General features: G+C 36.2%; 2 protein-coding genes across 2 annotated transcripts; both read left to right on the top strand.

Annotated features, from left to right (window-relative positions):
- The first annotated feature begins 31,842 nt into the window (after positions 1-31,842).
- LOC113285443 (UBP1-associated protein 2A-like) lies at positions 31,843-33,310 on the top strand. The gene has a single exon (XM_026534320.1). The coding sequence runs from the start codon at positions 31,965-31,967 to the stop codon at positions 33,174-33,176; it is 1,212 nt and encodes a 403-aa protein (XP_026390105.1). The 5' UTR covers positions 31,843-31,964; the 3' UTR covers positions 33,177-33,310.
- An 8,033-nt stretch (positions 33,311-41,343) lies between these two features.
- Positions 41,344-42,069, top strand: LOC113290504 (UBP1-associated protein 2B-like). Its single transcript, XM_026540101.1, has one exon. The coding sequence runs from the start codon at positions 41,344-41,346 to the stop codon at positions 42,067-42,069; it is 726 nt and encodes a 241-aa protein (XP_026395886.1).
- Positions 42,070-72,089: the final 30,020 nt, after the last annotated feature.

Here is a 72,089-nt window from a genome sequence, read left to right as displayed (position 1 = left end):
GGGGGAATTTAATGAGCACACAAGTGTGACACATTTTCACCCATAAATACATGATTTGGGACTCATTTTATCACTAATAAACTTGTTTGTAGGTATTTTAAAGAAATAAACGTTTTTGGAAGAATAAGCTCGAAAAACTGCTAACGGCAACCCCGGAAGACATTTGCTAAGCGGACTCCAAGTTTAGATAAGGGGAACCCATGTCTATGTACAACCCAAATTCATTCTCAGCACCCATGGCTATATATAGCCCAAATTCATTCATAATACCCACCTGTTATTCGGCACCCACATACCTGGTTAAGGGGCACCTTCTTCTCCACAGAAGAAACCTAGTTTTGGCAGGAAAGTGGTACAGAACTGACAGAATTTGGATTCAAGAATTGGACATGATTTAATGAGATTTAATAGCTGATTTTCGTTGGGTCGGCTTAATTCAACAAAACAAGGATTGTATGGGCTTTGGAATCAACTAAAATTGGCTGGCTAATCCATTCGAAGCAAGACAGGGAGTATCATATTCACGGGATATTTGGTCGGATTTCTGCATTGAATTTCAACAAGATTTGGTCGGATTTGTTGCCTGTTTCGGATTGGTACCACCCTGTTACAACTAAACAGGGTTGGTAAGTCTTTTGATTTCGAAAGAATAGGATTGTCACGTGGAATAGAAGAAAACAGATGAGTACATGCACGAAGGATATTCTCCATTAAACTCAAGATGATTTGGGGAGATTTTCTCGTGGATTTCGAAAAAAGAGGGGGAGTACACGTAGTTTCAAGAAAACAGAAGAGTGAAGATATCTCGGATTTTACTGAGGTTGGCATGTGGCAGGGTAGTGTTTCACATGTTCTCGAGAGTTTTTGCAGCAGGTGACCGTGTGATTGAGATAATAGAAGGACAAATAAATAGCTGCAGATGCATGAAAAAGGAAAGAAAATATTTTCTTTAATACCGAGTAATGGATGATTATTGGGAGTGAATGGGCGAGATTTCTTGGTGTTCTTCGATATAAAAAGGTTGTTGGGGTCGAGTGGAAAGGCATCGAGTGATAGGGGTGAAGAACAGAGGGTTGTAGAGCAGATTTCTCTGATGCTGCAGAGAAGAAGAAGAAGAATATTTAACGTCCACAAACTGTCTCAGAGAGCTGTCGTTTATAAACAGTACTCGTAACAGTCATTTTGGCACGCTTATTTTGAATTTGCAACAACTCTTGTAACGTTGACTTCTGTAACGCCGGTACAACGTTGCAGATTCATTGTATTATTAGTTTTCCTCAATAAAAACACAATTTGATCTACGAAGTATATTTTTTAGTGTGTTTTCATCATGAGAAGCTGAACCCCGACACTGGGTCGACGGAGGAATCTGAATTTCTTATATGGGTGAATTTATTTTATTTTCTATTCGACTTTTGCACTAATCAAAATAGAATTATGATTTGAATTGATTAGTTATTATTTCATTTGGTGGGTCATGCTTGCTTAGATGTTTGATGTCCTATGCTTATGATTTATAACTAATATTTTGAGAATCTACTTTGGCAAAAATAAAAGTCGATGATATTTTATTTATTGAGCGATAATTGCTAAAGAATAAATAATTGAACCTTATGTTGTGAATTCGGTGGAATCCTAGTCCCAGTAACTCTCGCTTTCACTTTATTATTTTAATTAAATCTTTAAATTTAATCTTCACAAGTCTTAGAATTAGAATCTTATTACTACAAAAATTAAAAATCACATAATTTTTGGCGCCGCCGACGAGGACTTGTTTTTAGATTAATTTTGTACAAAATATTTTCATTTCATTTTAGATTTTCTTTTTTCCTTTTTATAAGTTTCTTTTTGTATTTGTTTTCAGAGACTTTTTGAGGATAATGACTTTTCTTAGGAGACGTCGCCTAAAATGACACTGGCGGAATATAAGCGTAGAAATTCAAATTATCAGGCAACCTCATCTGAGATGACGCTTGGTGAATATATGCATAGGCAATAGTATGGAGTTTTTGCTCCACATATGGTAAGTGAAGAATCTTCTCTAATGATATATGAGAAGTATTACAAATACACACCACCTAGTTAGGAACAAAGATTGAGAATTTTGGAATGCCAAAAATTATTAATGATGATGATGATCAGTCTTGTAGTGACTCTCTGTTTCAGACAGAATTTGTAGATGACCCTGTGGATGATTGTGTAGATGATTTTCCTAATTCCATAGATGAATCTATCTCACAAGATAGTTCACCGAACTTAGAGGTTGTTTCAAGTCCTCTATACTTCTAAAAGTTACCTACTTTAGGGTTAGAATTGTGTGCTTCTAAATTTTTTTTGAAGTACTTTGCGTCTAAATACCCAGAGGATTTACCTATTCCTGAAATCATGCTTGAACCAATTGATGTTTCCCCAGTCCCAATAGTAACCCCATATTATGTTCTTTACACACTTCCTTGTGTTGTAAAAACTTGGTTTGGAGGTAAGTCTCTGTTTTTGATAGTTCCAGTGTCTCCACATTTATAACATTAGTGTGAAGCAGTCATTTGTAAATACTGTATTTTGGGTTGATCCCCAAATTTTCAGGTTGTTAGTTTATGGGGATCCTTTTTGTACATTCCAATTGGTATATTTTTATTTTATTTTTATTTTTTCGTTTATTTTTTTCTTTCCATATTTTGAATTTCCCATCTTAATTGTTACGTTGGATGACTCAATTATATTGAAGACAATGTAATGTTTAAGTGTGGGGGAGAGGTTAACTTTTTACTTTTCTTTTTCAGGAATTTTCTTGCAAATCATGATCAGCTGTGTAGCGGGTCTTTTGTAGGGTATTTTCTATGACCAGTTGTGCAGCGGTTCCAAAAAAAAAAAGTTGTGATTGTTAAGGTTATGACAAGCTATGTAGCGGGTCTACTTTTATGTATTTTCTTTTTATAACCAGCTGTGTAGCGGGTCTTCAAAAAAATGATCGTTAGGGTTATGACCAGCTATATAGCGGGTCTTTTTATTTTTCTTGCATGTTATTGAAAAGGCGAGGGTGCCCAAATATACCACAAGCTAAAACTTTTCCTACCTATAAGTCCTTACTCCGAAAGTGATTGTCTATGGACTGAGTCGAGACAATACAACTAATTGGCTCACACTTCGTGTGATCGTATATGGATGCGAGATCGAGACAATACAACAACGAAGTATGTTTACTTGATACAAAGGTTTGTAGTTAACCAAACACAATAGGATTGCTTATCAAGTAAATAGAAATTAACGTTTGTGCGATTTACTTTAATTATAATAAAACAATTATAATGCGGAAATATAAAGTAAATGACACAACAAGATTTTGTTAACAAGAAAACCGCAAATACATAATCATCCTGGGACCTTGTCCAGAATTGAATACTCTCAGGATTAAGCCGCTACACAAAATTACTCCTAACTTCGTATAGTTGAGACCAAGAATATAAACCTATAGTTCACCTAGTTCCGTATGTATTCTCACGCCTCCAACTTCTAAATAAGTCACGTACTTGGAACAATTCCTTTGGTACGTATTACAAACAGTAAAGGAACAACAAATCTGTTTGGTATCAACTCTATTCAACCAAGTGATATGAGTCGGAAAAAGGCTCTTCCGTTTATCTTAACATAAATTCCTTCTTCAGGTCCTTAGATCTATCTTATGTTCAATTACCGAAGAAATCGTTTAAGATTAAGCCAACAACACTCTTAATCCAAAGAATTTGGTTGATGCCGATCTACTCAATTAATAAATCCAATCTATCACAAGGATAAATCGATTATTAATTGGATCCTCTTTTACCAAAAAAAATATTGTGCACACCAAAGATTATCAAACCCAAGTCAGATCTTCAATATCTTCTTTGTCTTCAAATCTTCTTAAATCTTCAATAAAAACCTGCACACAATCACTTGAATCTCTTGTGATCAATAACGCACAGAACGGAGTCTGTTAACAATGGATTATCAATAGATCGTCTTTAGAACTAACAACAGTCTAAAGATCCCTGTCGAAACTCTGAACTAGTTTGAGTGAATCTTATATCAGAAGAGAAGATTCTCAAGCATAAAAAAACTAGGTGCAATCATATTTCAACCACCGTTAGTCAATCAAATCAATTGAAAATAAAAGATAAACAACAATTATCTAGTTTCGCAACAACGGTACACGCTAGAACTTCTCAATTCCAAAGAAGACTTTAAAACGAGCGATGGTAAGAGATTTCTCCTAATTAGGTTACTCTCCTCTCCGAATAGGCGGCTTCACCAGTAACAACAACAAAAGAGGAAGTCTGTTGTTACGAAGGATTAGTTTGCTAGAAAGGAAAACTTCGGTATTTATAGACAAGGAAGTTTGGACACCAAGGAATTTCCAAAACCGAAAATATTCTCAAGATATTCAGTAAAGCACATATTCGGTTTCCATAATTCCTAGAAATGCTCTGTCTAAAAATAATGATCGAAATCTCTCGGAAAATCTAATTAGTAAATGCACATTACTAATTGTTGTATTTCCCTACAAAATGAAATTAATAACATTAATTAAAATATTCTTAACTTACGTATGTTTCGGTCATGTGATTTTCTTCCCTTAGATATTAAAGTAGTGTTCAAAGTATGTTGACATCCTTACTTTGTAAGTTCTTTTTCACACTTACAACCTTGAAACCGATTTGCCACACTTCCAAACAAGTTTAGAATTGGTTCATATGACTTTCAAGAACTATGTGATTGATCAGACAAACATTCAAATCACAATCATGGGTTTAATGGTTCTACCAAAACAAGTTTCGGTTCTACCTCCATGTGAGTATTGTGCATAGTCACACTAGCTTTCCAAAATTCGGTTGACTAGGTACTAAAATCGGTTCCCCACATATATATAGTATCTAATTTATATGTGTTGCGCATGTCCATAGGATCGGTTCCCCTTTGCCTAAAAACATGTTGCACATGTCCAGAGGATCGGTTCCCCTTTCTGCTATAAACCTTACTGCACCCCATACAAGGATCGGTTCCCCTTTTTGGTGTACTGCACCTCTTACTAGGATCGGTTCCCCTTTCCCAAATTTGGTCAGATAAAATACAAACCTGATCATACCATCTCAAGTGATTACTTAAGATCGGTTTCACTAATAAAAGTCATACCAATACATAAGTCAGGCCTTTGTAAATAATTCTACCAAGAACACAAACAAGTTGTGAGCGGTTATACTCAATCACACATATTGGTTGTTCATAAGATATGCAATGAATAACAAAACCAATAACACCTGGCAATTTTCTTTTCGGTAAACAAACAAGTTTATGAACTTACTTCCTTAGAACACATGTAAAATATAGTTCCTTAGGATGAAATACTCACCTTATACCCATACATAATCACAATAGCATTCAAATGATTATGGCGATGTCTTACCCACAAAGTCTAATGGTTAAGCAATAAACCTCGTATTGTATTCCTTAATACTATGTCTATCTAGAGTTCAAATACGCTTTGCAGTTATGTTTTCAATATGCACGACTTGAAAGATACGTTAGGGAATGAAACAGTTCAAGTCAAATATCACTAACCTCAAGTGGAAGGATGATTGTTGTCGTTGTAGCTCCTTGCTTCTTCACATCTTCAATACTTCGCAATACTTGTAATGTATGATATCCTAATGCTTTCAAGCTAACTTATATGAAGTTGACTCTAGTACATAATCAAGCGACTCTTAACATGAGTTTTGATTCACTAAAATATGACAACCAAACTTGACATACCAACGCTTGGTGGGTTCAACCGAGCAATTCTCTAAAAATCTCCCCCTTTTTCAATTTTAGTTACAAAACTCTTACATCATATGGATAAACAAATTATAAGAATTCATTACACATACGCTTGATTCCCGATTCAACAATACAGTAAACTTCTTACATTCAATCCTTGAAAATGCCGCTGTTGACATTATAATAACAAAGCAAATACTCCCCCAAGGAAGATAGGTAGATATTCAATCCGTACGTATTTGTTATACCAATTCATATGACATGTTACTCCCCCTTAGTCTGTGCTTTCACTCTTTCGTTAGATAAACATTCAAGCACCACTGTTCTTTTCATTAGCGATACCAATCAATATAAAATCAATGCCAGTATCACCTGTTTACTCCATATATTTCTCTCCTTTTTTGTCACAAAAAATGACAAAGAAACGAAAAAATAAAGGACAACACGAAAAGAATCTTACAAATCTCAATAGACTTGTAACATGTAGAGTTAGGCGCAAGGGTTCCACGTACTCATCATGTTCTGATAACCAATATCAAAACCGAAACTACAAGTAGTTTTATTTTGATATGTTACCAAGGAAACAATTGTCCGAAACAATTTTTCCACTTTAGTTTAGCAAACCAGAAACAACTAAGCACTTTAGTCCCTTTGCTAAACCGATCGTTCAAAAACAACCGCTTAACTCGATAAGACCAAAATAAAGATAAACTCTATTTTTATCATCAGGTTCTAATTATCCATAAACTTAGACCTTTCAATTTTAAACAAGACAAGTACTAGGTTAGTTAACTAACATTTCTTGTTAAGGCATGCGATTAGACTTGAATAACTGAAACCTCACTTCGATAAGTCTAACTAAGATCAGAATTAACTTAGTTTCTCTTATCTGGAATCGAATTGGACTAAACAACTCATCCTGTACACCTTTTTATTTCGTTAAGCCATAAATAATTCATACAAATCAAATAAATCAACTTGCATAATTATTCACCTCAACCGGAAGCAATTGAAACAACATAGACATTAAAAGCACCGCAATTGCACCGAACTTTTGTAAACCTAAACAATTGATACCATACAAACGCAAGATAACAATAATTTTTCTTAACCGGAACCAATTGAATCACACACAACATCAATTGTACCGAAATTTTTTAAGCCTAAACAATTGATACCACACAATAACGCAAGATAACAATAGTTTTTCTTAACCGGAACCAACTGAATCACATACATCTACACACACATCATGGAATAAACATCAATTATACCGAAATTTTGTTAAGCAAAAGCAATAAATATATATAATATAAACTCAGGCTTTTCTTAAACAGGAAAACAATTAACTAACAAGATTGTTAACTCAAATTTCGCATCCACTTATCCAATATGTTTGCATATTCGTCCAGGGAGAATTGATATCGAAATATCATCATGTTGTCATCCTTATGCCTAAACAAAAGAATAACAACAACCCTCAACCTTTACTAGAGAAAGGTTGAACATCGGTTTTAACAATTGCAAGCAAAAGTTGAAAACCGTCCAAACACATATACTTTTATGCTAAACCAAAACTGATTCAATATATTGTGACTTTTTCACATATTTTTTCTACCAGAACCCCTCATGATCCTTTGATAAAGCCTACCAACATGGGCTAGAACTTAATCCTGCTATACCAAAAAGTCACCCAAACCATAAGGGTTCAAAATATATGAGATCGAATATTAAGGTAGTAAAAGCGAAATCAAACATCCCATAAACATACATAGAAATAAGATAAAAGCATTCAAGCACAGGTTATGTAAACCGAAAACTATCACAATAAAAATTACCAATCAAATAAATTTATTCATAATAGTTTCATTCATACTAGACTTTACATAAAGTAGCCTAGTTTCAAATAAAAATCTAATCTTATCTTTGCATTGCATGCCTTACTGGAGAACTCCTTTAAAAGAATCTCAATTTTGGTTTATTCTCCTTTAGAGTACTCTAAATTTCTTCTAATTTCTCCAAGGTCTTCAGGCCATCTATATTTTGCAATATATTCTTTGTATCCAGCGATACTTGTCGTAGCATAAAGAAGATCATCCTTGAGAAGATCTCTTCTTCCAGTGAGTTCCATTGTTCCCTAAAATAAATTTTGAGCAAGAATTGTTGAGAGAGTTGTCTTGATAGGAAAAGAGCAATAATCGGAATAGATTCCATATATTCTTTTCTCATAATATGTACAGCTAGACTCAAGAGTCCTTTCAATCTTTTCCGCACAATAATCACAGATAACATCATACCGTTCTTTTCCTTCTACCATGAAAGGAATCATGTAAAGAATTTTTTGAACGAGTCAAGGTAATACAAGAGGTAATTATTTCCGAAACTTCTTCTGTCAAGTCTTCCTTACTTTCTTCAAACGGTGAAAGCATTGTAATACCGTATTACAAGTTGACCATAATCGAACTTATTTATAATCCTTATTTTAGACTAAAAAGGAAAGATTTTTCTACCTGATTCCGAAAAACAACTCTTTCCTTACAGATGTGAGGAAACAATTACTATGGTTTGAGAGGTTCTAGAAACCTGTTCGGCCCCTCCTTTGTTTTTCTACTTTGTAGTAAATCATCAAAAGATGTTTTCACATTGATATCACTGGATATCTCTAGATCCTGTTTGAGTCTAACTACTAGACTTTTATAGTCATCTTTGTTTAGGATTAAAACAGGATTGTCCTTTTTAGACTTTGTTCTAGATGACTTTCTTTTTTATACCTTCTCAGATTTTGGTATCAATTTGTAGGTAGACTTTGAATGAAGGTTCTTCATTTCTATTGATATTGCATCTTTCCACCTTGAAACATCAGATCTCATATCCTTATTGAAAAAAGGTATCACCCTTTACATTATTTCTCCTTTTAGGATTATTTCCTTTTGGATATGATTTTGAATTCATATAAAAATTCGGTTGTCTCACTGGACAATAGTGATCTGAGAGGTTTTTGGAAGTGAAATTGTCCAACTCTTTTGACACAAAAAATATATCATTCTGTATCTTTCGAATTTTACACTCCCTTTGCATATGATCTTTTTCTCTACAATAAAAACAATGTTTATTGAAAGGTGTATAGTTTTTCGATTTACCGTTATGAGACTTTCGGTCAAAAAACTACTTCTTAGATGGAATCTTCCTCTGTTTGCATTCGGGGGATTTTTTTGTTGGAATCTCGCTTGAGAAATTGGGTGAATCATGCAAGCACACTTGTACCGGTGGATCTTCAGCAGTAGACATACAAACAACCTTTACGAATTTTACTTCTTTTTTGATCGATGAAGTATCAATCCCATCATATCATAATCCTCGTTTATCGCCATGACATCTTCTGCATCTAACAAGGAGGATAAGTTAATTGTGCTATCATTAAGTCTTTTCAGCCTTTCAACATCTTCTTCTAGCACCTTGATTTTCTCAAGAGCAATGTTTAGTTGATCCTCAAGAGGATTTTTCTTCAAGGAGTCAGACTCAAGCTGTTCGTTGCTCGTTGAAGGTTGAGAATTAATCAAGGCTTCTGTCTCAAGAAGTTTTTTATTCAACAAGTAATGTTTCCTGTTGAGGTTCTCAAACTCAAGGGTTTTTGAGTGAAGACTTTCTTTTTAGTCTTTAAAAAAATATGTGGAACTCTGATATCCATAGAAGAAGCCAGAAAAGACTTTTCTCAATTTTCTGTTTTCCTTGCTGAGAGGTGCAAGAAGTCCAATCACATCTGAAGAAGATAGTCTCTTTGTGGATACAGCTTCTAGTAGTGAGGAGTATTCAGATAGATCATCTTCAACATCTTGATCAATTTTTGAGTCACCATCTTCTGAGATCTCATCAAGTTTTTTTTGAAGGCAAGTTTGCCATTCACCAGAATCTACATTGTAGAGAGGCCTGATCAGTAGATTCACATAAGGTGTTATCTCCAAGACCAGATTTATCATCTTGACTTACATTAACTGAATCACTTATTAGATTCATTCTTATAGGTTGGATCGCACCAAACACAGATTGTTAGATCTTTTCGTGTTTTCCTGCTCTGATACCAATTGAAAAGGCGAGGGTTCCCAAATATACCACAAGCTAAAAATTTTCCTACCTATAAGTCCTTTATCCGAAAGTGATTGTATATGGACTGAGTCGAGACAATACAACTAATCAGTTCACACTTCGTGTGATCGTCTATGGATGCGAGATCAAGACAATACAACAATGAAGTATGTTTACTTGATACAAAGGTTCAGACTTAACCAAACACAATAGGATTGCTTATCAAGTAAATATGAATTAACGTTTGTGCGATTTATTTTAATTATAATAAAATAATTATAATGCGGAAATATAAAGTAAATGACACAGCAAGATTTTGTTAACGAGGAAACCGGAAATGCAGAAAAACCCCGAGACCTTGTCCAGAATTGAATACTCTCAGGATTAAGCCGCTACACAAAATTACACCTAACTTCGTATAGTTGAGACCAAGCAACTAAACCTATAGTTCACCTAGTTCCGTCTGTATTCCCACGCCTCCAACTTATAAATAAGTCACGTACTTGGAGAAATTCCTTTGGTTCGTATTTCAAACAGTAAAGGAACAACAAATATGTTTGATATCAACTCTATTTAACCAAGTGATATGAGTTGGACAAAGGATCTTCCGTTTATCTTAACGTAAACTCCTTCGTGAGGTCCTTAGATCTATCTTATGTTCAATTACCGAAGTAATCGTTTAAGATTAAGCCAATAACACTCTTAATCCAAAGAATTATGTTGATGCCGATCTACTCAATTAAACAATCCAATCTATCACAAGGATAAACCGATTATTAATTGGATCCTCTTTTACCCAAACAAGTATTGTGCACACCTAAGATTATAAAACCCAAGTCAGATCTTCAATATCTTCTTTGTCTTCAAATCTTCTTAAATCTTCAATAAAAACCTGCACACAATCACTTGAATCTCTTATGATCAATCACGCACAGAACGGAGTCTGTTAACAATGGATTATCATGGTCTTTAGAACTAACAACAGTCTAAAGATACATGTCGAAACTCTGAACTAGTTTGAGTGAATCTTATATCAGAAGAGAAGATTCTCAATCATAAACAAATAAGGTGCAATCAGATTTCAACCACTGTTAGTCAATCAAATCAATCGAAAACAAAAGATAAACTGCAATTATCTAGTTTCTCACCAACGGTACACGCTAGAGCTTCTCAATCCAAAAGAAGACTTTAAAACGGGCGGCCGTAAGAGATTTATCCTAATTAGGTTACTGTCCTCTCCGAATAGGCGGCTTCACCAGTAACAACAACAAAAGAGGAAGTCTGTTGTTACGAAGGATTAGTTTGCTATAAAGGCAAACTTCGGTATTTACAGATAAGGAAGTTTGGACACCAAGGAATTTCCAAAACCTAAAATATTCTCAAGATATTCATTAAATCACATATTCGGTTTCCATAATTCCTAGAAATGCTCTGTCCAAAAATAATGATCGAAATCTCTCGGAAAATCTAATTAATAAATGCACATTACTAATTCTTGTATTTCCCTACAAAATGAAATTAATAACCTTAGTTAAAAGATTCTTAACTTACTTATGTTTCGATCCTGGGATTTTCTTCCCTTAGCTATTAAGGAACACCTTTGAACAATTAAATAAATAAACATTCACAGCACGTGTTCAAAGTATGTCGACATCCTTACTTTGTAAGTTCTCTTTCACACTTACAACCTTGAAACCGATTTTCCATACTTCCAAAAAAGTTTATAACTGGTTCATCTGACTTTCAAGAACTATGTGATTGATCAAACGAACATTCAATCACAACCATGGGTTCAACGGCTCTACCAAAACAAGTTTCGGTTCTACCTCCATGTGAGTATTGTGCATAGTCACACTAGCTTTCCAAAATTCGGTTGACTAGGTACTAGGATCGGTTCCCCACATATATATGGTATCTAACTTATATGTGTTGCACATGTTCATAGGATCGGTTTCCCTTTGCCTAAAAACGTGTTGCACATGTCCATAGGATCGGTTCCCCTTTCTACTATAAACCTTGTTGTACCCCGTACAAGGATCGGTTCCCCTTTTTGATGTACTACACCTCTTACTGGGATCGGTTCCCTTTTCCCAAACCCGATCATACCATCTCAGGTGATTACTTAAGATCGGTTTCACTAATAAAAATCATACCAATACAAACAAGTTGTGAGCGATTATACTCAATCACACATATTGGTTGTTCATAAGATATGCAATTAATAACAAAACCAATAACACCTGGCAAATTTCTTTTTGGTTCACAAATAAGTTTATGAACTTACTTTCTTAGAACACATGTAAAACATTGTTCCCTAGGATGAAATCCTCACCTCATACCCATATATAATCACAATCGCATTCAAATTATTATGGAGATGTCTTATCTACAAAGTTTAATGGTTAAACAATAAACCTCGTATTGTATTCCTTATACTATGTCTATGTAGAGTTCAAATATGCTTCGCAGTTATGTTTTCAATATGCACGACTTGAAAGATACGTTAGGGAATGAAACAATTCAAGTCAAATATCACTAACTTCAAGCGGAAGGATGACTGTTATCGTTGTAGCTCCTTGCTTCTTCACATCTTCAAGACTTTGCAATACTTGTAATGTCTCATATCATAATACTTTCAAGATAACCTATACGAAGTTGACTCTAGTACATAATCAAGCGACTCTTAACATGAGTTTTGATGCAATAAAATATGACAACCAAACATGACATACCAACGTTTGGTGGGTTCAACCGAGCAATGCTCTAACAGTTATGACCAGCTGTGTAGCGGTTCTTCAAAAAAAAAATTTGATCAGCTGTGTAGCGGGTCTCTCTTTCTCTCTCTTGTTATATGACCAGCTGTGTAGCGGGTCAATTCTTCTGTTTTGCTCGAGGACTAGCAAAATGTAAGTGTGGGGGAATTTGATGAGCACACAAGTGTGACGGATTTTCACCCATAAATACATTAGATGAGACTCATTTTATCACTAATAAACTTGTTTGTAGGTATTTTTAAGAAATAAACGTTTTGGAAGAATCAGCTCGAAAAACTGTTAACGTCAACCCTGGAGGACATTTGCTAAGCGGATTTTAAGTTTGGATAAGGGGCACCCATGTATTTGTAAAGCCCAAATTCATTCTCTGCACCCATGGCTATATATATCCCAAATTAATTCTTAGCACCCACCTGTTATTCGGCACCCCATACCTGGTTAAGGGGCACCTTCTTCTCCACGGAAGAAACCTAGTTTTGGCGGGAAAGTGGTACGAAACTGGCAGAATTTGGATCCAGACATGATTTAATGAGATTGAATAGTTGATTTTCGTTGGGTCGGATTAAGTCAGCAAGACAGGGATGGTGTGGGCTTTGGAATCAACTAAAATTGGCTGGATAATCCATTCGAAGCAAGACAGGGAGTATGATATTCACAGGATATTTGGTTGGATTTCTGCATTGAATTTCAATAAGATTTGGTCGGATTTATTTCCTGTTTCGGATTGTTACCACCCGGTTACAACTAAACAGGGTTGGTAAGTCTTTTGATTTTGAAAGAATAGGCTTTTCACGTGGAATAGAAGAAAACAGATGAGTACATTCGCGGAGGATATTTTCCATTAAACTCAAGATGATTTGGGGAGATTTTCTCGTGGATTTCGTTTGAGATTTACCTGTTTGACTGAAACAGGGTTGGTAATCTTTTTTATTTCGAAAAAAGAAGGGGAGTACACGTAGTTACGAGAAAACAGAAGAGTGAAGATATTTCGGATTTTCCCGAGTATAACTGAGGCTGGCGTGTGGCAGGGGAGTGTTTCCCATGATCTCGAGAGTTTTTACACCAGGTGACCGTGTGATTGAGATAATAGAAGGAAAAATCAATAGCTGCAGATGCATGAAAAAGGAAAGAAAATATTTTCTTTAATACCGAGTAATGGAGGATTATTGGGAGTGAATGAGCGAGGTTTCTTGGTGTTGTTCGATATAAAAAGGTTGCTGGGGTCGAGTAGAAGGGCATCGAGTGATAGGGGTGAAGAACAGAGGGTTGCAGAGCATATTTTTATGCTGCTGTAGAGACGAAGAAGAAGAATATTTAACATCCACTGACTGTCGCAGAGAACTGTCGTTTATAAACAGTACTCGTAACAGTTAGTTTGGCACGCTTATTTTGAATTTGCAACAACTCTTGTAACGGTGACTTCTGTAACGCCAGTACAGCGTTGCAGATTCATTTTATTATTAGTTTTCTTCAATAAAACACCATTTGAGCTATGAATTATATTTTTGAGTGTGTTTTCATCATGAGAAGCTACACCCCGACACTGGGTCGACGTAGAAATCTGAATTTCATACATGGATGAATTTATTTTATCTTCTATATGACTTTTGCACTAATTAAAATAGAATTATGATTTGAATTAATTAGTTATCATTTCATTTAATGGGCCATGCTTGCTTAGATGTTTGATGTCCCATGCTTACGATTTATAACTAATATTTTGAGAATCTACTTTGGAAAAAATAAGAGTCGATGCTATTTTATTTATTGAGCGATAATTGCTGAAGAATAAATAATTGAACCTTATGTTATGAATTCGGTGGAATCCTAGTCCCAGTAACTCTCGCTTTCACTTTATTATATTAATTAAATCTTTAAATTTAATCTTCACAAGTCTTAGAGTTCGAATCTTATTACTACAACAATTAAAAATCACATAACATAGCATCTATGAATCCAAAATAGAAAGCAACGATGGATGTGAAAATAAATGCTCTAATTCGCAATGCTACTTACTCCCTGGTTAAATATGAAAAAGGCATGAATGTTATTGGTTCAAAGTGGGTTTATAGGGTTAAGCAAAATCCTGATGGCAGCATCGACAAATTTAAGGCACGCTTGGTGGCTAAGGGATACAGTCAGCAAGAAGGCATAGATTATGGCGAGACGTTTAGTCCTGTGATCAAGCCTTGTAAAATACGGCTTGTGTTGTCCATTGAAGTTATGAGTCAGTGGGAAATTAAGAAACTCTGTATGGAGAATGCGTTTTTGAATGGTTATCTGGAGGAAGATGTATACATGCAACAGCCAGCAGGTTATGTAGACCCTGATTACCCTAATCATGTATGCAAATTACATAAGTCTCTTTATGGGCTTAAACAGGCGCTTCGGCCTGGTATTCTAAGCTGAGTACTTACTTGTTGCAGCTAGGGTTCAAAGGTTCTATTGCGGATAGTTCCTTGTTTATTTTGCAGAATGCAGACTCCATCACATATGTTCTTGTCTATGTTGATGACATAATTTTCACAGGGTCGAAAGCAGCACAGATTAAAGAGCTCATTGCAGATCTTGGAACAACTTTTGCGTTGAAAGATATGGGAGATTTGAGTTACTTCTTGGGTGTCGAGGTTCTTAGGCATGATAATGCGTTGGTACTAACTCAGAGAAAGTATGTTGCTGACCTTCTCAAGCGCACAAACCTTGAAGGTGTCAAACCTGTAAGCACTCCATTAGCACCTAATGTGAAAATTCACAAGCAGGGAACTCAGAAGTTTGAAGATGCTATGTTATATCGTAGTGTGATTGGTTCACTTCAACATCTGCATCTGACTAGGCCAAGTATCTCTGTTGCTGTGAAAAAGGGGTGTTAGTACATGCATAATCCTTTTGTTAAACACTGGGATTCTACAGTATCTCAAGAATACTATTGATTATGGGTTATATCTCAAGGGTACCAAAGATTTTTCTCTTCAGGCATACTCGGATGCAGATTGGGCCGGAAGTTTGGATGACCGATGTTCAACTAGTGGCTATTGCATATATTTTGGAGGAAATCTGATCTCATGGAGTGCAAAGAAGCAAAAGACTGTCTCAAAGTCGAGCACTGAAGCAGAGTACAAGGGAGTGGCCATTGCAACGTCTGAATTAACATGAATACAGTCTCTCCTAAAAGAACTTGGAGTTCAACATTCATCACCCATCTTATGGTGTGATAATTTATGAGAAACATACCTTACTGCAAACCCGGTATTCCATGCAATAACAAAACACATCGAAATCGACTATCATTTTGTCAGAAAACGAGTTGCCAACAAACAACTTCAAGTCTGTTTCATTAGCTCACGGGATCAGCTAGGAGACATATTTACAGAGGGCCTTTCAGCACCAAGATTTCAAATCATCTGTGGCAAGTTGCACGTCCGTCAACTGCAGTACAACTTGACGGGATGTGTTAAGAATAACATAGTCATCACCTGAAGACTCTCAAATCTCAACTGAGTCAGTTGTAGACGGAGTATAAAGCTAGAGTCATAAGGCTATCTTTTAAATTTCTTATGTTATCTTTGAATTAGTTTCAAATATGTAACAACTTCTCTTGTACTCTTTCAAGTATAAATAACAGTCGACTCCACAGGGTTAAACTCTGGAAGTCATTCCCCAAAAAACCCTTTTCTAACTCACCTAAAATGGATTTATGTCATAGGCCAGCCACATTGGCTAATGCATTCATGGTTGATGAGTCCAATCACCGCCCCCATCAACTCTTTAATCAAATCAATGCATTCTTTGACGTGCAAAGCACTTGTAATCTCTTTCCCGCAGATGGCACAGTTTTACTGACATCAAAGACCTCATAAGCTCCCAAAGTTCTACTGGAGTAGTTGAATATATGGAGGCTAATATAGTCTTTCGATTCTCATAAATGTGTCCGCGGTCTCGCAAGTTGTAGCATGAAATGGACTTTTATTTTTTGCTGGAACGGTGCACTTTAATCCATACACTTTTATTTAAAAAATCTCAAAGCACCACTTCTCTATTCATTTCCAACTTTTCGTTTACCCACAACAACCCATGGCCAACAAAGGAAGAGCAGAAGATGAAGAAGACACAGAGCCAAAAGAAGAAGCAGACGAGTTGACAAAAATTCTTGAATCATTTACTAAACAGCAGTTAATGATATTATTCGTTCAGTCTCAACACAAAACACTAAAATCATTGAAGAAATTAGTAAGCGAGCAGATCAAAGTCCATCTCATCCTAGAAAATCTGCTAAAAAAAGATTGGAAATCGGATGCATGCTTCTAATTCAGCTTCTACTGATCATCAACAAATGAATGCGAAGAAAAATTCCGCACCGAGGAAAATCTTTGTAGGTAACGTGAGTTGTCAATCTGAAATTACTGCTGAAAAATTACACAAGTTTTTTTCAAAGTTTGGGGAAATTGAACGAGGTCCATTAGGGTTTGATAAAGACACTGGGAAACCGAAAGGGTATGCTTTGTTTATATATAAAACTGCTGAAGGAGCAAGAAAGGCTTTGGAAAAACCTATCAAAAATTTTAATGGACATACACTGCATTGTGCAGTATCTACCGGTCGTAGTAAGTAAAAGTCTGGTTCTAGTCCTACTGAAAGTTTACCCTTGAAGAATGAAGGGTGTAATTCAGCTGCAATGGCAACTATAACTATACAACCAAGAGACGGAGCTTTATAAGTGAAGGAATCAGTTTGTGAGAATTCGCTAAGTCGTCAGTAAATACTACGCACCAGATTGGATCTGGGCATGGCCCTTCTTTGGCGTTGCCAGGAGTATGTGGTGCTTGTTTCCGTAATTACCTTCGAATTTCCATGCTGTTTATGTTGTGGTAGGTGTGCTGTTTCTTTTATCCAAAGTTTTTTGATTGTGTACACTTTCTGTTTAGTTTTAACCCTTGGTTATAGCAGCCAAGACAGTTTGGAAATACTAATGGTATAGATTTACATGATATTTGGGAACAATTCCTGCTTGTCTTCATAACACTTCTCTTCAATGGCTCATTCGTTATTTTCTTTATTTTGTTGAAGGGGAAATAATATGAAGAAAGAAATGAGCCATTCGGGAAAAGTGTTACGAAGAAGAGAAGCTCCATCGGATTTACGTACTCACTATTTTGTAAGATTCAAAGAAAGAAATGTAAAAAAATTTGAGGAGAAAAGTGATTTTCAAAACAAGAAAAGAGAGATTGAAGTTTAGAGTTGAGACCATAAGAAATATGCTTACTTAAGACCGGAGTTACGAGGCACTGATGCGCAGCAAAAGTTCCAAGTTTTCTCCGCTTGTTCTTCTGTAGTTGGTAGTCGCTCTAGAAGAACTTCTGGTACTACTCATTAACTGTGATATAGGGGAACAAACTTGACAAACAATTGGAGTTTTTCTTAATTTTCGGGTTTTATAAAAAGTTTACCACCAAATTTAGGTTTTTCTTATTTTACCATCCTAGGCTTCCTGTTTCTCGTCCCTTCACAATTTGTAATATAAAAATGAGATTGGGTCAATTTCCCAAATGGTTCTAATGGACAAGTAAAAATTAGTGTGGGTGAAATGGACACCAAAGAAATAGCAACAATGAATCTGGATTCATCCTGTCTTAAAATTAAAAAACTAGCGAGCGTGAAACTGAATGCATCCTGATGAGAATTAAAAATAAGAAAAAATATTTGAAAATGGGCAGGATGAAACTGTTTACATCCTGACTATTTTTACATTCTCGTCCATTTAAACAGTATCAAACTTCACATGTCTTTTTCACCCAGAAATTGTCGTTATTGGATTAATTGTCCAATTTTGTGTATAAAAATCTGAAATGATAGACGTACCACCGGGGAATTCCGAACAAGACAAGCAGTGGAGTCCCCCACTTTGCCATACAGATCTCAACACACTGAGAACGCTTCCCTCTTGTCCGCTAGATGTGCAGTCGAGATTCCCTCGGAAGCCCGCTCGGTAAGTCTAACAGTACTCATTTAAATCCACTTTTTCAATTTTAGAATGGAAAAAATATCGTTTGGTCCTTTTTTAGGTGGGCGCATGTCAGTTTAGTCCTTTGGTCAAACGCCTTTACTGTTGGTCCATAATTAATTAAAAATATTAAATACACAAAAGTACTCTTCCGTGTTAATTTCTACTTATTTTTTGTAGCAGTTCATTCGTCAAAATGAACTCCTATTAATTCTACTTATTTTTTAAAAAATCACATATATAAACCAGAGTTCATTCCAGAAATAAACTCCATATAAAAACTTAAAAAAAAACAGAGTTCATTCCATAAATGAACTCCATATAAAAACCTAAAAAACAGAGTTCATTCCAGAAATGAACTCCATATATAAACCTAAAAAAACAGAGTTCATTCCAGAAATGAACTCCATATAAAAACTTAAAAAAATCAGAGTTAATCCAGAAATGAACTCCATATAAAAACCAAAAAAAGAACAGAGTTCATTCCAGAAATGAACTTCATATAAAAGCAGAGTTCATTTATGGAATGAACTGCAACATCATCATCTTCGTCGTCTTCAACAGCAGCAGCAAAACATCATCATTGAAAAAGAGGGGGTCTAACAACACCACCCAATATTTCGCTTAGCAATCTGTATGGAAAAACTCAAATATATTTTTAAGAGAATCAACAAGACTCAATCAATTAAAAGTATATCAACGAGTTTATATCTCTCTCTTGATTTGATTTACTCAAGCAGGAACTGCGAGTTTTAATCAAATGCAAGGAGTAACTTGGATGGTACCAAAGACCAATATCCAAGGATTAATCAATTACAATCAACTACCAAAGGTTGGATTACTCTAATTGATGATCTAACGCACAACCTGTATTATTTCAATTATAAAGATAAAACAATATAATGTGGAAATTGAAATAACACAAACACCAGAAATTTTGTTAACGAGGAAACCGTTAACAAAACAATATAATGTGGCTTAACGCACAACCTGTATTATTTCCAGAAATTTTGTTAACAATATAATGCAGAAAAACCTCGGGACCTAGTCCAGATTGAACAAACAGTGTATTAAGCCACTACAGACACTAGCCTACTCTAAGCTAACTTCGGACTGGACTGTAGTTGAACCCCAATCAATCTCCCACTGATCCAAGATACAGTTATGCTCCTACGCCTCTGATCCCAACAGGATACTGCGCACTTGATTCCCTTAGCTGATCTCACCCACAACTAAGAGTTGCTACGACCCAAAATCGCAGGCTATGACAATAAACAAATCTGTCTCACACAGAAAAGTCTATCAAAGGATCAATCTGTCTCCCACATATAAACCCCAAAGGTTTTGTTTCGTCTTTTGATAATAATCAAGTTGAACAGGAACCAATTGATAATCCGGTCTTATATTCCCGAAGAACATCCTAGAGTTATCAATCACCTCACAACAATCTTAATCGTATGGTAGCGAAACAAGATGTTGCAGAATCACAAACAATGAGATGAAGATGTTTGTGATTACTTTTTATATCTTACCTATCGGAGATATCAATCTCAATCCAATCAATTTGATTGTACTTGTACGATAGAAGATGCAAGATCAGATCACACAACTACGATAAAAGTAGTATCGGTATGGCTTCACAATTCCAATGAAGTCTTTAAGTCGTTAACCTGGTTTTAGAAGAAGAAAACCAAAGGTTAAAGGAGAATCGACTCTAGCACGCAAACTAGTATCACATGTAAGGTGTGGGGACTAGTTTTGCACAATACTATATGTCTCCTTTATATAGTCTTTCAAATCAGGGTTTGCAATCAATGTTAGCTTAGTAACAACGCATTCAATATTCACCGCTAGATGAAAAACTGATTTAGATTCAAGCTAATATTTATCAACCGTTAGATCGAAAACTTAGCTTGTTACACACACTTGACAATGCACACTTCTAGGTTTGTTAACCGTACCAAAACGTATGCACATGTTGGTTCAACAATAGTTAACCAAAAGGTTAGACATATGAGCATTTCATATCAACCATGTTCTTCTTCACCATAACTAGTTCAAATGACTTCAAATGAACTAGTTAGAGAGTTGTTCAATTGCAAGGAAATCTTATGTACTACACAAGACACAATTGAGCAAAGATGATTTGATTCACTTGAATCGATTCATGAAATTTTATATCCACGGTTTGCAAACTGCATTCCTTAGTCTTTTTAAGTTTAAATTCAGAAATCGTCTTCAGATATATAACCTTCTCAAGTTCACAGACTAGGTTTGCGGACTTAAGTTACCGGGCAGAGTTTACAAACTCCAGCAGAAATTCTCGTGTATGAGAACTTCACCGGTTCGCGGACTGGGTTCGCGGACTGAGTTCGTGGACTTAGATTCACGCAAGTAGTTTGTCAACTCCAGCAGAAATTCTCGGTTTTGAGAACTTCGAAAGTTTGCGGACTTGACTCACGCCATTCTTCTGGTTCTCTTGATCAACAAAGTTCGCAAACTTTGGTTCAAGGAATAGGACTTATACATAAATGTGTTTCCACAACAATGCTTATGTACATCATTGGTTATGTAATCTAAACTCTCATTTCAATCATTGAAACATTCTTAGAGGACGTTATATAGTTGTTTCACCGTTTCTCGTCAAAGAAATTTTCAAGATGATTGAAACATATCATGACTTTCGTCTCATGGTAAAGATAAACTTGATCGAAGCGAAAATCTTACTAACACATATTTCGAGATATAAATAGGCGAGGTATACTCAGTTCGAAATACCAAATGTGTATGATCCAAGTCTACATATATAACATACGACTTCTTGTATCAAAGAGTAGGATATAGAGTAGATAGACTTTTGAGTGATAGATAAGTTCAAGTCTTCACATACCTTTTTGCCGAGAAGTTCCACCAGTTCCTTGAGTAGTTCTTCTACTTGTATGATGAATCGCCATGAAGTCCTTTTTTCTATCCTAATCCGAGACTTAGCTATAATAGACTAGAAATCAAGACTTATAGTTTTGATCACTAACATTGACAAACATGCTTGAGATAGCAATGCATGCGAGTTCGACCGACCAATGCTCTAACAATCTCCCCCTTTGTCAATTTTAGTGACAAAACTATCAATACATATGGAATACAAAAAAGTTAAAGAAACTTTAGTAGCTCCTATTCCACATGTCTAATATTCAACATTCCTCGAAATATTCGTCACTTCCAAGTACTCCAATGATCACAAAGGTTGTAAGTTTAGCATGACCGCTGTTGAAGATCCGTAGGTGTAACAATGAGAAAACATAGTTCTCGATCATTGTTATACAGTGTCATAGTATTATTACACAGCGTCAAAGTTCAATTGTATCACAACTTCAACAATAATACTATGTGATATGTATCACTCCCTCTTAGTCAATACTCTATCTCACATGGAAACCACTCCCCCTTACATAATGATCCGAAAACCATATGTATTTGTAGTATGAACTACATATTAATTCTCCCCCTTTTTGTCAATAAAATTGGCAAAGATACAAGAAAATGATCATAATGAAATTTCCGAGAGACATTTCATGACAAAAGGAAAAAAATACACACCAACAAATTTAGATGCAATCATAAAGATGAAGCTAAATGCATTCATCAAGGAGTTTAAAGATACAAGATAACCCCTCTAAAATTCCACAACCGCACACCCCTAAAGATATGACCATTAAGCACAAGTTCAAAAGAACTCTCCCCCATTTGATGTCATTCCCGAAAGAACAACAAGAGCGACCTTAATTTCATAAGAAAAGAAGGATTTTATTGGACACCAAAAACCATGAGAACAATTTTCTATATCCAAAAAACTTAATCAAATTAATCACAAGTAAACACATGATTAATTTAATCGGAATACACAATCAAATTAAACAGAAGAGGTGATCAATTCAATTGATTATTCTCAGCATAAGAGAACTTATGGAGACACGGAAAAACTCAACTAGATTAATTTCAAGAGAACCCATAATTAATCTAATTGGAATACACAACCAAACTAATTGATAGACACATTTTTGTGTCTAATTTGTCCTCAATGTACTGTATTGTTGGTACTCGATTTCGTACTTATTATGGTGTTTTATGTGTTTGTAGGTATTTTTTGGAAATAAACATTTTTGGAAAATTCGGTTAGAAAAGTTGCTCGGGGCACCCCCAGAAAAGTACTAAAGGCACCCTTATTTTGGATAAGGGCACCCCCAGACGCCCAAGCTGTTAAAGGCGCCCATATTTTGGATCAGGGCACTTCATCTTCTTCATTTTGAATTTCAAGTTTTGGCGGGAAAATTATGGCAAAATTAAGGTTGGAGTTTTTGTGCGATGCAGTGAGACTCAATGGTTGTAATTGTTTGGGAATACTTGTTTCAGTCTCACAGGTGTGGTAAGGTTGCCGGAATTGATCAGAACTGGATAAATCATCGAGTTTGAATGAGTCAGGGAGTTATGGCTTTTGCTTAAGGAAACCCAAGAGTTGCTGTTCTTGATCTTGGAGACTTATGGAGTGATTCAATCACTCAAATGGGTTGGTATGGGTCTGTTACACGTAAACAGGGCTCGTATCTATTTCTGATTCGAAAGAAGATGGTTGTGTACGTGGATTATACAAAACAGGGAAAGTGGTTAAAAGAAGATATTCACAGGGATTGTACGCATTCTTCTGTGCATAGCGTGAGATGGAAGTGTGATAGACTACATCTGAGGCGTGAACATGAAGATTTGGAACGTGCTGTAAGAAGATTAACGCGTGAAAAGGCAAGAAAATAAAGAAGATATTCCCGAGAATAATCCTATTCACTGCCTAGTAAAATGGAGATCACTGTGAGTTATTATGGAGGGTTTCTGTCACCGTTGTGTATAAATAGCATCTTGGGGTATCACTAACGGAGACGGAGAGTTTGGGAAGGATTTGGAACATCACAGAGGCGAAATACGATCACCAGAGAAACCTGCTGCTGCTACTGCCATTGAAGAACACGAAGAACATAAGACCTCAAGAAGCAGTCTTATTTTGCTATAGTATTTGCGATTGTTCAGTGACAGTCTTAGAGCTATAGTAACAGTGACACATCTTCTGTATCATTATTTGGTTTGTAACAATTATAAGCGTTACAAACCCGGTTTTGAATTATTTTTCCCTTTTCATCATTTGTAAACCATTTTTGAGCAATGAAATCGAATTCTGAGTGTGTTTCCAACATAATGAGAGGCTAAATTCTCGCTTAATAGAGGAAGTGGATGAAGCTATTTACACATGAATAATGGGTAACTATTTCATTTTCTCTAATTTTTAATTATAATTCACTCAATCACTGCTTTTGCAGAGTTTTTAAATGTTTACATAATTTTCTTAATTACTTGTGATTCAAGTTGATAGATTATACTTTGTTTAATCAGTTGATAGTCTATGCTTTGGGAATACAATCAATATTTGGGAATATGTTTGATTATGTGTGAATTAAGAAATAAAGGACTTAAAGGATAGTTAGAGTTTTGAAACATATTTGGTATCGTTCATTCATGTGTAATAGTGGAATCTAGTGTCTTGGTTACTTTTAATATCTTTAAATCAATTTTGAAATAAGTTTTCTATTTTTAAGTTTTATAAGTCTAAAATCTTTTGCTTTCACAAGTCTCAACGAACTTTTTACTACAACTCAATTGAAAATCACATCACCAATCACAAAAGTAATCAATTTAATTGTCATTTGTTTTGGTCGACATAAGAAAACTTACGGATCAATAACTAAATAACCAAACAAGATGATAATTTAGTTCAATATGCTCGACATAACATATCTCACGGAACACCAACTAAGCTAATAAATCAACTTGGTTGTATAATGCTCAACATAATATGCATTACGGAGCCTCAAAGTAATACATAAAATATGGATTAGGGATGATCAATACTGCGGAATACACAAGGATTCGTCCTATCTTCAATCACTATTTTCATAATGACAATTAATAGACATAATCCTTGAAAACAAAAGATTTTAACCTATCTTCCATCAAAGATTTGACAATATAGGCTTAACTTTTGTATTTTTCAAAATTCTGTTCATTCTTTTACCAGTACGTGAATACCGATCACAAACGACTTTACTTTTGACAAAGTATGGGACAAACATAGTTCACGGTCGTAAACACCAATATCCCATAAAAAATTGCAATATAACAAATCATAAAGATTAATACTTCAACAACATCATCCTCCAAATATTTTTAGAATTTAAACCAATAAACCTAAAAAAACAAGAAGATGAAAAATAATAACTATGTGTAGTCACAATCATTGTCCAAAGCACTAGTTATTCTTCCAACTAAACCAAAAAGAAGACATACTAGGCAACAATGTCTTTGAGAAATTCCTTATCATTCCCGAACTCCTTCTCGTCAACAGCCATTGGAATATAAGGTTCGTGGAGGAAGGAGTCAATACCAACGAACCGTCTTGGCTTATGATGTCGAACCAGGGCCTTCTGAATTTCCAAAAATCTTAAAACGCAAGCCTTTATTTCACTAATTTCCTTTCTTACTTCCTTCAACTCATCAAGAACATCGGAAAACTTCTGAGAGTTAGAAGGGAAAGCCCTTGGATTTCTTGTATTCCTTCTCTTTCTTTTCAAGGAAAGAGTTACTGGAGATTTCTCTTTTTCCTTGATTGATGGCTTAACAATCATATTGACATCTTTTCCATCCAAAGACATGATGCTTAGAGAACAATTATAAACAACTAGTTTTTGTGAGTGGAATTCACAATCTCATCAAGCAGTCTTAGGATATAAAGAATATCAGAGAAGAAAAAGGAATGTAGGGTTCGCAACCTTTAAACAGGTTCGTGGAATTCCAACTCTAAACCCTATAAAGAGTAGAATTGTCGATAATAACCCTTTAGTTTATTTGATAGATCGGAAAAACAAACCAAAAAAAACTTTTTCTAAAGCCTGAGTGGTACACAATCTTATCTCTTTTGATCAGGCACATGAGACAAGATTTACCAAACAACACAATAAATTTGTGTTGTGGTGAACAACAATTTGTCCACCATTTTCCTCTAGAGAGGAATCCTCATACTTCTGTCTATCAAAGAGATTTGACCATACCTTCTTCTCTAATGGTCTTATTTTGTCTTTGGAAACCAACTTATTAGACGAAGATAAAATCCTAATACCTCAGCAATCTTCTGAGCAAGTTTTAAGCTTCCTTGCCAATCGATTTGCTCTTCGGTTAAGTTTGTTGACGTTCCTCACCTGATGTTTGTACTTGTAAAATATTGATAGTTCATGACCCTTCTGAGAACAAAAAGAGCACGTCAAACTTGGATGATATTCAGGCATCTTTGGTGTGAACGCAGCTACACACATAGTAGATCCTGAAACGTTACAAACAGAGTTTCCAAAGGATGGTTCAATTGATTCTCCTCTTCATCGAAACCATCAAGGTTGATATATGTATTGCTACATTTATCAAAATCAATGTTTCACATAGAAGACCGACACTTGATTTCCTGTCTTCATCAGAATCATAGATCTCAGACATCTCATCAAGTGTTACAGCAAGACCTTTGTTCCCAGTGTATTTTATACGATTTGGGTACTCATTTGAAAAATGAACAAAGCCTTCACACTTATAGCATTGTGGCAAATCCTCGTCATCAGCCTCGTCAGCATCCCTATTTTTAGGAAGAACGCGATTGTGAGGTTTATCTGATGACTTAGGTTTGTCTCTTGAAAACCGTTTACTTCTCTTCAATAGAAGATCCCTAAACTGTCTTGTGATCAAGGAGACTGATTTGTCAAGATCTTCATCCGAAAAATCATCCTCATACCGATCATCCTCAGAGACATAAACACTTTTACCTTTATCAAGTAATTTAGTGTTCTTCTGTGCTTTAAAGGAAACATCCTTTCCGATTTTGGATGTTTGCTCATGATCAAAGATATTTAGCTTTGCAACCAATGTATTTCTCGAAAGATTATCAAAGTTATTTCCCTCAACGATGGCATGCTTCTTAGACTCGTATCTAGATGGCAACGATCTGAGAATTTTCATCACAATGTCCTTTTCAGGAATAGTCTTACCCAATGCAAAAGATGCATTAACAATTTCAGACACTCTGTGATTGAACTCATCAAATGTATCTTCATCTGCCATACGAAGGTTCTCCCAATCGGAATTAATATTTTGAAGTCTAGCTTCCTTTTCACTGGAGTTACCTTCAAATACGGTTTCTAAGATATCCCAATCATCTTTAGACCTAGTGCAATTTGACACATGGTGCTGAAGATTTGGGGTAGTGGCATGTATGATTGCATTCAAACCGTCGGAATTTTGCTTTGCAACAAGTATCTCAGCAGGACTGTGTTCACCAATATTCTTGGTAACATTTATATCTCCAACTGCCACAACGGGAGCATCATAGCCATTATCAACATATACCCATGATTGAAAATCACGAGCTTGAAGAAAATCTCGCATATCAATTTTCCACCATAAGTAATTAGAGCCATCGAAGACTGGTGGTACGCTAATAGAGATAGCACCTCTGTCTATAGAGTCCGATCGCTAAAAACACAGACTTGTAAGGTCTTGAACGTGTTTGACTTCTCTGATACTAATTGAAAAAGCTGGGGTATAACAACACCACCCAATATTTCACTTAGCAATCTGTATGGACAAACTCGAATATATTTTTAAGAGAATCAACAAGACTCAATCAATTAAAAGTATATCAACGATTTTATATCTCTCTCTTGATTTGATTTACTCAAGCAGGAACTGCGAGTTTTAATCAAATGCAAGGAATAACTTGGATGGTACCAAAGACCAATATCGAAGGATCATTCAATGACAATCAACAACCAAAGGTTGCATTACTCTAATTGATGATATAACGCACAACCTGTATTATTTCAATTATAAAGATAAAATAATATAACGCGGAAATTGAAATAACACAGACACCAGAAATTTTGTTAATGAGTAAACCGCAAATGAAGAAAAACCCAGGGACCTAGTCCAGATTGAACACACACTGTATTAAGCCGCTACAGACACTAGCCTACTCCAAGATAACTTCGGAATGGACTGTAGTTGAACCCAAATCAATCTCCCACTGATCCAAGGTACAATTATGCTCCTACTCCTATGATCCCATCAGGATACTGCGCACTTGATTCTCTTAGTTGATCTCACCCACAACTAACAGTTGATACGACCCAAAATCGCAGGCTTTGACAATAAAGAAATCTGTCTCACACAGACAAGTCTATCAAAGGATCAATCTGTCTCCCACAGATAAACCCTAAAGGTTTTGTTTCGTCTTTTGATAATAATCAAGTTGAACAGGAACCAATTGATAATCCGGTCTTATATTCCCGAAGAACATCCTAGAGTTATCAATCACCTCACAACAATCTTAATCGTATGGTAGTGAAACAAGATGTTGTGGAATCACAAACAATGAGAAGAAGATGTTTGTGATTAATTTTTATATCTTGCCTGTCAAAGATATCAATCTCAAGCCAATCAATCTGATTGTACTAGTACGATAGAAGATGCAAGATCAGATCACACAACTACGATAAAAGTAGTATCAGTCTGGCTTCACAATCCCAATGAAGTCTTTAAGTCGTTAACCTGGTTTTATAAGAAAAAAACCAAAGTTTAAATAAGAATCGACTCTATCACGCGAACTAGTATCACGCGTAAGGTGTGGGGATTATTTTTGCACAATACTAGATGTCTCCATTATATAGTCTTTCAAATCAGGGTTTGCAATCAATGTTAGCTTAGTAACAAAGCATTCAATATTCACTGTTAGATGAAAACCCGATTTAGATTCAAGCTAATATTTATCAACCGTTAGATCGAAAACTTAGTTTGTTACACACACTTGACAATGCGTGCTTCTAGGTTTGTTAACCGTACCAAAACATATGCACTTGTTGGTTCAACAATAGTTAACCAAAATGTTAGCCATATGAGCATTTCATAGCAACCATGTTCTTCTTCACCATAACTAGTTCAAATGACTTCAAATGAACTAGTTAGAGAGTTGTTCAATTGCAAGGAAATATTATGTACTACACAAGACACAATTGAAGCAAAGATGATTTGATTCACTTGAATCGGTTCATGAACTTTTATATCCACGGTTTGCAAACTGCATTCCTTAGTCTTTTTAAGTTTAAGTTCAGAAATCATCTTCAGATATATAACCTTCTCAAGTTCGCAGACTAGGTTCGCGGACTTAAATAACCGGGCAGAGTTTACAAACTCCAGCATAAATTCTCGGGTATGAGAACTTCGCCGGTTTGCGGACTGAGTTCGCGTACTTAGATTCACACAAGTAGTTTGTCAACTCCAGCAGAAATTCTCGGGTTTGAGAACTTCGGCAGGTCGCGGACTTGGCTCACGCCATTCTTCCGGTTCTCTTGATCAACAAAGTTCGCAAACTTTGGTTCAAGGAATAGGACTTATACATAAATGTGTTTCCACAACAATGCTTATGTCCACCATTGGTTATTTAATCTAAACTCCCATTTCAATCATTGAAACATTCTTAGAGGACATTATATAGTTGTTACACCATTTCTCGTCAAAGCAATTTTCAAGATGATTGAAACATATCATGACTTTCGTCGCATGGTAAAGATAAACTTGATCGAAGTGAAAAGCTTACCAACACATATTTTGAGATATATATAGGCGAGGTATACTCAGCTCGAAATACCAAATGTGTATAATCCAAGTCTATATATATAGCATACGACTTCTTGTCTCAAAGAGTAGAAGATAGAGTAGATAGACTTTTAAGTGATAGATAAGTTCAAGTCTTCACATACCTTTTTGTCGAGAAGTTCCACCGGTTCCTTGAGTAGTTCTTCTACTTGTATGATGAATCTCCATGAATTCCTTGAGCTCAACTACACTTTCTATCCTAGTCTGAGACTTAGCTATAATAGACTAGAAATCAAGACTTATAGTTTTGATCACTAACATTGACAAACATGCTTTAGATAGCAACGCATGCGAGTTCGACCGAGAAATGCTCTAACAATCATCACGAAAAAACATCAACAAATCATCATCAACACGAAAAACATCAACAAATCGAGATCTTCAACACGAGCAACAAACGGAAATCATCATCAACAAGAAAAATATCAACAAATCGAGATCTTCAACACGAGCAGCAAACAAAAAAGATCATCATCTTCGTCTTCAACACCAGCAGAAACATCAAAAATAGTAGCAAGAAATCAAAAAAAACATCTTCATCTTCGTCGTTTTCATAATCTTTATATGATTCTTCGTCTTCATCACCTCTATAAATCGTCTTCATCATCTCTACAAATCAAAACCCTAGAAAAAAACACAAATCTTTATTGTTTCTTGCAGCAGCGGAAAAAGAAAAAAAGTGAAGAGGAAAGAAACTAGATCTGAAAATAAAGAGGGGAGAGAAAGTAAATCTGAGAATGAGATATTTTCTACTCTTTTTTTGTATATATGTGGTCCAAAAAGGGTATTTCTGCCACCACATGATGACATTTACATCATCCTAGGACCAAACTATAATGTATTTTCCCAAAAAAGACCAAACAGACACAAGACTGGGTCAACTGGACTAGACTCTCTCTAATATATTATTCCTAGGACTAAATGGTATTTCTCACTTATAATTTCTAGTGTATCAGAAAAAAAAATTATTTTGTAGGCAAGTTGTGATCAATAAATGAATGTGAAGAAGAATTTTGCAGAGGAAAATCTTTGTATGTAGGTAATGTGAGTTCTCAATTTGAATTCGAAACACAAGTTTTATTTTTCTTCCAAGTTGGGGAACTTGAACGAGGTCCATTAAGCCAAGCACTATGGTACATGGTATTCCTTCCCTATCTCTTAAATAAAGGGAAGGGATAACACAAGAAAGACAGCCTCACTATAGTGCCCTTCTTTCCCTTCCCTACACGATACGGCTACTCAGTAGTCGTATGAATAGTGCCAAGCGGCTACTCAGTAGCCATTTTTTTTTCAGTTTTTTTTTCAATGGGAATATATTTGTTTAGGTAAAAAAAAAGATATATATTAGATAAAAAGGAGATATAATAGGTACAAAAAAGAGTTTTAGTAAAGAACGACATCTAGCTCAGCTGGTCATCCCCGTTTCCCAAAATTTCATGCGCTTCAAGAGGTCCCAGGTTCGAGCCCCAAATTTTTTTTTATCCAACACCGAGCTATGTTAAAATATATGAATCGTTAATGGAAGGAACTATGCTAAAATCCTTACTTGGTCTTAGGATTCGGTTTCGGTTATTACGTTTTTCATGTTAGTGTATCCAGAGTTTCTTTTATAATTTTTGTTCTTAGTTTGAACCCCATGAGTAAGTTCTTTTTTTGGTAGACTGTCGTGGTCCTGTCTTATGCTGTTAGAGTGTTAGTCTTTTTCAGTATCCATCTATCTATTTAACTATCATTTAAGTTAATTGATTATAGCAATACTAAACATTCTAGGACAAGTGATACTACATTCTCATTTTCTATTTAGGCAATGGACATTGAAGCAAATAACATTGCACATTTGTGCATGACTAGCAACCTAACATTCAAATGCCTAAAAGCACTTAAATTCGATTAAAACCGCATTATGCTTCGATGAAACCGCGTTTCCTATGTGACATTTTAGCAGCCTTTAAGTTTAGTGTCTGGTGTTGATATTTTTGTTGGGTTCTTGCAACTTTATAAAGCTGAAAATGAAGGATATATAACTCCAAGGAACCAACCACTCTATTTCCTAGTCTTAATTTTACAAAGCATATTTCATTTATTCTCTTCTGTTTCATTTTCTTTCCGGTAAAACTACATATGGACCGTGAAACTGTTTGCCTTAAAAGGCTATTCAGTGTAAATCACAAGTTCCCCTTAAAATATCAATTCCAAGACAAAAATAACAACTGAACTGATACTAAGAAGTTTCCTTCTGTTCCATGATGTTAATTTTACCGCGTTATTGCAGAGACTTAATGAAACCTACTTGCATATTTGCCATTAAAGTGAAGATGGATAGCTTTGATTACATACCTTTTATAACGATTAATGTGAAATCATTTCATACCAAAATGATTTTGCTAGTTTTTTTCCACTATAAAAAAATTTCATTTCAAATTTATAAAACACCAAAAAATCACTTCATACTCAGATTGCTAAACAGATTATCATTTTTCACTCAATTCTTTTCCGCCGACTCCAAACTTCTGCTCTAACTTCATCAATCAATGGCCATGAAACGAAGATATGAAGATGAAGTAGATACAGAATTAGAAATGGATTCAGAACTGGATGATGCACAAGTTGAAGAAGAAGAGTTAGAAGAAACAGAGGAGGAAGACGAAGAGACAGAGACAGAGGAGGAAGAGGAAAAAGAAACAGAGGAGGAGGAGGAAGAAGAAGAAGATATAACAAAACTTCTTGAACCATTTAGTAAAAAACAACTAATTGATATAATCTGCTCAGTATCAACAGAAAACAGAGAAATCATTCAAGAAGTTCGCAAACGAGCTGATCAAGATCCGTCTCATTGTGAATTGTTTGTTCATGGATTAGACTGGGAAACAACATCAGATCAATTCAAGGAGATTTTCTCAACTTACGGTGATATTATACAGTGTAGAATTGTTGTTGACAGAGTTACAGGTCAATCTAAAGGGTACGGTTTTGTACTATACAAACATCGAAAATCTGTTTCGAAAGCATTGAGAGAACCTCTAAAAAAGATTGGAAATCGGATCGCGATGTGCCACTTAGCTTCAAATCAACAAAAACAGAGGAAAATATTTGTAGGTAATGTGGACTCTGAGACTTCAAGTCTGAGATTGCACTCGTTTTTTTCAAAGTATGGGGAAATCGAAGAAGGTCCAATCGGGTTTGATAAATACACTGGGAAATTTAGAGGGTATGCTATGTTTATATACAAAACTGTTGGAGGAGCAAGAAGGGCTGTCGAAGAACCAATTAAGAGGTTCGATGGATATATTATCTACTGTCAAATGGCTACTGATCAAAGGCAAAAATTTGGTCTTGGAATTGGTGGTTTTAGTCCATATACTCAAAATGGTGTCGCGCAACCTTACGTTCAGGGGATTTTCAGTGGTGCAGCGCAACCTTATTATGGTCAAGGAACGCAACATGTTCAAGCGATGTTTGCTCCTGCTGGACAGAATCCATCTGCTTACACAGGTTCTAGACCAGCTTATATGTCACCTGCAACTTCGCAACAAGGCATACCGGGAGCATTTGGAATGGGGAACTCAGTTTGTCAGAATCCACAAAGTTATGAACCAAATTTTTCATGCAAGATTGCGTCCTCTGGGGATGGTCCTGCTGAGAGATGTGGTTTGGGTTATTATCTAAAGAAACTCGGTTTGTTTATCATGTTTGTTGTGTGTATGTTTGTTCTTAATTTTATCCATTCTTCTCTGAAAATCTAGTTGTTCGCTATTCAGTGTTTACGTTTTGGTTTTAGGTTTAGAATCCAACGCGTAGTTACTGGTAGGAGTTGCGTTAGACAATTAGGATGGAATGTTTGGTGGTTATGAACATGTTCTAACACATTGTTACCTTCCCTTGTTTTTTTTTCTTCTTTTTTCTTCTTGCAACTGAATCGAGCTGCTGGCTACGCTTCAAGCGAGCTTCCAAATTCACCATATTAAATACAGTATGAACTAGGAAGACTGATGGACGGTAAAAGCAAATATGGACCACGAAACTTAATGCACCCTTAAAAGACTAATGATGTAAATCTGAAGTTTCAGTAAAAATTTCATTTACAAGACGAAAATAACAACTGAAGTGCTGAACCAATAGCGACTTTTAACCTACTTGCTGCTGCATGTCTTTAATGTACCGCGTAACTCAGAGGCTTATCTCTGTTCCGTCATGTCAATTTTACCGCGTGCATTGCCATTTCCGTGATATCGTGTGATTAAGTAATTAGATACCTTTTATAACCATACTGCATGCAGTTACCATTTGTGGACTACAGTTTTCTTAAGCATCATTAGTGTGAAACTTTACACCCCGGTAGGATGTGTAGTAAGGACTTGAAATGGCGTGTTTGGAAAAGCATCAGGAAATAGTTTTTTTTGACTTTGAAGTAAAAAAAACAACTAGTTTGGGCGTGGAGTAGCGCGTTTGATACAAATCCAGAAACGACTTTTCGACTTATTAAAGTCGAAAAATAAAAAGTTAGCTTCCATGTAAAATTTTTGAATTATTTCAAGAAATAAAAAAAAAACTATTTGTGAATCAAATATTTTTACTTTTGATCTCTGCTTTTAATATCATGACTTGATTGGGTTATACCCAGATTAATTGGGGTATATCCAGATTTATATGGACATAGTGCCCTTACTAAGGGGAGGCTAAATATGGGTGAGTCTACTTTATCACCCCTGAACTAATTAACGCTATTATTTAATCTAATAACCCTAAAATTAAAAACTTAAACAAACCGTTAATCTTCTCTTCTTCTTCTTCATCTTCCATCAACTCATAAGAAAAAATCTCTGAAATTTGAAAATTTTAATTTTCCAGAAAAATGGTTGATTCCAAACGATCAAGAGATAACACAGATTCAACAGGAAGTATCAAAAGATCCAAATCAGAGAAAAAAGGTAAGGGAAAAGCTGGAACTAGTAAACCCGAAAGTTCAATCCCTGAGAATGTTGAAAACAACCCTCCGCCAGTGGAAAGAAGATTGTAAGTGATTTTTAAACTCAAATCCATTATTGTTTAGTGTTTTTTGATTGATAGATTAGGTTAGAAATCGAAAACTATGTTTTTCAGGATTCTAGGTCGGCAAGGTTTTTTAAAAATAGGATGCCGACCTTTGGATTTTAGTGACAGTCGGCATAGTAGTAACATGAAGATCATGCCGACGTTTCATATCATCCATGGCGACTGCGAAACATTAACCAGGGTCGGCATGGTAATCAAAACAAACCCTTCCGATTTTCCTTTATTCGGCATGTTCTTAAAATTGTACCGTTCTGACTTTAGGTCACAGAAACCTGATTTTGCTGGGTTAACTGTCGGCATTATTATTGAATATAACCGTACTGACTTTTTATTAGTCGGCGTATAAGATGATTACTACTATGTCGACTATGTATTAGCCGGCAATGTTTAGATTCTCGGCCTTGCCGACTTGGTGACTATAACCATGTTTCAATGTGTAGAATTTTCATATCTCTTATTTGTGTATTGTTTAGATTCCCAGAGCCAAAAATAGAAGATATCAATTGTGTTATTCACAATGCATAACAGATATTGGAATTTATTGACAAGATTTATCCTGGTTTAGAAGAAGATCCTAAAGATGAAACTGAAAAGAATTGCCCTGTAAGAAAGTTACTTCTGATGGGTAAGGAAGATCCTGAAGAATTTATAAGATTTATGGAGAGTCCTAGCAATCCCCTCAACTATGAAGAATGCACATCATCAGAAGAGGAAGAACAGGAGGTTGATCCAAGAACCTTTTTCGGGGCATCTGACTTTTCTGGAGTGAACCCCTATTACAATGAGGCCGATAACTACATATGTCCAGATAAGGGAAAAGCAAAAGCTGATGCTGGTGCAAAAGCTAGTGATTGGGAGGAAGATAACAACAATGAGAAGGATCCATAAAGTTCTTAAACTTTATTATGTTTCACTTGGTTTAGAAACTTAGATTGTGGTTTGAACTCTTACATTATGTTTGTTTTGAACTCTTAGATTGTTTTAGACTTAGATAAACTTATGTTAATTTTCAGTTTCAGTTGCTTTAGAACATATTCTTTTCTGTGTAGTTTTATACAATGTTCGATGTATAGTCAGCATGGTGTGTAAACTCTACCTTTCCGACCATTTATATGCCACAATGCTGTCAGGGAGTGGTGATCGACATGGTTTGAAATCTCGACCTTGCCGACTTAAATGTTAGTTGCACTTTTTAGGTACAAAGTACAACCCATTGAATGCTCAATGGCTAGAAATTTCAAAATCAAGATATTAGGTGTGTTGTTATTATAAAAGCATTCTCAACTTCATCTTCAACCTTGCAATAAGAATGGAAGTTTCAAGTGCAACACAACCAAATATTTGTAGTATTTGTACACTAAGTGGTCATTTTGAAAATTATTGTCCCTTTGAAGGAAGCAAATGCACTATTGAAAGTTGTAAGGGATTCTTATTTCTCACGAAAGCTGTAATAGGAGATGTATATCAGCCGTATGCTTCAAAATGCACTTGTTGTGGGATTTTCAATTGGATAGATGAGCGCCTAGCTCCGTATGAAGATGAAGTTGTTAAAATCAACCTTCTACCATGCACAGATCCATGTTGCGACAGTAAGTTGAAGCTAATTACCTCTCCTAAGAAATTGTGTACCGGAAAAATAGACTATCTATGTCCCAAATGTGTTAAGGTTAAGTTTTTAACGTTTGTATATTTTAATTAAGGTTTGTACGCTCTAATTAAGTTTTTAAGGTTTGTATTCGATATATAATCGGCATTGTACTAAATTAAAAGCGTGTCGGCTGCTTAACATTTTACAAACTGTGCCGGTGAATGTATAGTCAGCAGGGTTCTCCTAATACACCATGCCGACTATAATGTATGAGAACCTCCAGGAACAAGTTTTTTTTCTGTTCAGATCGGCATGGTTATCCTCATAAACCATGCCGGCATGTGTATAGTCGGCAGGTTTCTCCTAATCCACCGTGCTGACTATAATGTATGATAACATCCAGGAAACAAGTTTTTTTTTCTATTCTGGTCGGCATGGTTTTCCTCATAAACCATGCCGACCACAGAAAAGCCGGCAACCTGACGAAACCAAGACCTTGCCGACCCTTGGACGGTCGGCAGGGTCGTGTGATAAATACATTGCCGACCAAAGTAGTATACACCAAAAAAACCACATCCATTTCATTCATTTGTAGTACTCCAAAGTACATTACACAAACCACGAATGCGATTACAAAAGTACTCCAAAAAGATTCTTTAGTTTCTAACTATAATAAATCATCACTTAAATCTATTGGAGGGAGTTCATTCAAATATATTAAACCTCCTTTAGTCAAATCTATGGGACATTCCCTAGACTCATCTAAAACATTTCAAAGGTCCATGTTGTCCTCATAAAGTTTCATCCATTCCTTGATCTTGTTGTTTATGAATTTCTCCCAAAAACTAAACCTACAAAGAGGAGGTAATGGACATTCCTTGTTGAGTTGTAGACCAATAAAATGATTTTTATCCACCAAAGCCATAACAATTCTTCTATGCTTGAGTTTCTCCACACAAACCGCATGTTTCGGTGCAAATGCTATAGATAGTCCCTTACTAAAAAAATGTACCACGCATGACCACGTATCCGCCAATAGATGGCCACACTCCGGCATTCTCATCCAATGCTTCCATTTGACTGGTGCATTTCCCTCCGGGCCTTTAACACTAGTTAGAAAATCTGTAAAAGTCGCTTCTTTGTCCTCCATGGAACCTTCTAGTATCATAGAGATATGAAACTCCTTTTATTTTTTTAGTCAGGCGGCCATCTTGTTTCTTATGTATTGGCATTGGGTGAGATTCTCCTCAACCGCTCCACTTAGGTGTCCCAATTGTTGCGAGACAACGTGAAACCCACAATTTCCATCCTTTGGGACGTCTTCGGTACCAATAACAAACTCTTGAATAATTGGAGGGAGTTGTACGCGATACTCTTGCAACACCGGTTGTACTACCTTCCTTGGACGACCTATTTTCTTCACAACATCTCCTTGTCTTACTTGACTCTCAAGAGATAGAGTGACATCTGGATTCAAGTTTGAGACCGTTGGTGTATTTGAATCCTTCCTTGGCCGACCCCTTTTCTTTCCAACAAATTCCACACTTGCCTAACTCTCAAGAAGTGGAGTGCTATTTGGATTGAAGTTTGAAACCGTTGGTGTAGTTGTTTCTTTCCTCGGACGACCTCTTTTCTTTTTAGCCGGCTCCTCCTTATGCGCCTCGGTATAAACATGTCCGGATGGATCGCACTTTGTACTCAAATGCTCTTTAATTTGTTCCCTTTCGGATGGATCGCATTTTGTACTCAAATTTTCTTTAATTTGTTCCCTTTCTTCCGCCCTCATCTTTGTGGTAGGTGGTCTACCCAATGGATCTTGTTTCGCCGGTTCTTGAAGTTCTTCCGTAAAAGGGTAAACAATCGGCATCAACTTGTGCTTCATAGTTTGTTTGTCCGACCTATTCAACTTGGGGTACTTTTCGAGGATTATTCTCCCAAGTTCCATGTCGCCAAACTCTTCACCGGGACCTTCTCTTGGAGCCGGTTTGAAAGATAGTTGCTTCCAATAAGGATCCATATCTTCAATAGGAATGGGAGTTTTATACCTACAAAGCATATGACGACATGGAAGTCCGATAGCCTTCATTATCCTATACTTACAAGAAGTGCTCGGGTTTTCATACCTTTTATACTTTTTATACAATACGAGACGATTCTATGTATACCAACAAGCAACCAATCATGCTCTTTAAACTCCTTCAACTTCCGGAAGCTACTTTTTTGGAATTGCTTTCTTATCTTGTCGATATCATTATTAGTGTACTCATGGATAGCATGTTGCACCTTCACAATCCCGTTTTGACTCGTGAAAAGTAGACCTTTTAGTCTCCCATGAGATTTCTCTACCATACTTGTGGACTCAAGTTTGAACTGTTTATAGTCGTAAGTAAAAGCATACACAAACCTCTCTTTGTGTGGCCTCAACCATTGTCTCTTGCAATATACCACTACTTTGGGGTAATCAACGACCCACTCATCCTCGAAATCCTTCAAGTTTAACTCATATCTTCCGACACTCATCGACCAAACCACTTTATCTCACGCTTTCATGAATAACCCAAATTTGATCTCGCCTTCTTTCCATTCTTCGTCTTCTTTCTCTTTCTCCTTCTCTCGCTCCTCTTTAGTTAGTTTGCTAAGACGTTCATATTGCTCATTTTCACGTTTAGTACATTTTTTTGCCTTTGGCTTTTGGATATGATTCCTACAATTCTTTCTAATATTGCATTGTATACGCCAAGTGCAAAGCAAATTTTGTGCATTTGGAAAAACTATCCTCACGACATTCATTATTGCTTGCTAATCGCCGGCCACTATAATTCAGGGAGTCTCGTTTTCGTGGTAGAGAAGATTCAAAGTTTCCAATGCCCAAATATATCTATCATCCTTCTCACGATCCATAAAACACCATGCAACCATGAACGATTGCTTATCCGAGGTTTATCCTACAATGTTCAACAAAGGCATGTTGTACCTATTCGTCTTATAAGTACAATCCATGAACAAAACTTGGTAAAAGCAACGCGCCAATTGAATCATATCTGGATGCGCAAGAAAAATACGATCCACCAAGCCCTCCGATGACTCATGGTGTCTAACCGTGTAGTTGTATTTGGGTACAAAACATTGTGATTCTTCCATCCAATTCAATTCTTATGATAGTTTCCTTGGTCGCATAAATTGTAGACAATGAAGAGAGGTTATCCGGGTCATCCCTCTTGAACTTATTAAGGAGCTTGCTTGGTGTAATTCCCCAACTTGTTCTTACTTGTTCGAACTCGTGGGTTTCAACTTGGAAACTTGACAATGCCCAACAAGAGTTTCTGAATCTTTATGGTTATGCCAACCAACATCAACTCTATTCATTCTCCACATGTCATCGGTTTCTTTGTTCCTCCAAAGTATAATCTTGAATGGACATCCACACTTCTTTGACTTCGTCTTGTACACCCTAGTCGTCTTCTTATCATACACATAACCCTTTCTCTTGTGACTTGCATCCGACGACCCATAACACTCGGATACCATTTCAAACCGCGTACCTTTTTGTTGGGTATTTTTCACTAAAATGCAATCTTCTCTTTTGGTTTCTCAACGATTCACTTAACCGCGTCATATTTTTCCTTCCATTCCAAATCATTAGCATAATATGCGGAAGTATCAAGACCCCTAATATTGTGAGATTGAGGCTGATCCGTCATCGGTACCAATGCAACAATCTACAAAACATCAAAAGTTAGTTGATATGTATTACCAAAGTCGGCAGGGTCGACATATAAACTATGTCGACTACAAAATAGCCGACATGGTATAAAAATTTAACAATGCCGACCAATATATAGTCGGCAGGGTCCAAAAAGATTAAAATGCCGGCGTAAGCATTTTCAAGTCACGACTCCACTGGAAGTCGGCATGGTTCAAATTTTCTACCTTGTCGACACGGATATTGCTCATGAAAAGTCGGCACGTTGTTCAAATATAAACCACGCCGGCGCTTATGGTCGGCATGATCGACAAGCGTCGACCTTGCCGATCCTGGGAAGCAAAAGTGAAAAAAAAATATATCGATCATTGGCATGGAAAAATCACGTAGGTTGTCTACCTGATTACTTGCAGCTCCATTCTTTTCTTCTGGGTCATTGGATTCTACGTTTGGCTCAAGATATTCATCACTTCCATAGCCATCTTGAGTTTGACGAAAATAAAAGTGAGGGTCATGCACGTAATCCATTTGATCATGATCTGGTAGATCATCATATAAGTACTCATCTATAGGAGGAAAGTTAGAAGACTCCCCCACTTCAAAATCAGGATTTGAATCACTAATATTACAAATTTCTCAAAAACCCTAACCCCCGCAAAAAAAAAAAATTCTCTACTACTTAGTTCTACTTCTCTCTCTAAATTATTTCTGTAACCCAACTTATAAATCAACTAACTAATTTAATTAATCTAATCATTTCAATTAAATTAGTGTTAATCATTGCAGGGGCAATTTTACCATTTAGAAAATACAAGGATAAGGGGTGGCTTCTTTTACTTCATAATGACCTAGCTTTTGTCTTATTAGGTATACCCCAATTAGTTTGGGTATTACCCCAATCAAGAAGGGTTTAATATCCCAAATGCGTTACATGGAAAACAAAAACATTTCGAATCCTAGTATCCAAACGCGGCAATAAGTCCAAAGAAGAAGAAAATGCAGTACACAAAGTCACAGACCCTATTGCAGAGTGTGGCTTGTTCTAGATGCTCGCCAGATGATTAAGTGTCCAGGGATAATAATGACCTGACGGAGATTCAACTATAGACTCTGACTAGATGACCGCTCGGAAGGTTGGGGCAGCAACCTTTGAGTTCCCATGTCACCTCACCAAAGACTAGTCTTTGTTCCATATGAGCGTAAATCTCCATAAATAAATAAAACCATAGAATCTCGTAGGGTACCCCCAAAATTCTGATTTTCATCATCCCCAAATATTCCTTCACTTCCAAAATTTTAATTCCTGTGTAAAACTCCAAACTTTTTCTCCAGCTTCATCAATGGCGAAGAAACGAAGAACAGCAGAATACTATGAAGAAGAAGACACAAAGCCAGAAATAGATTCACAAGAACAAGAAGCAAAATCAGAAGAAGATTTAGTAAACTTCTTGAACAAATTAGTAAACAACAATTAATTGAAATCATTCGCTCAGTATCATCAGAAAACAAGAAATTTAATGAAGAAATTCATACACTAGCTACTGAAGCCTTAAATGAACAAGTAAAAATGTTGGGAAATCAAATGACTGCTTGTATTTTAGCTTCACCTGAACCTGAACCTCATCAACAGCAAATGATGATTGTGAAGAGAAATTCATCTCGAGAAGACAAACTACAGAGGAAGATCTTCGTAGGTAATGTGATTGATCATCCTGAAATTACTAGTGTTAAATTATTCAAGTTTTTTTCAAAGTATGGAGAAATTGCTGAAGGTCCGCATGGATTTGATAAAAAGACGGGGAAACCAGTAGGATTTGCTATTTTTGTGTATAAAACTGTTGAAGGAGCAAGGAAGGCTTTAGAAAATCCAATAAAGAATTTTTATGGGCATCCCCTGTATTGTGAAAGAGCTAATGGTGCTAGTGGTAGTAGCAATGAGCAAAAATCTGGATTTAATGGTCTTACTAGAAATTTACATCTGAAGAATGATGATTGTAATAGTGTAGGTAGTAGTCCTAGAGGTGGTGCTGGGTTTGATTCTCAAATTGGGGTGATTGGTCGTCGGGTTTTTGTGGATCAGGGGGATATTGATGGTGGTAGTGGTATTACTAAGCTAAAATCTGGTTCTAAGTGGGACATTAATGGTGGTCGTAGTGGTAGTAATAAGCTGAAATCTGGTTCTACTAGAAATTTATCCCTGAAGAATGATGGTGGTAGTCCACAGGCTGGTGATGGTGCTGGGTTTAGTGCTCAAAATGGGGTTATGAGTCGTCGGGTTTTGCAGCATCAGTAGGATGGTAATAGTTTTTTTGATCGGCAATGGGATAGTAATAGTGGTGCACAACTGTATGGTCGAGGGAAGGAACCAATTCAACGTCGCCAATTAGATACTTCACGCCAGATTGGACCATCTGGGCATGATCAGGCACGAGCAGGAGCATCTGTTGTGTGTATTGGCTTTTATCTTGAAAAACTCATATTGTGTATCTTAGGTTTATTCCTTCCTGATGTTTTTGGATTTTATCCTTGTTCTATCCTTAACGGGTTTTCCCTGTACCTGAACTACACTAATCGCATCTTTTCTAATAACTGATTAGGTTTTTGAGACATTAAGCAATGGACTTCTGTGTTGCAACCTTGATGCTTTAGTTCTCTGCTGGATTATTGGAAATGACTTTTAACTTTACCTGTCTGAATTCTGGTCACCTCTTTGTGTTATCCAACCATTTTCCATTTTCCCACTCATACAGCTAATGGTACTGATTTTTAAACTTTATGCGCTTGGTGAAGTTCGTTTTCTCATCTTGGTACTCCATGCTGCGGACATTTTTTTGGTTAATTGTCATATCTTAAATTTTGATATGTAAATGAAATTCAAGATGAATATCATTGATATTAGACAAGGAATAAGATCAAATCAATGATAAAATAAATAATCAAGAAGAAATAAAATGATCTACGTACCGGAATATTAATGGAGATGATGTTTAACGTGGTTCGGTCAACTCGACCTACGTCCACAAGCAACCCCATAGGGTGAATAATAATATTAATCATTAGAACATTCTGAGATAATTTACGACTCTTTATTTATAGAGTATGAATAATTAATATAGGATATTATATTATTTTCTATAATATATATCTTAATTAATTAGAATATGAATAGTAGGAAATTAACTAGATATTTGACTTGTCTAGAAAACTACCTAAATTACACAAGATCTTTTTATTCTTGGAAAGTTATCTGACCTCCGTCGATCTTCGGTGTTGTTTAACCTCCGTCGATCTTTTGATAACTTGAGTCTTGATCAATTCATCTTGATTTTGACTTCGGTTAGAATATTATATGGTCTTCACTTCACGTGCCATTTATATCACGGTCACTTGACTTAACCTTCACTTCACGTGCCTAACTACACGGTTCTTGATTTAGTCTTCACTTCACCATACGGTTGCCTTGGTCCTTTTCTGCACCTCGGATACTTGGTTGTACCTGCTATATATTCTAATATCATAGCATATGCCCTGCTCTACTCGCTCTACTTGTGTTTGAATTTTGTAGAACATAATGCATTTGGTATCAAGGTTCTGAATTCTCCTTCTGAAATTTCTACAAGAATTCTCTGTCTGAAAGATCTTCAAGAAGAGAAGCCTAAAATACTGTATCAAGTTGGATAGTGGTGGTCTTGGTATCATTAACTTGAGCATCTTGGAGAATGCTTTTAGGTAAGGTAAGTAGTTGTACTTGTTCTCTTTGACACTTTTATGAAATCTTCCTGCACTAATTACAGTTGTACTCTTGAATATTTTAAATAGTACTTTCTTCGTTCCTTTTTAATAGGCTGGTTTCTATAAATAAATGTTTTAAAAATATAGGTTGGTTTTCTAATTGGGAAAGTCAAATGTTACTTTGGTTTTGTGGGACCATTTTTTCTCTTAATTTCTTTTGATGACAAGTGTCATGTGGACCATTTCACTTTACTTCTTTTGCTGACAAGTGTCATGGGGACCATTTCACTTCACTTCTTTTATTGACAAGTGTCATGAGGACCACTTTCAATAATTGATTTTCTTAATTTCCTTAAATTTCTCTAAAAAGAAAACCAGCCTATTAAAAAAGAAGGGAGAGAGTAATAGATATGTCAAAATATTGTGTATTCCCTCTTGCAATTTACAATCATAATCAATATACACCCGTTTTTATTGTCATTGTCTTATCTTTTTGCTGGTAAATATTGGGTGACTGGAAAGATTATTCCATTGTTACGACACTGGTTATGTTTTTCATCTATATATTCATATACACAATACTGAAAAGATTATTCCAATATACGCCTGTTTGATGTTTTTTTTTTTTATCCCTGTTCTATGTTCTGAAAAGTTGTTTTACGGGTTTCTTCTGCTTCAGAACTACACTAATCGCCCCTTTTTTTAGTGATGGATTAAAGTTTTTGAGACATTAAGCAATGGAACTGTGTCTTGCACTCTAGCTGCCTGCTTTAGCATTCAGTAAATGATGATATTCTTTTCCTCTGCTGCATTATTGGAAATGTTTTCTGAACTTAACTTGTTTAAGAGCAAGGGGTGTTTAGGTGTTTTCCTCTGTTAGTGTTCAGTGATGCTATAACTTATGGACTCGGCGACCAGGGCCTAAGACTGCCACAGCTTAACCATATGACCCTACATTCATTTTTAGTTGGGTCCTCTTTCTTTTTATTTTTTTGCATGGCAGAGTTGGTTGACTCATGCCTAGATGCTGTTTTTTTGAAAACAACCTAAAATATTTCAGTTTTCCCTCTTTTCCATTTCTTTGGCATTTTGTTTTCATTTTTACATTTTGCATTACCCATTCTGTCATTTTTAACCATTTTACTGCTTTCTTTGAAAGAAAAAATCAAAGTCAAAATGTGGCCTCTACTAAGTATTCCCAATAGAGCATGGGTACTGTTCTTCGACCAGGATTTTATTTTTTTTTGAAGTGCAATTGTGTTGGGGCACCCCCATAAACTGAAAGGATTTGATTTTCAGTGCACAGCTGCCCTTTACACCACATAAACTGAGTTCTTATCGTTGTTCTGCACCCAATCTCAAATGCCAGCTTATGTGCTCTTCACTATTTGGACCAAATCCTGTACCTGGAATTGTGATAATGTGGGTCTTCTCAAGAATCTTGGCAAACACATCCGAAGTACTTGTACCAGGAAAACCCAGATGTATGGAGCATTTTTCCCACCATATACCTTCAAACCAAGTGTTGAAATGTCTCGAGCAGCATTTTCATGTTCTCCTTGTAGAAATCAATAACACCTCGGATTCCCTAAATTCACAAGAATGAATAGAAGAAACCAGATGTGTTCAGATCGTGCTGTTTCAGAATTACGCCAGGACAAATATGGTATTGAAGTGGTTACAAAACTTATAACCTTCTGGAGAAAGACAAGTTAGACCAGCCTGAGCCATACTCGAAGCCCCATTGAAGCTAGTGCAGACAACACCCTTGAAACCGTTTATTACAGGACACCTGCTTTTGAAAATTCAAGCTCTTCAGGTACCACTGTCCAACAACCAAGACGAACACCAATGAACCGGCCCAGAAAATTTGGAGAAGGATGGTATCTCAATAGCCACCTGAATGGCAATCACAGCCTATCTCAGTAGGATATTAATCGACTATATATTCTTTGCCATGTAAACTCAAAATACCAAAGTTCACATTTTTGCGTGCACGATTTCTCATTTTCTGTTTTCGTTTTTTCTTCCCCTTAACAGATAATAGAGCACAACCCTAATTATAATAACTAAGAATAGGAATACCTAGATAGAATTGTACCCCTATGGAGTCTGTGATCAGAGGATGGATGGAGGACAAATAACTAGGCTAATTTGCTTACATGTGAAGTGTGCAACTGACTATCTAAGTCAGACAAAATACACTGGTACCATGACCTACCTCTCGGGCACCAGGAATTTCAAAGATACACCTGGGGCTGTCATCTGATATGTATGCACCATGAGCAGAGTCGGGGTATAATTATTGAACCATTATTTATTTATTTAATTTTTAATTTTGCAAACTTGACCAGTTTCTCCAACTGATCTCTTGATGCGGCGTAACCAGTTGGATTGCTTGGGGAAATGAAGAAAATGGTATCAGTTCCTGGTATGTTTGGTTCCGATATCTAAATTTCTGTGGAGCGTGTGCATGTAGGCTACGACAGATGAGCTTGATACATAATTGCTTCCGAAATCTAAATTTCTATATAACTCCAATTACACTTAACAAATAACAGGTACCCGGAAAGCTTGAATGAAAATATGGCTGTAGAGCTACTGAGCTATTTATACAGAGACGACGCAGTAAAATCACAGTGGTGGTCCTCAACGAACAACAGTGATAATAAGATAAGTTGATTTTATTTTATTTATTTTTTTGCACCGTGGACCATCTGTTGCTCAATTGTGAAGGCACAGTTTGAAGATTGGGAAGCTACTCAGAGCAAAAAGATTGCAATAAAAATCTGGCAGTCAGTTCCCCTTGCTGTAGCTTGGACCATTTGGTTAGAGAGGAATAGAAGGGTAATGGCTAAGAAGATCAACTGACATGATAATCATTGCGGTGGAGGGATATTTATCAGCTTTTATGATCCTCACAGACGAAATGAATTTGCTCATCATATAACTTCTTGAGCTCTAACCTATCTAGATTAATCAGCTTTAATGAGGTAATTGGGCCGACCGATCGGAGGACCCGAAGTGAGGAAGTCCCTTTTATAGCCACTTTTTGTAAAATGATCAAGGGTAACATAAATGTTCAATTTGATAAAAAGATTGGGAAGGAATGTTCCTAAAAAATTTCCTCCACAAATAAAAATTTCATGTAACATTTTTTGGTTACTTTTTCACTAGACAAAATTGTCTCTTCCCTTAAACCCAAATACTATAGTTATTTAACCTAATTTAATTGGGAGCCATAAATATTAAATGGGGGCCATGACATTTTATTTGTACCCAAAATTTTCAGAGGTGTATTAATCCGATCGTGAATATACTGTTTTACTTTTGGTTAATATTCTTTTTTTTTCAAACAACGATCCTAATTAACGACCCTTCATAGACGTTAACGACAGTTTAGAGTCATCACTGAAAAAATCCCAATACCATGACGACGCTAAACTATCGTACATTTCTACCATTAACGACGAAGATAACGACTCTTTTAAGAGACTAACGACTGTTTACAGTCGTCATACACGTAATCAAAACAATAACGACACTTCCAAAGGGTCGTCAGGGAATTGATTATGTTATGACGACTCAAAACTTTCGTACATTTTCGCCATTAATGAATCTTCGACAGTTTGGAGTCGTCACTGAAACAGTCGAAACATTAACGACTATTTAGGGTCGTCACTGAATTCTTTTTTTATACCATGACGACTTTTCATACAGATCTGGGCAAAAAAAAAAATTCAGTTAATAAATTGCAGACAAAAAATCTGGAAAAGAAAGAATTAAATTCTAACTAAATAAAATTATCACTAATTAATTAAGATTATCACTAGTTATTTAGGGCATTTCAGCCATTTAGAAAAATATTTATAAGGGATGACCAAAATTAGGATGGGGTGATCTTTTTTGTCCTCTAGTGCAGACCCCATTTAATTTCTACGGCCCCGAATTAAACCAGGCTATTTAAATATCCAATTACTATAACTCGGAGTGAAAGTATCTTTGTGAAATGAGTGAACGTATCACTTTTTCCGAAATAGAGCGAAAGTATCATTTTTTCTGAAACGAAGCGAATGTATCACTGTTCTGAAACGTGGCGAAAGTATCACTTTTTCTGAAACAGGCCGAAAGTATCATTTTTCTGAACCGGAGCAAAAGTATAACTTTTTTCTGAAACGGAACGTAAATATCACTTTTTCTGAAACGGGGCGAAAGTATCACTTTTTCTGAAACGAAACGAATGTATCACTTTTCTGAAACGAGGCGAAAGTATCACTCTTTCTGAAACGGGCCAAAAGTATCATTTTTCTGAACCGAGGCAAAAGTATCACTTTTTCTGAAACAGAACGTAAGTATCACTTTTTCTAAAAAGGGGCAAAAGTATCACTTTTTCTGAAACGGGGAGAAAGTATCATTTTCTGAAACGGCGCGAATATATCACTTTTTCGGAAACGGGACGAAAGTATCACTTTTTCTGAAACGGGCGTAAGTATCACTTTTTCTGAAACGTGGCGAAAGTATCACTTTTTCTGAAACGGGACGAAAGTATCACTTTTTCTGAAACGGGACGAAAGTATCACTTTTTCTGAAACGGGGCGAAAGTATCACTTTTCTAAAACAGAACGAAATTATCACATTTTCTGAAACGAGGCCAAAGTATCATTTTTTCTGAAACGGGGCGAAAGTATCACCTTTTCTGAAACGGGACGAAAGTATCACTTTTTCTGAAACAGAGGGAAAATATCATTTTTTCTGAAACAGAGGGAAAGTATCACTTTTCTGATACGGGGCGAAAGTATCACTTTTTCTAAAACGGTACGAAAGTATCATTGTTTCTGAAATGGGGCGAAAGTATCACTTTTTCTGAAACGGGACAAAAGTATCACTTTTTCTAAAAAAACGAAAATATCATTTTTTACGAAACGGGCCTAATGTATCAGTTTTTCTGAAACGAAGCGAAAATATCACTTTTTTCTGAAACGGGTAGAAAGTATCACTTTTTTCTGAAACGGGGTGAAAGTATCACTTTTTCAGAAACGGATGAAAGTGTCGTTGTTTCTGAAAAAGGCGAAAGTATCATTTTTTCTGAAACATGATAAAAGTATCACTTTTTCTAAAACGCGACGAAAGTATCACTTTTTCTAAAACGCGACGAAAGTATCACTTTTTCTGAAACATGACGAAAGTATCACTTTTTCTGAAACAGGACGAAAGTGTCATTTTTTCTGAAACGGGTCGAAAGTATCGCTTTTTCAATTTGGCATATTCTAGTAAAAAATATAACTGTGAAAATATCCATTTTTCTGAAACGAAGATATTATATGCCTAAAAATATTTTTCGAAAAAAAAATACATAACGAATTATAGAGCCACAAAAAAAAATGTATAACATTTTTTAGAGTCGTATTTTGATTCATACATCCACTAATTTGCTTATGCCTCAGAAATAACATTACGAGGATGTATAACACGTTATGCATCGTTGTTTCGTTTTTTTAGGTCGGTCCTCCCACCGTGGAAGCGGTGTGCTTGTTAAAGCAGTAGTGGTTGATGAGTCCAATCACAGTGCCCCTATCAAATCTCAACAAATAAACGCATGTTTTGATGTTGAAAGCATTTTTCATCCATTTCCCTAGTCTTCCTCACATATGGCATAATTATAATGACATCAAAGACCTCAAAAGCCCTTAAAGATTTGGAATGTTGGATCAAAACAAGCAAGAAAATATGGACCGTGTCGTTATTAATCGAACCCATGAAGGCTAATATGGTCTTTATATCTAATTTGGGAGATAGGTAAATATAGATAGATAGTGGCCCTCGTAAGTTGTAGCATCAAATGGACTTAATTTGGCACTGAAACGGTGCACTTCAACCCATGCTTCAGGCTAATCTCAAAGCAGGAAAGCACCGATTCGCTATTCATTTCCAACTTTTCATTTTCCCTCGACAACCCATGGCCAATAAAAGAAAAACTGGTGTTGTTTGAACCTCCATAAGTTCTTTATTAGGTAGACTGTCTTATGCTGGTAGTCTTTTTCACTATCCATGCATCTATCTATTGAACTGTCATTTAAGTTAATTGATCATGGCAATACTAAACATTTTAGGACAGGTGAAACTCCATCCTCATTTTCTATTTACGCAATGGGCATTGAAGCAAATAAATTAACATTGCTCATTTATACTCCCTCCGTCCCACTCTTAAGTGACCTAATTTAAGTTTGCACAATTTTTAAAGCAAACAAGGAAAAAGAGTATATTTAAGCATTTTTTACAATCATACCCTTATAGATAATAACTAGTGAAATTTTGAAATGATTTATCTCTCAAATTACACCACCGATGTTCGCAAACTTCATACCATTGAAAAGTATTTTAAAACACCTATGTAACGAATATAAACATGCCTATCAAATTATGCATATTTCTTATAATCAATTAAAAGGATAATTTTAGAAATATCTCTTGTTTAGTGATATAGGTCACTTAATGGTGGGACAAAATCTAAAAGTAAATATGTCATTTAATGGTGGGACGGAGGGAGTACTAAGCAGGAAGAGTACAGCGAGGAAAAAATTAACTGGAGCAACATTGAGTTCATTGACAAACAAAATGGTCTGGATTTGACTGAACAGGTACTTCTCCTTTATATTAACAGTTCCTAGGTGGGTGTCTCAGAACTGAAAATCCATTTAAACTTTTATGACCGTGCTTCTTTTTTCCTGACGTCATGTGAGAATTCTCCTTGTGTTGAATTGGCGTGTTCACCTAATACCACATGTACCGGTTGCTTCAATATTTTTTTGTAATGTTCTTCTATTTGTTGGATCAATAATTATATGCTAGTTATACTCTTACCTTATACTAGTGTACTTATTTTGCACAAATAGAACAAAAATTCTGGTTGAGAAGGCTTCAAAGATGTAGTTTATGAATCTAGTAATGTTAAGGATAAATCGGTTCATTACATCCTTCCTGTCCATTGTGCTAAGTGCAGCAAAAGAATGAGGTTTGCTATTAATGAATCCCTGCTGTATTACCTTGTTCAGAATGGAATTTCATTGTGTAAATTCAAACTAAGTTCATAATTTTGTAAAATCTTGCAAGGATGAATAATGTTTGAAGGATGAGTGATTTTCTTATCAGGTCAGGGTTTAAGATTATTTGTAATACTGGAATTTCATAATATGTAATTTTTTTAATTCTATTAATATATTTTGCAACGTTTATTTATGTTGCTTAAATTATTTTATGCGTCACATTAAGTCTAATTAAAGCAGCGGATGAAGCAACGTTTAAGACGTTGCTTAATTAAATTTAAGCAACTTCTGTAAAAGTTGCGTATAATTTGTCACGTCGCGTAAGCAACATACATAAGCGTTGCTTAAATTCATAGCAACGAAAAAATTGGGCATTTTGGTGTAGTGAATGGTGAAGCGATCTCGAACACGCAAGTGGACTTGAACTGCAGATGGAATTGGTGTTGGCCTTGAGATATAATGCAGAGAATGGTTCAAGGGAGGATTAAGCCGCTGTTGTTGATTAAATTGTTTGTGAACTGAGAGTGCAGGTAGGTTGCTGCCAAGGGTATGATGGAAGGAGCTGGATCTGAGAAGGGTTAAGATCTCATTGAGCAGAGAAGATTGCAAGACTCAGGAATGGCAGGATATGGATTTGGTGATGCTTGGTAGAAGGAGTTGTCTGTGGATATGTTGGTATGGTAATGAAGTTGGCTTAGATGTATGTTAGGACGTGATTCTGCCGAGAACGAGCTGTTACTGTTGGAATTCATGGATGAAGAAGAACTGTAGTTGGGGTCAAGTGCGCTGCAACTGTTTTTGCTGTATTGATGCTTCTGTGGAAAATTACTTATAAAGCTGATGCTGAAATGACCGAAATAGATGTACGTCTAGGATGCAGTAAACTGAGAATGGAGATGTGGTTCAAGTTACAAGATGGCTGAGCTATGGGGAGCTGAATTGCAGGTGGCTAGTCATGTTGTTTCTAGTGACTGAAATTGATGTGTGGGAATGGTTTACAACTGAGACTGTATGGAAGAACTGATGCTGTTGGGTGAGCTGCACATGGGAGTTGCAGTTGTGCTTGAATCTGAGCTGAAGGAGGAAGGATTAATGGAGTGCATGTGTGTCTGCTGCTCTCACAGGGAATGTAATGTAGAAACTTGTCCAAGCTTGAAGCGGTGCACAAGAATCGAAGCCGAGATTGACTAAGAAGCTAGGATTGAATGGGTTTTACAGCTGCTTGATGTTGCTATTGATACAGAGAATGAAGATTGACTGAACTTGGTGCTGTGTTGATGGGATACAGAGTTCAGCAATGGCCAGGGATGTTTGCACTGTGGCATGAACTGAAATGGAGTTATAGATGTAAAGGAATTGGTGGTTTGTTACCCGTCGGATGGGCTGTGATGCTATGAGACAGTTCGGGATCTTAAGCTAGCATAGATTTGGTATAGGTCACAAAGCTGGTAGGCATGAATCTGTAGCAGATGTTTCAGCTGCAATGCAAAGAAGGAATGAAGTTGTTTTAAAGGAATGCAATATGGGCTTTGAATGAAATGAGCTGCAGGTGGTAGCAGTTGTGGTTTCGATGTGAGTCAGTGATGTAGAATAAAGGACTTGAAAGAGAGCTGGAACAGAAGATGAGATGAAATTGCTGGTATGCTGAAATTGTAATCGAGATGGAGTTGCAGCTGAGTTGGTGATGATGTTTTGGATGAATGGCTCAAGTTGTGGTGCTTTGGTGATGTTTGTAGCCAAGAATCAATTGTTGCCATGATGAATATGACTATGCAGGGAAGGAAGGGTAGAAACAACGGTTAGTTTCACCAGAACTAATAATTGAGATAAAATTAGGCTGTCAGTTCCATGAGACTGACAGAGCAAATATTAGTTGGGCTTAACACCTTGTGGGATGGATGGATGAACAGTTTTGGCAGAGTTGGTTAGGGCTTGGCCTGGATATGGGATTTGTGAGAGTTGGTCGAGATTGGAGATTCAGAAGTCTGATGATATAAAAACCTATTCACACAACAACAAGAAAGGAGATATTTTACTCCTAATTTTATTCTTGGGTTTAGAACATGATAGGTTTTCTCTTCCTTCTTGTTATGAACTCCATGAACATGAGCTAGAGTTTTATTATTGGTTAATGGTTAAGTTGATTTCACATAACATGTTTCTTTGAGTTAATGAATTATTTTTGTCTCATATTTGTCGTTCATGATTATCTGTGTATATAGTTTCATGATTGACGTATTGCAACATGATTTGAGTATTTGTTTTGTCAAGTTGCAAATTGGTAGAACTCATATTCATATCTATAACTAGTTTAGGATTTTTCATCGAGCGATAATCCTTGAACACAAGTATCATAAATAAGATTATAGCTTGTAGTGATACATCCTTGTAATCATATGTGAACCATGATCTTTGTTAAATTGTTTGCACAATGTAATTCAATTGCATTGATTAGCCTAATTTCATGAATCTTAATGCTCCATAAGAATTGAACTTAATTAGCGCAAGGCGTTAGGTTATACTTTTGGTAGAATTCATATTCGCATCTTTTAACGTGTTTGTTGATGACAAGAAGAAATTTGCGAGATATTCTTTCGACTAGGTATATTAGGGATTTTGATGAAAAGAGATTAAAAATAAATTCTTGTTATTAAGACAAGAACATGTTAGTGAATGGAAACGAAATCCTTAACTAACATATTTACATCTTTGATTTTCTTGTTTATTTCTTATTTTGCTTTTAGTTTATTTTACTTTATTAAAAATCAGAAAATCCCCCATTGTTTTATGTAGGAATCCGAAACATTTTTGACAACCTAGTCCTCTCTATGGGAACGATCGTTTCTTTCCCTTGCTATATTATATATTTTGAGTAGTAAGAAAGTGTAATTTATTTTTGACGCATACGACAACGATCACTTCACAAAAATTCTTACTCAAAATTAAAAGATCATATTTACAACAACAGAGACAATCTGCATTATCCATAAACAAATCATAAATCAACTGGATATCAAAATCAATAACATCTACATTAAGGTAACACAAAACAGATCAAAAATAAAAAATCGACTAGAACAGAAGAGAAAATTGGTATATCTACATCCGAACATGAAATTGAAACTAAAACCTAGAATCAAAAAGATCTACATTGATTGTAACAATTTCAAAACCAAAATAATAAACCAAAATTCAAAAACAAGCTTAAAAAGATCTAAAAACGATGTGAAAACCTAAATTAAGCTTCGAAAACCTAAAATAATACAACCTAATCTTACAGATCGAATCATGGTTATGCGTCTTCAGAATCAAGATTGGAATGAAAACGAACGAACCTGAAGCTTGAATTTCAGATTATCTTTGCTGAGCAAATTCAATCTCTCAGCTCTCGCTCCGACTCTATCTCCTTCTCAATCTCTCAGTATCAATCTCTCGAAACTGAATCTCTGAACAGGTGAAGCTAAACTGGAAAATAAAACAAAAATAAAACGTAATTTTGAAAACTCAGGGTGCCGGCACAATTTACAAGGCGATTTTGGGTGCGCGTGTGATTTTTTACACGCATGGGTTTTCACAGTGGAGAAAAGTGTAAAAATGGGTCTCCCTGTAGTTTTCATATTGAAAAAAGAAGAGGAGTTAGCTAATTCTCGGGATTGGGCTTCTAGGATGGAGGCGATTAATAATGGTCACCTCACATCCGGGCTGTTGGAAGAAGGGTGTACGTGCTTACCTAACGGACCCGTTAGCTCTGAAGATACAAGATGAATCAGTGCAAGGAGGATAGTGCTAAAGCTCAGAAATTCACAGGAACGAAGTGATGGCAGAAGAAGTTAATTGCATGGTGTTAAGGATCGAGCATGAGAGAGGAGAGCATAAACGCGGAAGCATAAAAGATTACATTGATATTAATCTTGGTGTATCTTTCTCATTAATTCTTCAAGATATTTATACAATCACAAGACTTGGTTCTCACGACACAAGACTTGATTCTTAAGACATTCAATTCCTAATATAACTCTCACAACTTAAAGTGCATATCTCCTAAATGTGGACTCTCATATATTATTTCCTAATATCCTCCCTCAAGATGGAGCATGTAGATCACGAATGCCCATCTTGAACAAAAGAAATTTAAACTAAACTTTCCCTTACGCTTTTCGGTCCCATCTTTGTAGTTTAGGGACATTACAATCCTCTTCATAGTTTAGGGACATTTCGGTCCCGTTCATAGCTTTTAGACATTGCGGTCCCAATCATATCATAGTTTTAGGACGTCCGGTCCCGTCTTCATAGTTTAAGGACATTTCGGTCCCATCTTCGTAGTTTAAGGACATTGCATTCCCCTTCGTAGTTTAAGGACATTTCGATCCCATCTTCGTAGTTTAAGGACATTTCGGTCTCATCTTCGTAGTGTAAGGACGTTTCGATTCCCTTCGACAACTCATAGAATTTTAACCAATTCGTTCTCTTATGAACTCAGTAGATTTAATCATTCAAACACAGAGTTTTCACAAACCCTTCACACAAATTAGGTCGGCAACAAACGCTGCCAGAACCATCTGTTCATCGTTGTTGTTCTCGATCTCAAGAATGTTGCAGCAACAGCAGCAACAATTTCTTCCTCTTTACCACCTTTGTTCATCATCGACAACAAGTTGACCCATTAATTATTCCTGTCTATAATTCTCCATAAACCCTAGGAAACGAACCCATAGCCTGGGCGACATCAGTTTCTCCCTGTTTTGTAATCACGAAACTCTAAACTTCCTTGTTTATCTCGAGCTTCTGATTGTGTGCAACCTAGGTTTATCCGGAAGTGAATGAAGCAGATCTTGTTCTCCACCAGAACCCATCACACCTTCCACTACACGTTAATTAACACCGACAGCCCAGGGTCCTTTGATTTATTCAAAACGGATACGAGACAAACCCAAGTCTCCATGTCCTTCGTATGTGCAATTTTGGCTTCGAATTCTTCTCAGCTTCTACTTCTTCGAATGCGATCTCCATAACCAACTAGATCGATGTCAACAGAACTACTTTCTTTAACTCGTTAATTTATAAATCTCCCGTCTCAACCCTTGGCGAAGACCCACACCAACAGGGCTTGACAGGAAGCAGATCTTGGACCAGCAACAACACCTAGATCGTCTCCAACTTCAGATACAGCTCCTCTCTTCCAATTAATCACTGTCAACAACCAAAGCATAACCTCTCGACTCCATTGTCGATAATAAATCACTATCATAAATATCCAATGACAGTGGCATCATCACCATGAACCACGAGAAACAACACTACCTTCCATCATTTTTTTTCTTTCGGTTCTTCTCTTCTGTATTCTCTTCCATTGATCATAACCCATGTTTCCTAATCAATCACAAACATTAAAAACTTCCATATTTCAACCATGGATCATCGCAATCAACGGTAGCAGTCAAATCCTAGGACGACAGTAAACCTTGCGCCTTCTTCCCAGCTAACAGTAACCATCAAAATCTTAGGTTTTTTTTTCCCCTCTCTTCTTCTACTTCTCCTCTTCTTTACGCAACTTTCTAAACTCTTTATACGAAAAAAAAAAACAATACTCCTCTGATTTTTATCCCTCTCCTCTCTCCCTCTCACCTTGCTCTTATGCCATGTTAAAGTTTGCGAACATCCAACTCAAAAACAATTGGCAATGAATGGAGCGACCCTTCCATATTATATTTTAAATTAATTAAGCGGATTATAGCAATGTGGGACTATTTCTCCTTTCACACGCCCCCTCACGTGTAAGGCCAGTCACTAGGTGTCACATGTGGACCTACGTACGAGTTACCAGTCCATCGGTAACAGGTGTACACAGGTGAGTGACTAATAAATCAGGGGATAACATCTCAGCCAGTATCGGCACTGGCCTACACCCCGGGTGTACAAGTGACAAGATCGGTTAAAAACTTCGGCCAGTAACGCCTACACCCGGCGTACGCAGGTCTGGATCGGGGACTTTGCTCTGATATCATGTTAAGGATCGAGCAAGAGAGAGGAGAGCATAAACGCGGAAGCATAAAAGATTACATTGATATTAATCTTGATATGTCTTTCTCATTAATTCTTCAAGATATTTTTACAATCACAAGACTTGGTTCTCATGACATAACAATTGATTCTCAAGACATTCAATTCTTAATATAACTCTCACAACTTAAAGTGCATATCCCCTAAATATAGACTCTCATATATTATATTATTTCCTAATACATGGAAATCATGATGGAGAGGAAATTCTTTCAAGGGTTGAAGACACTTTTAGCTGTTCCAAGCAAAGTGATGTTTTATTAGACACGGCAAGAAACTAACCCAGCGACTCTATCTCAGAAGATGAAGCTCTTAGTAGACTGAGGGCTGTAGTTGATGACATGACTCGTGGTGGTGGTTGTATCTTTTAAATTAACAAACAGATGAGCAACTTCAGAGACTCATGGGGAAAGCAATTCAAGACAAGGAAATCTCTGTATCTGAAGCGCAAGTGTGGGAGGGGTTAGATGCTCTCGAAAGGTTTGTTATTTTGTTTTGTTTTTGGAATGAAAAATTAGTGATCAATGAAGCTAAAAGTAATATCTTGGGATGTTCGGGGTTTATCTAATGTGGATACAAGAGGGGAACTAAAAACTCTTTTGAGAATTTGGAAACCTGGTATTGCGTGTTTTCAAGAAGACAAAATTAAAGGTTGGAACCGAAGATTGGTCAAAGAGATTTGGGGCAATAATCATTTCGACTGGGTCCCATTTGGGAGGTCAGGTGGTGTGGGATTCGAAAATGGTAGTGGTAGATGACTCGCTTGATGCAAGGGAGTTTCGGGGAGAAGCTTTATGCGTGTGTGGGGACTTCAATTCTACTCGTTTCAGTCATGAGAGAAGTGGAGATCAAACTGTGAGTAATATTATGCGTCATTTTAACAAATTTATTCGCAGGAATGGCCTAATCGATTTTCCTTTTATTGGTTCTCACTGCACTTGGAGTCGTCAAGGTAGTTGGAGTAGAATTGATCGGTTTCTTGTGCCTTAGTCAGACCGTTTTCCGACCATTGGCCGCTCTCTTTATCTTCTGAAGCCGAAGGGTGGGGGGATCACCGTTTAGATTTAAAGCTATATGGTTTGAGGATCCGTATGTGCTCTCTAGAATGAAAAAGTGGTGGGAGTCTTCTAGGTTTTACGGAAACTGGGGGGTTTATCCTGGTGAAAAAGCTTCAATTCTTTAAGCAGATGTTGAAGGAGTTGAAAAAAGTGACCTTTGGAACTTTGGACAGAAAAGTTCATAAACTGGAGCAGTTACATGGATCAAGTGGGTCATGTTATGCGAAGAGGTGGCTAGGGAGCTGCTTGTGGTCAAGGGAGAGTTCAAAAAGTTAACAAGAATGAAGGAGAACAACACAAAATTCTTCACAATATTGCTTATGGCAGGTAGAGATTCTCCCAGTTAAATGTTAGTGGTACCCTTACGTCAGATAAAGGGTTGATCAAGAGCTCTATATTTGATTATTATACCAATCTTTACCATGAGCAGGCCCCCTCTAGACCTCAGCTCGACGATTCAGTCTTTCCCTGTCTGGCTCAAGATAAAGCCGCTTCGCTCGAGCTCCCGTGCAGTGAAGAAGAAGTGTTAAAAGCAATCCAGGCGTTAGGCGGGGACGGCCCCCAGGCCCGACAGGTTTCAAATTATGGTATTCAGCAGGTGCTGGCATTTATATGCATGGGGTTGTTATGGATGTGGTAGGTGACCTGATGAATAATGCCCATATAGACTGGAGATTAAAGTCCACCTTCTTAGTATTAGTCCATATAAAAGAGGTAGTGATTGACGTTACGAACTTCAGGCCGATTAGCCTAATGGGTAGTGTTAACAAAATTCTGTCTGAGGTTCTGGGAACGAGATGAAAAGTGGTGATGGATGAGTTAGTGAGTAATCACCAAAGTGCTTTTATTAGTGGTTGACAGATCGTGAACAGTGCGTGGGTTGCTAATGAAAGCATAGACTCGTATCAGAAGAGGAAGAAGACTGGAATTTTATGCAAAATCAATTTCCAGAAAGCTTATGATAATGTGTCTTGAGAGCTTTTAGACTACACCTTGATGAGAATGGGTTTTGGTCCCAAATGGAGGAAGTGGATTGAGGCCTTTACAACGTTTATTCACTTTTCAGTTCTGATTAACGGTTCATCCAATGGAAGGTTCGAGAGATGAATAGGGTTAAGAAATGGAGAGAATTTCTTTCGTTTTTTTCTAGCAATTACTTATGTTTCATTGCTATTAAACTCAGCCACGGTGAAAGGGTTTAGCATAAAGATGATTCATAGAGACTCGAGAGAATCACCTTTTTATCCAGGTGACCACTTAACACAAGATGAAAGGCTTCAAAGACTCGTAGAACAATCCAAAGCTCAAGCGCGTTACATCGAGTCACATTATCTTATTATCACTGCGATTTGGGACGTGTGCAGGGCTTGTGGAGAACTACCACTGTGATTTTACTGCGTCGTCTATATATAAATAGCAGTAGCTCTACAGCCATATTTCATTCAAGCTTTCAGAGTACTTGTTATAAGTGTAATTGGAGTTATATAGAAATTTAGATCTCGGAAGCTATGTATCAAGCTCATCTGCCGTGGCCTACATGTGCACGCTCTATAGATTTCGGAACCAAACACACCACAGACTCACATCATTTTCTTCATTTCCCCAAGCAATCCAACTGGTTACGCTGCATCAAGAGATCAGTTGGAGAAACTGGTCATGTTTGGCAAGAAAAATGGATCAAATTATCCTATACGACTCTGCTTATGCTGCATATATTTCAGATGACATCCCTAGGTCTATTACCAAAAATGAGAAATTCTGCACGCAAAAATGTAAGCTTTGGTATCTTGTGTCTACATGGAAAAGAATAGTCGATCAATATCCTTCTGAAAGAAGCTGCGATTTCCATTGAGGCGGCTATTAAGAGCTTGAATTTGCTGGGTTCATTGGTGTTCGTCTTTTAAGAGCTTGAATTTTCAAACGCGGGTGTCCTATAATAAATGATTTCAACCGCACTTGCTTTAATGGGTATCGAGTATTGCTCAGGCTGGTGGTCTAGCTTGTCTAATTCTCCAGAAGGCTGCAAGGTTTGTAACCACTTCAATACCATATTTGTCCTGGAAGGATTCTGAAACTGTACGGTTTGAACACATTTGGTTTCTTCAATTGATTCTTGTGAATTCAGAGGTTGTAGAAAATCTGATATCAAAGACTTAATGAAAGCACACAAGACTAACTCAGAAAATACTTCTCTTAATGAAAGCACACAAATCTGTTTCGGCTCTTGGCTCAACAGCCTATTTATCTGACTAACAAACTTGACTCCCAAGTAAAAAGACTTCCTAACACAATCAAACTCTAACAACGAAACTTCTAGAAAATTCTCACGTAAACAAACTCTTAAAACCAGTAATACTTGCAACCCAAGTAAACTTCTAAATACCGTACCACCTTGTCAACAATACTTGTTGATCCATCCACAACGTGTCAACTATACCAGTTGATCCAACCACATTCTGTCAACTCTTGTAGTTGATCCATACTACTGTATCAACAACACTTGTTGATCCCTTCTCTCTTCTTCATAGTATCTTGGTTTATTCTTCAACATCCTCCCTTAAACCAAGATACTCTTTGCTAATCATTCCAAGCTTTTCCACGCAAGTAAATGAAAGTGTTAGACTTTAAAGACTTGGTGAAAATATCATCCACTTGCTCTTCACTTTCAACAAACGCCACAACTATCTCCTTGTTACTGACAAGCTCTCTGATGTAATGATACTTAATATCAATGTGTTTACTTCTCCCATGAAGCACATGATTCTTAGTTAGTGAAATTGTTGACTTGTTATCACAAACTATTGTTATTGGTGTTGTTGTTCTTGGAACAATGACTTCAACATCATTCTTAGCCATACAGCTTGCGTAGCACAATTGCTAGCAGCTATATGCTGCTTCTGCTGTAGATAATGTAACAACTTGTTTCTTCTTAGATGACCAAGATAAAAATCCAGTTCCAAACTGAAATCCATAACCTGATATACTCTTTCTTCCTTCTCTATCTTCAGCCCAATCACTATCAGTGAAACCAACTAACTTTGGATCTTATGAGACGGTATAAAAAAATCACATGCTTGTTGTTTCTTTTACATACTTCAGAATATGTTTTGCAGCTTATAAATGTGATTGTCTAGGAGATTCCATAAACTTACTAACCAACCCAACTGCATACGTGATATCAGGTCTTGTAGCAGACAAATATCTTAAATATCCAACAAGACATTTAAAGCCTGTTGAATTTACTAGCTCTCCTGTTGCATCTTTTTTCAACTTCAATCTCTCTTCTACTGGTGTCAAAATAGGATTATAATTATCCATATTGAAACGCTCCAAAATTCCTTCAGTATATCTTTGTTGATTAATAAAAATTCCTCTTTCAGTTTGTTGTACTTCAATACCAAGAAAATATGACATCAAACCAAGATCTGTCATCTCAAACTCCTTCACCATATCCTCCCTGAATTCCTTGATCATCTTAGAGCTATTTTTAGTAAATATGAGATCATCCACATATAAACATACTATAATATGATTGCCAAGGCCATTAGATTTCAAATATAAAGTATGCTCATGTGGACATCTTTTAAACCCTTTATTAATGAAATAAGAGTCTATTCTTGTATACCAAGCTCTTGGTGCTTCTTTTAAACCATACAAGGCTTTGTTTAGCTTATATACTTCATTCTCCTTCCCGTTCACAGTGTAACCTGCTGCTTGTTCAACATAAACTTCTTCTTTCAAAACTCCAATCAAGAATGCTGACTTAATATCCATCTGAAAAATCTTCCAATGTTTCTGTGAAGCTAAAGCAATTATCATTCTTACCGTGTCAAGCATTGCAGCTGGTGCAAATACTTCTGAGTAATATACTCCTTGTCTTTGTCTATATCCCTTAGAAACTAACCTTACTTTCAGTCTATCTTTTTTACCATTTGACTTGTATTTTGTTTTATAAACCCACCTAACACCAATAAGTTTATTTCTTGGTGGGAGTGTTGTCAATTCCCAAGTGTTATTCTTTTCAATTGATTCCAATTCTTCATTTATGGCTTGAATCCATCCTTGTTCTTTAGAAGCTTCTTCATAATTCACAGGATCACAATCTCCAAATAGTGAAAAATTCACCACTTCATCATCAGTATCTTCATCATCTCTTCGTACAACATAATCATTCAACCTAGCAGGTATGATATATTTTCTTCTTGGTCTTGTATTTTCTTGTTGTGTTATTGCTTCAGTTCTTACTTCTTCATGTTGTTCTTCAACATTGTCTTGAGATTGTACTTCTTCATCAACCACAATTCGAACTGTTCAGACAGCAGTAGATGGATCAACATTCCTTGTTGACCCAATATTATGTGGATCAACATTCCTTGTTGATCCATTTTTATGAGGATCAAAACATTCGTTGTTGATCCATTATTCCAATTCCATTGTGAATCTTCATCAAATATCACATCTCTACTTATAACTACTATTTCAGTTTCTAGATTATATAACTTGTATCCTTTTGTTACTGAACTGTAACCAACAAGAATACATTTTTCACTCTTATCGTCCAACTTGTTTCTCAGTTCTTTTGGCACATGTGCATATGCAATGCACCCAAAAATTCTCAGATGTCTTACACTTGGTCTTACACCTTTCCAAGCTTCTTCAGGTATTATATTGATCAAACTATTATAGGACATCGGTTAAGAAAATATACTACTGTATCTACTGCATATCCCCATAAATTCTTTGGTAAATCTTTTGTTCTTCTTATAGTTCTTTCCATCTCCATTATAGTTTTGTTCTTTCTCTCTGCTACACCATTCTGTTGAGGTATATATCTTGTTGATAACTAATGTAGAATACCATGTTCTTCCATGAAACTATCAACAACAATATATTTTGTTCCTCTATCAGTTCTTAATATCTTGATGTTTTTACCAATTTGTTTCCCAGCATATGCTTTGAAACTTCTAAAGCATGAAAAGAATCACTCTTTTGTTTAAGCAAATATACCCATGCTTTCCTACTAAAATCATCAATGAAAGTTATAAAATAATTATTACCTCCATGTGATGTAACTTCTATAGGACCACACAAAATCACTATGAATGATCTCCAATTGTTGTTCAGCTCTTCTGGTTTTGTTAACTGGAAATGGATCTCTATGCTGCTTGCCAAGATACAATTCTCACATCTTGATTCTGGAATTTGAATGAAAGATAATCCTGACACCATCTCCTTCTTAGCTAAAGTTTGTAAACTGTTAAAGTTCACATGTCCCATCCTCTTATGCCATAACCAAGTATCATTATGCATCCTAGTATTGTATCAACTTTCCTTTTTATGCTGAATATTCAAAGGAAATAATCTGTTTTTGGTCATCTGTACTTTATCTATTAACCTTCTTCTTATATCTCTGATGAAGCATAAACCATTGTAAATGTCCATAAAGTATCCTCTTTTAGACAATTGACCCATACTCAACAAGTTTTAATGTAAACCTGGAACATAAAATACATCCATGATGTATGCTTTAGAACCATTCTTAAGAACAATTCTTATTCTTCCTTTTCCCATAACTGGAATTGTAGAACTATTACCAAACTTTACTGTGGATCTTGCAGTCTCATCTAGACTATCAAATAAGTCTTTTCTAGCACACATATGATTGTTGCAACCTGTATCAAAGTACCACTTAAGTTGAGGTTGTTCTTCTGCTGTGTGACATGCTGATAACATGTTTTCAGCCTTCTGTTCTTCTGCTTCTTCTTCTTCTTGACTTTCAGCAATATTAGTTTTGAAATTTGATTTAAAATTACTTTCAGTAGTCTTTCTAGGTTTTGGACAATCTGGAGAAATATGCCCAAAATCTCCATAATTGTAACACTGAACTTTTTATCTATCAAATGGTTTTCTTTCTTGATAACCTCCATTAGATCTTCCTCCATTGTTATATCTTGCTTGAGACCTTCCAGCATTTGGTTTACCTTGATTTCTTCTCCAGCTAACTTGACTATGAAGTGCCTCTTCAACTTGTTTTGCAGTTGATGTTTTCTCTATCAATATTTGTTCATAAGCTTGTAATGAACCCAACAACTCATTAAGATTCATGGTTGCAACTTTGGTGGATTATTCTATAGGAGTAACGTTTGATTCAAACTTCTCAAGCAAGCTTCTTAATATCTTTTCTACAATAGTTGAATCTTCTGTAAGAAAACTTCTACACATAGAAATATCCTCTTGGCCATGTAATAACTTCGTTAATTATTAATATTGATAAATATGTAGGTTACAATTTTGGGATCCTTTCATATTCCCTCTTTCTTGATGGACGGTCGAGATTAAATGTTAATTCTAAATCTTATGAACCTTGGTCCTCCTTCTACCTATAAAAGGAACCCATAACCATCAATATTGGTTCAATAATTTTATTGATTCATTATACAAAAGGTCCAGAAGGAGAAAATAAAAGTTCCTCCACAAGGTATTACGGCTGCAGTGAGGTGATCGATTATTCATTACGGATTAGCACTATAAGTTATTTTCCATAAAATCGAATTGTATATTATTGTGTGATAATCATGAAATTCAAGGTTCTTGATTAAGTATCTATAAAATAAATCTAATAGTTGGCATCTAGAGATTGTGTCTAGAACTCGTGATCATCTGTTAATAGTATGCAATAATCGTGTTATTTTTATCTGGGATTATGTGAAAAAGGGGGGGTCTAACAACACCACCCAATATTTCTCTTAGCAATATGTAAGGACTAACTCCGATTTACTTTTAAGAGAATTAACTAGACAGTTAGACTCAATCTTAGTAAAAGTATAACAAGGAGTTAATATCTTTTCTCTTAATTTGATCTTTACTCAAGCTAATAACAATCAGAGAGTCTTTATCAAATACAAGGAATAACTTGGATGGTACCAAAGACCAATATCCAAGGATCAATCATTGTAAATCAACAACCAAAGGTTGGATATTCTAATTGATGATCTACAACGCACAACCTGTATTATTTCAATTATAAAGATGAACGATATAATGCGGAAATTGAAAAACACAGACATCAGAATTTTGTTAACGAAGAAACCGCAAATGCAGAAAAACCCCGGGACCTAGTCTAGATTGAACACACACTGCATTAAGCCGCTACAGACACTAGCCTATTACAAACTAACTTCGGTCTGGACTGTAGTTGAACCCTAATAAATATCACACTGATCCAAGGTACATTTTCGCTCCTTACGTCTCTATTCCCAGCAGGATACTACGTACTTGATTCCCTTATTTGATCTCACCCACAACCAAGAGTTGCTACGACCCAAAGTCGAAGACTTGAATAGACAAATCTGTATCACACAAACAAGTCTACTAGATAGATAAATATGTCTCCCACATATAAACCTAATAAAGTTTGTTCTGTTTTTTGATAAATTAAGGTGAACAGGAACCAATTGATAATCTGATCTTATATTCCCGAAGAATAGCCTAGAGTTATCAATCACCTCACAACAATCTAAATCGTATGGTAGCGAAACTAGATGTTGGGGAATCACAAAAAATGAGACTAAGATGTTCGTGATTTCTTTTTATCTTGCCCTATCGGAGATAAATCTCAATCCAATCTTACAATTGAACTCTTACGATAGAAAATGACAAGATAAGATCGCATTAACTATAGGAGAATTAGTATGGTCTGGCTTCACAATCCCAACGAAGTCTTTTAGTCGTTTAACCGACAGGTTCTCGAGAAGAAACCTACAGTTAAAAGAGAAACGACTCTAGCAAGACTAACTAGTAGCACTCAGGAGGTGTGGGGATTAGTTTTGCACAGATGCTAGAGTCCTCCTTATAGAGTTTTCAAATCAGGGTTTGCAATCGAAGTTATCTTAGTAACAAAGCATTCAATATTCACCGTTAGATGATCAACCTGATTTTTCCCAAGCTAATATCTTTCAACTGTTAGATCGAAACTTAGCTTGTCACACACAAATGAAATGTGTTTCATTTAGGTTTGAGTAACCGTACCTAAACATGTACATTTGGTTGGTTCACAAATGGTTAGCCACATGAGTAACTCTCATATCAACCATATTCATATTCTTCAATAACTAGTTCCAATGACTTCAAAAGAACTAGTTCAAGAGTTGTTTAATTGCTTAGATCTTTATAATAGACACTATTGAAACAAAATCGGTTTGATTCACTTGAATCAATCATGAAAAATATAGCCACGGTTTAAAAAGATTCAATTCCTTATTGATTTATTTTTTTTAGTTCATGAGCTACCGATTTGAGATATAACAAGCTTGGGTACGCGTACGAGTACGTGTACTCTAGCTTTACCGGAATTGGGTTTGTAAATTCAGCAAAATTTTCGGTTCGAAAACTTCCGAGGGTATGCATACGGGTACGCATATCTAAGGTGACAGTTTTCCGATTTGCAAAGTTGACAAACCTCAGCATAAATTTTCGGTTAGAAAACTTCCGTCAGTACGCGTACCCAACCTGTCTCCTTCGCCAATACGTATGCACGAATGCACACACTTGGCTTCCGGCATATGGATTTATTCATTAATGTGCGAACACACTATATATGCTTATATCCATAGTTAGTTACGTATTCTCAACTCCACATTTCAATCATTGAAACATTCTTCTATAACGTTATAATAATCTATGTTTACGACTATCGTCATCAAAGATATTTCCAAGATCGAAACGTCTTCATGATTTGCGTCACGGGATAAAGATGAACAATGGCTAAAGAGAAAGCTTTGCCAACACGTATTTAAAGATAAAAGGTAGATGATTAAACTCGGCTCGAAATATCAAATGTGTATGTATGAAAACTATCATACTTATACGACTTTCTCTCAATAGTAGGACATAAAGTAGACATTTGAGTGATATATAAGTTCAAGTCTCACATACCCTTTTGGTCGGATGAAGTTCCACTGGTTCCTTGAGTAGTTCTTCGTCTTTGCAATATAATCGCCATGGAGTCTGGAGCTCAACTACACTAACCTGTCCTAATCGAGACTTAGCTATAAGTAGTCTAGAAATCAAGACATACAGTTTTGACAATTAAACTTGACAAACATGCTTGAGATAGCAACGCATGCGAGTTCGACCGAGCAATGCTCTAACAATCTCCCTCTTGAGATAGCTTAGTGGAAAAGCTATCAATACATATGGATTACAAAATAAATAAACTTTGTAGCTTCTCGTCCACATGCTTGATCCTCTTGGTGCTTCAACATTACTCGAAAACTTCGTCTTTTCTAAGTACTCCCATGATTTCATAGATGTTCAATTCTGCATCATAGTTGTTGAAGTCCCGTAGCCATAACAATGAGAAAACAAAAGCTCTTGATCATTGTTATACAGTGTCATAGTATTATTACATAGTATCAAAGTTCTTATATCACAACTTCGTCAACAATACTATGGTCATATGTATCACTCCCCCTTAGTCAATACTTTCATCTCAACATGAAAACCACTTCCCTTTACATAATGGCCCGTAAAACACGTAAACCATATGTATTTGTGGTGTGAACTACATATTAATTCTTCCCCTTTTGTTAACAAAATTGGCAAAGGTACGAAAATGGGATCCTAATGAAATTTCCACGGAGATGCTTCAAGACCAAAGAAAAGTACATATCAACTAATTTAGATGCAGTCATTTAGCCGAAGCTAAATGCTTTCATCAAGGAGTTTATGAAGATACAAGATAACCCCCAAAAATTCCACAGCCGCACTCCCCACAAAGATATAAAATTAAGCACAAGTTCGAATTAACTCTCCCCCATTTGATGTCATTCCCAAAAGAACAACAAGAGAGACCTTACTTTTAAACGAAAAAGAAAGGATTTTATTGGACACCAAAAACCACAAAGAAATGATTTTTTATATCCAAAGTTCTCAATCAAACTAATCACAAGTAAACCCATGATTAATATAATCGGAATACACAATCAAATTAAACACAAAAGTGATCAACTTAATTGATTATGCTCCACATAAGAAAACTTACGGGTCTACGACTAAGTTAACCATAAAGGAATGATCAACTTAATCGTTCATATACTCAACATAAGAGAAACTTACGGAGTATTGCAGTATACACATAATATATGGATCAATGAAAGATCAATACTGGGGAAAATGCAAAGGTTCATTCTATCTTTTATCACTATTTGCATAACAATTTTTAATAGACATAATCTCTGTAAAAAAAAAGATTTTAACCTATCTTCCATCAATAATTTGACAATATAGGCTTAACTTTTGTTATTGTCAAGAGTTCATCGATCTTGTATCAATATTTGCATATCGACATTTGAAAGAGTTAACTTTGACAATATATGGGATAATAACAGTTCACGGACGTAAGCACACATATCCCATAAAAATATTACAATATATAAAACCATAAAGTTAATACTACAACCATCATCTTCCAAATCACTTTAGAATTTAAACAAAGAAATCTAAAAACATTGCAAGATGAAATTATTGGACATAGCTATGTGTAATCACAATAATGGTTATTCCAAAATCTAGTAATCCTTCTTAAAAACAACGAAAAATAAGAATTTTTCTAGGCAACAAATCAGGTTTCTTTGACCACTTCATACCTTTGAAACGGACCATCAAAATAGGTATCGTTGATATCCTTAATCTTCTTGACAGTTGGAACACCATATTCAAGAGTCAAAACATTAGTTTTTCGGTCAACAATGCGAGAAAGATGCCTAGCCTTAGCGCAGTCAAGGATAACTTTCTTCTGGTTCCTGATTAAGATATTTTGATTACCAAGGATTTTTGCATGTCCATCAATAAGCTGGTTTATCTGCAGTTGAAGGTTAGAAAGTTCGTTCTTCACTTCCTTCTGAACGAGAATTAAATCCTTGATAGATTCTCCAATCAAACAGTTATACTCTTTTCTTTCAAGCATCTTTTTCAGAACAAAATATTGAACTGGATCACATCCTTTGAGGTCTTCCTCCATTGCAGGGTTTACTTCTTCCTTATGGTCAACACAAGATTCCCTAGAGATCCTTTTTGGAAGATGATAAGCACATATATGAAGTATATATATGTTAAGTATATCCTGGATAAAAAACCCTAGAGTTTCTTAAGGAGGTATGGACATTCGTGGACTAAAGGACGTCAATATTAAGGATGGGCCCAACAGGGAAAACCGCATACTGTGTCACTTTTAATTTTTCAATAACTGAAAAGAAAGGTCACAATGATCAAGGAAAGAAATACTTAAGACACGAATCATAAGATATCAAACATACAAACAGGTGAAAATCGATTGATTACTTTTGCATCTCTCAACCATCATTCTTGTATCTCTCAAGTTAGATAGGAGAATGGAATTTTTCTACTACTAGGAAGCAGAGGGAGATGTAATCTCACCATAGGTGTTGGGTGAATAGTTGTGATTTCCACCTGGATATCTGATCTTAGTATTTCTTATCTTCCCTTGGTTGTTTCCAATTCCAGAGAAATTTCTTACAGCCTTTCCTGAAATCTCAACAAGTGGAACTTTCTGATTACTAAGTCTAGGACCTCTTGATATCGGTTTTAGAGGATTCCTCGAAATGGGTCTCCAAACTCTAGACTTAGTTTTACCATATGTATTCTCATAGACACAAGGACTTAGTGTTTTTGCAATGTGGTTAGCATCATAAGGTTGAACACATTCCCTGTAACGGTTTTGAAATAAATGGTCATTAAAACCTGTTTTATGAGAATTATGGTTTTCTGTAGGAATGAAATCCATTGTTGATCATGTCAGATGATTAACTCGGTTGACAGTAAGACGAAAAAGGTTTTGAAGATCATAGATCTGTTTCTTCCTGGTAAAACAATGCTTAGCAGTATGATTTCTTTTCCTACATAAGGAACAAATTCGTGGAAGAGAATTGTTGAATAATACATGTTTCAAACCCATATCTTGTTTGGAAGACTGCCATACATTTTTAGCAGGAGCTTCCATTGATGAGTTTTTATTTATGTCACACAGCACTTGGGAATCGGTACATGACATAGAAGAATTTATCAACTTAACAGTGTTTTCCTTTGACAAGGAAATGGACTGTTTTTGGGTTGTGTGAAGAGATGCTGCAATATTCTCTGTTTCAACACGAAGATTGTTCAGATTGGAAGAGTGTGTCTCTATTAAACGTTTTTCTCTAAGTGCTGCTTCTTTAACAATATTCTCAAGGAAACTAATCTTTTCCTGTTGAAGCTTATTTTCCTGAGTGAGTTTATTGATATTGTTAGTGAAGGATTCAATGATTCCGTAGAGTTCACGTTCTCGACCAAGAGAATTTTAAAACTCATCCAAGAGTTAAGCATGATTAAAAAGGTTAATCGGCTCAACCGAATTTTCTTTTGTTCTGGTAAAATTCTTCACTACTTCTGACATTTTTTCAATATCTCGTTTCTTTCTCGGGATTCGGAAGAATCAGCTAAGAAGTTATCCTTTGAGGAAAAACCAAGACACTTGTTATATTTAAAAGAGTTGGAAGACATGGACTATGCGTATATGAGAGATATAACTTTGTCCACAGAATCAGATTGCTACAAACACAGACTTTTGTGGTCTTAAAGGTGTTTGCCTGCTCTGATACGAATTGAAAAAGCGGGGGTCTAACAACACCACCTAATATTTCGCTTAGCAATCTGTATGGACTAACTCCGATTTACTTTTAATAGAATCAACTAGACAGTCAGACTCAATCTTAGTAAAAGTATATCAAGGAGTTAATATCTCTTCTCTTGATTTGATCTTTACTCAATCTAATAACAATCAGCGAGTCTTTATCAAATACAAGGAATAACTTGGATGGTACCAAAGACCAATATCCAAGGATCAATCAATGTAAATCAACAACCAAAGGTTGGATATTCTAATTTTTGATCTTCAACGCACAACCTGTATTATTTCAATTATAAAGATAAACGATACAATGCGGAAATTGAAATAATACAGACACCAGAATTTTTTTAACGAGGAAATCCCAAATGCAGAAAAACCCCGGGACCTAGTCCAGATTGAACACACATTGTATTAAGCCGCTACAGACACTAGCCTATTACAAACTAACTTCGGTCTGGACTGTAGTTGAACCCTAATCAATATCACAATGATCCAAGGTACAGTTGCGCTTTTTACGTCTCTGATCCCAGCTGGATACTACGTACTTGATTCCCTTAGCTGATCTCACCTACAATTAAGAGTTGCTACGACCCAAAGTCGAAGACTTGAATAGACAAATATGTATCACACAAACAAGTCTATCAGATAGATAAATCTGTCTCCCACATATAAACCTAATAAAGTTTGTTCCGTGTTTTGATAAATCAAGGTGAACAGGAACCAATTGATAATCCGGTCTTATATTCCCGAAGAACATCCTAGAGTTATCAATCACCTCACAACAATCTAAATCGTATAGTAGCGAAACTAGATGTTACGGAATCACAAAAAATGAGACGAAGATGTTTGTGATTTCTTTTTATCTTGCCCTATCGGAGATAAATCTCAAGCCAATCTTACAATTGAACTCGTACGATAGAAAATGGCAAGATTATATCGTAAACTACAAGAGAAGTAGTATCGTATGGCTTCACAATCCCAATGAAGTCTTTTAGTCGTTTAACCGACAGGGTCTCGAGAATAAACCTACGGTTAAAGGAGAAACGACTCTAGCAAAACTAACTAGTAGCACACTTGAGGTGTTGGTGGGCCCGGAAAGGTGTATAAATTAAGCGCAATGAAAACGCGGGCCTACAGTAATACCGCAAGTGCACGGTCGTCGGTTGTAGCTCGTGCAAGTACGGGTCGATCCACAGAGACTGGGTGTGTTTTGGAATGTTCTAGCTATTTTGGGTTCAAGTTGCTATTGGGCTATGAAGCCTTTTGGCTTAGATTGGGCTTTGAGTACTAATGGGTTTGAATGCCCTTTGAATGAATTGGGATCTGTAATGTGAACTGATGCTTTGGGCTCAGAGTTTTTGAACTAACAGTTATAATGGACTGGGCTTGACCTTTTGTCCTAGCAGTGAACTAGGCTTTGCCTTGAACTTAGGCTTGGGCTCAGTGTAGTGAACTGAGCTTGGGATTAAACCTGGGCTTTTGGTCTTTTGGGCCTTGGGCTAACAGTGACTGTGAATTGAGAATTGGAGAGGAAGCAGCAGCAGCAGGGTAGCAGACAGCTGCAAGGGAAGTGGAGTGGCAGCAACAGCTGCAGAAACTCAGATGCAGGAGAAGGGAGGAAAAGGCAGCTGCAGCACAAGGCAATGCAAGTAGTAGCAGCAAGAACAGCAAGGCAGAGGCAAGTGCACAGCAAGGCCAAGGAAACAACAGCAGCAACAGAGTTGCAGCAAGCCAA

Source organism: Papaver somniferum, chromosome 6, assembly GCF_003573695.1.
Source record: "Papaver somniferum cultivar HN1 chromosome 6, ASM357369v1, whole genome shotgun sequence".
Lineage (NCBI taxonomy): Eukaryota > Viridiplantae > Streptophyta > Magnoliopsida > Ranunculales > Papaveraceae > Papaver > Papaver somniferum.
Note: the sequence above shows the minus strand (reverse complement) of the source record. Positions and strands in the feature narration are given on the sequence as shown.

Coding starts and splice junctions, on each gene's coding strand:
- LOC113290504 (XM_026540101.1), top strand. CDS start 41,344: ATGTTGGGAAATCAAATGACTGCTTGTATTTTAGCTTCACCTGAACCT.
- LOC113285443 (XM_026534320.1), top strand. CDS start 31,965: ATGGCCATGAAACGAAGATATGAAGATGAAGTAGATACAGAATTAGAA.